Source organism: Bos indicus, chromosome 24 (genome assembly GCF_029378745.1).
Source record: "Bos indicus isolate NIAB-ARS_2022 breed Sahiwal x Tharparkar chromosome 24, NIAB-ARS_B.indTharparkar_mat_pri_1.0, whole genome shotgun sequence".
NCBI classification, from domain to species: domain Eukaryota; kingdom Metazoa; phylum Chordata; class Mammalia; order Artiodactyla; family Bovidae; genus Bos; species Bos indicus.
In genome coordinates, this window is record NC_091783.1 from 57,136,749 (window position 1) to 57,208,564 (window position 71,816).

Sequence of the window (71,816 nt, forward strand, 5' to 3'; positions counted from 1 at the left end):
GTTCGTTCTGACATCACATCTCCATGAAAAAACAACACAGTGAAATTCTACCTCCTAGAATAAAGTCACACTGAGTACAAGACAGCCAGCCGTCATCTGCTAACCAAACAAGTAACCCAAGTCAATAATAGCGACCATACACTGAGTCTTTAACACATACACCAAGCACTGCCCCTTACTAAATACATTATGCATGTGATCTCCTTTAATCCTCTTTTAAAAATTTGCAAAAATATCCTTTGATCCAGAAAACCCACTTCTAGGGATTTTTCCTATGGAAATGATTGAGGATATGCCCAAAGATTTTTTTTTTTTGTCTATAAGGCTATTTATCAAATATAAGCAAAAAGTGAAAATAATAATTTCCAATAATAAACAGGTGGTAAGCAAATTACAATACAAATTCATACAGCATAATATTGTATAGCCACTTAAAACTATACTGTAAAAGGATAGGTAATGACAGATAAAATTTGTCCATGAGATAGTGTTCAATGAGTAATGAGCATAGAAGAGTAGAAACATGAGTATTTTTTAGAAGTTTAAAGTACATAACATAAATATGCATAAAATACATGGGATGAGATTCATCAAGTGCCATAGGAATATGAGCGATTCTTTCCCTTTTATTTCTCCTTCTAATTTCTTAAAGTTTTATGATAGGAAATATCGTTTAAAAATGATGACTCAAGGGAATTAATTCCTTGGCAGTCCAGTGGTTAGGAACTTTCACTGCCAAGGGCCTGGGTTCAATCCCTGGTCAGGGAACTAAGATTCCATAAGCCATGCAGCATGACCAAAAAATAACAATGTTAAATAAAATTTTAAAAATGACTCAAGTACCATGTCCAGTCCCTTGGAGGGAGGGCATGGCAACCCACTCCACTATTCTTGCCTGGAGAATCCCCATGGACAGAGGGGCCTAGCGGGCTACAGTCCATGGGGTCACAAAAAGTTCAGACAGGACTGAGCAACTAAGCACTATGTCCAGTTGTTCATAGATGTTCGTTAACTTAGCCCAGTTCACATGCAAAGCCCTTCTGGTCTACAGCATGGTTTTGCACACATTGTCTCAGCAGACCTTCAGAGCAGTCTTTCTGGGTGGACAGGGCAGTTGTTTTCAAATTCTGCAGATTTCCAAACATATAAAGAAATTAAAGAGAAAAATACAAACAGCCCAGAGCTTCCCTTTGCCCCTCAGCGGGCAGCAGCCAGGCCTCACTGGAGGAGGGTTGCCCAGGCTGTGGTCTACCGGCCTGGTGCTCCAAACCCTCCTGTCCATGAGGGTGCCACAGCTCCAGCTGCTGCCTCCTTGGCTTTCAGAGTAACCTGTCTCATTCCTGTTTTGACTTTTCCCCGCATGGGTGCTTGAGTTTTCCAGAATTCTGCTCTGCTCTGGACATGAAGGGAGTATGTGGTAGGGGACCATTCCAGGATACATGGTCAGCAAAGTCTCCCAAAAGGAATGGAGTCAGCAGTGTGATGGAGCTGGCCTATGCTCACCGAAGCCAATTCCTAGCATCTCTTCCCAACTCTGCCATCAGTGACATCACAAAGGTAGCTCAGGAATTGGCCGAGGTGGACATATTTACACCATGGAAACCCGCAAACCCTGAACATTGCAGGACCTATTCCCTCCCAGAAAGCCAGTTGTTAAGTGTCCAGCACAGGGCTGAGTGGTCTTAGAACTAGAAATCCATATAACGGAAATGAAGTTCGACTATCCGGACTCTTGCTGTAAACACGATTATGCCTGCAGAGACTAATGCAGGATATGAAGGTTGTTTTGAAATGATGTCACAATTCAGAAAACTTGCATATTTACAAACCTGCCAATTTGCCTCCTCTCCACCCTCCTTGTGGCCACTTAATTTGAAAAGGATCCAAGCAAGAGGAAACAGTCAAAGAAAGGCCATCTAAGGCATTTTTTAAAATCCCCAAACTTGATGGACCCAAGTGATGTTTGAAACAAGAAGAGCCACTTAGGTGCTCGGTCCAGGACAACTCCACCGCCTTGACCCGAGGTCCCCCTCCTCCAAATGTCCTCGTCGGGGGGAGGGTGGCGAAGGGGCTCGCTGGTCCCTGCTCTGGCTCCCAGTCCTGGGGCCACCTCCAGGGGTGCTTCCTGAACCAGCCTGGCTCTTTTCTGCACTTGTGGAGGACTCAGCGGGGAGTGAAACCTGATCAGGAAATAATTTGGTCCAGATGGTGCTGATGCAGACAGAGATAACGGGCAGAAGCATTCAGCAGGGCACATTGCTAGTCTGGGGGAATCCATTTACATTTCTTTGAGGATTGTCTGTACAGGGATGCCCCTACCCTCGAAGGGTACCTTGGGTTACCTAGCTGCCCGCACGTATCTGCGCATGCGCCAGAAGGGACCGTCCGCTCTCCGGGTAAAGGTGGGACGAGACCGACCTTTTCTGCCCGGCAGCACTGTGGCAGCTCAGCTGGGTACTTGGCCTTCGGGGGATGTGGAGCGGATCAGGCATAAAGCCCTGAAGACATCCTCAGCTCCCAGGGATCAAGGGATTGCAGCAAAGGATAACGGGGGTGCTGAAAGCATCGCAGATTCGCCGAAGGGTGAAGGGGCTGCCCGGAGCGGCGGTCTCCATTTCAGTCAAGTTCGGAGGCATAGAAGAGGCTGGAATCCACCATTTGACCCAGGCTTGTTTTTGTTTTTTTTTTTCCTCCTCGTGTCACAGACTCGACATAAAAAAAAAAGACACAAAGGAAGGACATTCCTCATCTGCAGAGCCCAACCCTCAGAAGAGATGGCTTTGCTTCAGGAAAAATAGGAGACGTGAAACCAGAGACACCAGAATGTGATGGGAGGACTGCGATAGGATGGGAAGACTCAGGGCGGCCATCAGGCGGCCTGGACCGGGCGCTAGTCTCATCCGCTCCGCGGTCACGGGCCCCACGAGGTCTGGCTCATCAGGGGAGCGGACCACAGAAAGGCACTGGGAGCCACGGGAGACCTTGGGAAGCGCGGCACGTGTTCCCTGAACAGACACCGCTCGCTCACTGCAGCCTGTGATCCTCCGGGCGAGTGACCTGGAAAGTTGAAGGAAGCCCTGCTTCCCAGGCCTCTGATGCTGGAAATCAGGCCTCCATCCGCCCCTCCAGCCGCAGCTGATTGAGAGAGAGAAACCTTCACTCTTCAGGGCCTCTCTTAGTACCAACAGGTCCGTGAGAATTTGTTGGACATAATTGGGATTTTACTAAAAACATTAAAATCTCCAGTCACCGCGGGGTAGCTCCCACTGTAAAGAGACAGTGATCTATATAACGAATCTGGGAACAATGCAACCTTGAGACCCGCATAGACCATCTCCATCATCCTGAAAAGTTCCCTTTCAGGCAATAGTGTTTTGGTAAATGGTCACCAACCAGGTATCTGGAAAAAATGATCTATGTATATGTGTGGATATTTATTATATTAATAACTTTCACCAGTATAAAAGCCATAGGATGCACAATTTACAGCCAATAACAAAATACATAATACTCTTTCCTATAAATCCCATGTAGTCAATAAATTCTCAAAGAATGCTTTTGATGATTTTTATCAAGCTCTTGCATATGTGCTTCCCTGGTGGGACAGTGGTAAAGAATCTACCTTCCAAAGCAGGAGACACAGGTTCCATCTCTTGGTTGGGAAGATCCCCTGCAGAAGGGAACGGCAACCCACTCCAGTATTCTTACCTGGGAAATCCCACAGACAGAGGAGCCTGGTGGGCTACAGTCCATGGGGTCCCAAAGAGTCGGATGTAACCGAGCAACTAAACAGCAACAACCATGTTTATCTGTAGCCAACTTATACAGTTCTGACATGAATGCTGACGATTTTATTTACATTAATGAGTAATACAAATGTGACATAATCTCACTTGGAGACATCAGATACTACTTTTCACATAATAGGATATTTCCTCAAAGTTTTGTGCTATTCACAATGACTGTAACGGCTACAGACGTGACACCTTTTAAAACACACGAACATTTTTTCCATCACTCTAAGTCTAGGTGAGCAACAAAACAAGCAAGCCCTGCGTTGTTGTATGTGCCGATTTCCAGTGTAAACAGCCCTCTTGTAGTCAATTTCAAGCTACCCACAGGGTGTCAGCTGGAAAGAATGGTAAATAGCTCATCATTAGACAGTAGCTTCACCACAGAGGTGTCAGAAACGCAAATAACCTCTAGAGAAACGATGATAAAATATAGTAAGGTCATTGGGAAATGATTATTGAGTGTTATTTTTTAAAATATAATTTTACTGTAAGATATTAACATGCTTTTAAATAAATCTGTACTACTTTTGGCTGTGCCGGGTCTTCGCGGCCGTGCTGGCTTTTCTCTAGTTGTGGAGAGCGGGGGCTGCTCCCGAGTTGTGGTGAGCAGGCTTCTCCTTCCGGAGGCTTCTCTTGCTGGGGAGGACAGGCGCTAGGCGAGGGCTCAGGAGTTGGGGTTCTGGGCTCCAGGGCAGAGGCTCAGTACTTGTGCTGCATGGGCTTAGTTGCTCCTCAGCCCATGGGATCTTCCCGGGTCAGGGATCCAATCTGTCTCTCTTGCATTGGCAGCCGGATTCTTCACCATTGAGCCACCAGGGAAGCCCAAGATATAACATTTTTAATGACTGCTCTGTAACAACCTGAAATTTTAACCAACTGGCTGACAAACCCCTGCGTGTATCCCTGTGCAGTCAATCCCATCCCGTGAGTTATATATATATACACGTGCTGTGCGGTGCTAAATCAGTCGTGTCTGACTCTTTTGTGACCCCAGGGACTGTAGCCTGCCAGGCTCCTCTGTCCATGGGATTCTCCAGGCAAGGATACCAGATGGGTTGCCATGCCTTCTCCCAGAGAAGGCAACGGCACCCCACTCCAGTACTCCTGCCTGGAAAAGCCCATGGACGGAGGAACCTGATAGGCTGCAGTCCATGAGGTCGCTAAGAGTAGGACATGACTGAGCGACTTCCCTTTCATTTTTCACTTTCATGCATTGGAGAAGGAAATGGCAACCCACTCCAGTGTTCTTGCCTGGAGAATCCCAGGGGCGGGAGAGCCTGGTGGGCTGCCGTCTATGGGGTCACACAGAGTCGGACATGACTGAAGCGACCTAGCAGCAGCAGCAGCGTGCCTTCTCCAGGGCATCTTCCCAACCCAGGGCGTGAACCCACATCTCCTCTCCTGCATTGGCAGGCAGGTTCTTTACCATTAGCGCCCCCTGGAAAGTCTATATATATATAATTTTTTTAACAAGGAAAAAGGTAAAAATATAGAATACCGCCTGTATTCTCAGGGTAAAATGATTATTTCTTAAAATACCAGGAAGATAAAGCTTCAGCCCATTGGGGAGAGTGGAAGGAGCAACTCCAGCCTAGATACTTTCCTTTCGAGAACAGGCTACTGAGGGGGTGCCCGGAACATCAGAACGACAGCTGTCAAACCACCCGAAATGGGAGCTGGCCACTCCTGCCAGAGAGCTTATCACCAAGGTTCAAGCCAGGCTTTTTTCCAAAAATGTTTTTAATTCCAACATCCCTCCTAATGGCTTACTGTAGACTAATTTAGCCAGGAGTTATGCTAAAAATGGAAGCTAATGATTTCAGCAAAAAGTAACTAAGGCGGTACCAACAGAGTATATTGCAAGGAACATTATCACGGGTGCCTTTGTTTTCCACTTTCCTGTAGAAAGGCTTAATAAGATTTCCACAGCAAATGCAAACCCGCTTCCTCCCCTCCTGAGGGCCTAGACTGTGAATGTGGTCTCTGGAGGCAGCGACTCCCCAGAGCCCTCCTGAGGCTCGTCTCACGCTGGGAGCCGCAGTTCCGCTGAAGAGTGCCCACTGCTGTTGCTTGCCATGATTGCCTTTCAGCGAACATTGACAGCATCAGCTTCCTCCTCTTGGAGTGCCCGCCAGTGCCCACCACTCAGCTCAGTGCCTTGCAGCTTGCCACACTTTACACTTTCCTGAAGACATTGTAAAAAGAAGCATGCTTTCAAGGCAAAGATCTGATATTGGTCATAACACTCAACTGTCCAACCAGGACAAATCTAGCAAAAAAAACAAAACCAAGTTTTCAGGCGCCACTGTTTGAATGAACCAGGAGTGTGAGAAAGTGCGCACACACTTCAGTATCATTGTTGCTCAGTCATTAAGTGGTGTCCGCCGCGGAGACCCCATGGGCTGCAGCACGCCAGGCTTCCCTGTCCGTCCCTGTCTCTCAGTTTGCTCAAACTCATGTCCATTGTGACACAATTAAATATTTCAGCTGGCAATGATTGAAGCAGAATTCAGGTTTCTTGAGCCATTCCATGTTCAGATTTAATTCATTTGATGTATGTATCCTGAAACCTTATGATACCAACTTTTACTAATAAAAAAAGAGATTTGAGTGTCACAGAAAGCCGCCTGAACTGGGAGAAGTTACTCATGGGGCTTCTTACAATGGAATCTCAATTGTTAGGCGATTAGAACAGAATTCCCAAGAATGATATTTACAAAGTCCAGGCACAACCTGGATGAAAGGATTTTAATTGTATAGTTTTTAGAAATAATGAAAGAAATGGTTAGCTTTTGTCTTCCTCTGAGGATTCCCATATTAAGTCAGAAACTGCAGGATCCTAACTTAGGATGCTTTAGTTTTAGGGTCAACTCAGAATTTTCTTTTTCCAGCTCGTAACATCTTAGTGAATTTCCCATTTCCACCCGATGTGGGGAAGCATGTTCATGGGCCATCTTCAGGATCCTGACAGCAGGGCTTTCGCGGGCCGATTTAAGACCTTAGAGATGCAATACCGAGGATGCAGGCGAGGGCTCTAGGCTTACACACCGGCACTCGCCTACAGGCACACAGGTGTGAGTTCCTGCTTACAGCCGCCAGCTTTAAGCTCTGCCCTCTGGCTAACAGAGAAGTGGGCTCCTTGCCCATCCCGCCTCCTCCCGCCCCTCCCACAGGCCCCAGCCCCGGAGCGGAGGGAAGAACACAGCAGAGTCCTAGGATCACAGCCCCACGAGGTACATTCTGGGGCGGGGGCATGTCCCACTGCTGTGCCCGCACAGTGGCGGGGACCCACCCTCATGGTGCAAGCTGTATTCTGGATAAACACAGTGGCGTGAGATTGAGCAAATGACCTCTCTTCTTGCATACCTTAAGGTTCCTTGAATTAAATACCCAATTTATGAGAACAGATTAGCCAAGGGAAAAAAAAATGCAGTGACTTTACTAGGAGACTCATCCCATCAACTCAGTGTATCTTCCCCCAAAAGAAATGAAGAAGAAAATGAAATATCTATTATTATGTAAATGTCCTAAAGTAAATTTAGTATTGTTAATATAATGTACCTTCGGACAGGCCAGTCTGGACAATTTGGAACAGAAAATCCACTGACTCTTCATATAGCTACATAATCATCATTGTCTAAATAATTTCAGCCATAAAGAAAAATGTGACAGAACCCTGGAGAAATGTCACATTCTGCTTAGGGGATTACTTGAGCAGGGATGTGTACTCTGAGGTACTACCAGGGAAAGTCATGGGTTTTTACCAGTCAGCATCGACTAGCCATGGATGTACATTTAAAGGGCTTTTAATAATGAGTTCCATTTCTCCTGATACAAAACAAATTTTCTTTGGGTGCAACAATTTCCTTTAACCTTAAAAAGGTCAGTTGTTCCAGAATGCATATTCTATAGAAGAGTTCCTTCCTCTTGTGCTAAATAGACAGGGTTCTGAGCCTTATAATAACCCTGGCAAGCTAAACTGCCTCATCATCACAGCTTCTGCAAGTTTGCTGTATAAGGTGATTCATCACTTAAAGCCAGGTCTGGGCACAAGTGCAGCTTAAAGAAAGTGCCAGCTGTACACTGCTAATTACCAGGCAAACATTTGTATTTCAAAGTTGACAGACAGGATAATAATTCCCACAGACCATTAGTTCTAAAAAGAGCGACTGTTGATTCCATCCCACCAAATGCTCCACCTTCAGGCATGGGCCCCTACCCATCTTTAGTTAGTAACAGTTGAAGGCAACACTTCTTAGATCAACAAATGCCTAGGCAGTGATCCTCATAATTAAATCCCCCTGTGCCTCTCACTGGGCTTCCCTGGTGGCCCAGATGGTAAAGACTCTGCCTGCAATGCAGGAGACCCAGGTTCAATCCCTGGGTCAGGAAGATCCCCCAGAGAAGGGAGTGGCAACCCACTCTAGGATCCTTTCCTGGAGAATTCCATGGGCAGAGGAGCCTGGCGGGCTATATAATATAATACAGCCCTTGGTGTGGCAGAGTCAGACACAACTGAGCCACTAACACTTTCACTTTGCCTCTCACTACAAAGGCCAGTCTGGCGCAACTTAGAGTCAAGGATGCTTTTCCTGACAGCCGAGGCACTGTTGATTTAAAGTTTCCTTAGCAATAAGGGTCTTCAGACACCGTAGCCAGAGCTGTTGGTTGGACTTTCCCCGCAGCATCTCTAAAATAACATACATTCAGCGAGCAGTGCAGGTGAGCAGGCCCTCGGCGAATTTCCTGGAGGAGGCAGAAGGGTTGCAGGCAGGACCAGCCTTCCAGCGCCAACCCACAGAGCTCATTTCACTGAGGGACAGTCCTTCAAAGTCCACCTTGAACCCAGTTCCCCCAAAGTGGGCAGAAACAGAAGGGGACAGCTCTAAACAACTGTCTATGCCATGTACCCTCTTCTGGAAACAAATCTACTAATAGGAAAGCCAATTTGGGGAAAAAAAAATGTAGACGCTACTCAAATTTCAGAGCTGTTATCAGTGGGGGAAAATTATTAATGAAAGTGAATGGCATGTTTCTTGCATTACAAATTAAATTCCTCCTAATAATTTTTATTAGTAACAAATTTGGATTGCTTTTAAAACAATATATTTTTATTTGGTGTGCTGGGGTCTTAGTGTGACACGTGGGATTTTTAGTTGTGGCACGTGGGGTCTGGTTCCTGATCGGGGATCAAACCCCGACCCCCTGCATTGGGAGCACAGAGTCTTAGTCACTGGACTCCCAAAAGTCCCTGAATTACTTTTGATTTAACAGAGACAATGAGTCATACTGGTTAAAGTCTTAATAATATCGTATTTATTAATATAGTAAACCCTGAATATAGAAGATCTATGGCTCCATGAAAACTTTCACTGGCTTAAAAAAAAATCAAATAAATGCTTTTTTGAAGAACAAAGTTGTACAATGGCATCTTAAATATCCACTAAAAATGACTTAACATGAAATATAATTATATATTATAATTGTCACATTAGAGTGGTTCTTTTCCTTTTCTCCAAATTTCCTATAGCATGGTTACATAATTTTTATAATAAAAATTGTAAATTAAGAAAGAATTTGAAGTTACAAAACATAGTCGGCTTTTCAAAAATCTTCAAACAAATAAGGCAGGAAAGGGGACATTCAACCACGATGAAGAAGATGCTGGGTGGAGAGGTCGGGGAGGAGCTGTGGGCAGGCAGCCCTTCATTTCCAGCTGCACTGCCCCTGGAGACAGCAATCAGGAGCCCCCTCTCCTGCGCCACCAGGATCCCCACCAAGGTGGGGAGGACAAATGCGCAACTGCTACAGGCTTACGAGCCCTGCGTGCCTGGGAACCTCAAGGCACTTTTGGAACCTAGGCTTGATTAGGTCTGATGGTGAGGAACGTGAGGATCACACACGAAGACCGAAAGGACCGATCAACAGTGACCTCCCAGGAGCAGTCACTGTGGGAACCACACCATCAGACCGGCATTCCGTAACCCACGGGCTGAGGGAAAGAGCAGGCGCCTTTCTTTTCTAAAATTATATCTCCTTTACTCAACTATGTTCACTTCAAAAAACAAGTGCGGGACTTTAAACAGACCTCACGCACACCACCTGGAGAAGGAAGTGGCAGCCCACTCCAGCATCTCTGCCTGGAGAATCCCATGGATGGAGGAGCCTGGGGGCTACAGTCCGTGGGTCGCAAAGAGTCGGACAGACTGAGCGACTAAACCCCCACCCCCACCATGCACACTGACAGCCCACAAAACAAACTCTTCACACCCTTGCACGGTTGTTTTTTTGGGGGGTGGGGGTGTTGCTAGAAAACCAAAATCGGTACTGAGAATGTGTATGCATTTCAGAAGATACATTTTTAAAACTCATTTTTAAAAATGGTCTAGTGGACATTCCAAACTAGTAACCCAGGGAGGAGGGACCATAAATGCTTACTGTGTTGGTCTATAAAAATAGAAAGCCCTCAAGAAGGACTTCAGAGCCCCTTCCTGGAGAAAGCACACAGTTTGTGGCCAGAGGCTACGCCGGCACGGATGTAACCTCCTCCCTAACGGCCGGATGCGCCCTCCTCCTCCTCGGAGGTGTCGGGAGGCGGGCACGCGCACCTCCCAGCGGCGTGCCGCCGGGGTCACAGCTGCTGGCTGGTGAAGAAGGATTTGGTCTCCCTGCAGGTGGGGTTCACGCACAGCGGACAGCTCAGAGTCAGCTGTGTGGAGCAGCGCTCCTTGGACTGGAGGTGTGAGTGCACCAGGTCGGCCAGGGCCTGCAGGACAGACGGGAAGGACAGACGGTCAGAAGCGCAGACACCGCTGCTCCCCACGCCGCCTCCGCGCCCCCATCTGCCCAGGGGAGCACTAGGGCGTGGGGCTTCTCTTCACCTGAATTATTTATTTGCACCCTTTGAACCCAATTCTATAACGTCTTCCTTTCCTAAGAATTCTCAGCTTAGAGAAAAGGCGAAAATTCAGGTTTTAGAAAACGAAATCCCCACACCCCACCTGCCGAACCTTGTCTCTGGAAGGCAGATTTTAAATTAGACGTCGTGATGGGTGGGTAGAAATAAGAAAACAGGGACTGTCTGAAGGAGGAGAGAGCCGGAGTGTAAGGGATTCGATTTTATTTTTCTAATTAATTGGAACTCAAAATGTTCTAATATGTGAGAAAACCAATATTCTGTAAGAGTTTCTCAGAGGACCGCTCTCCGACATGCTCTACTAAAATGGTTGTAACATTAGAGATACCTTCGAGAACAGTGGGTTTCCATTAAGAGACTCCGCTCTTCTGATGTTTTCAAGTCCACACTGAATCAAATGAGAAAAGGGAGGAAAACACATACACATTTTATTTTCCCTTTTTTTTTTTTTAAAGAAACCGCTACAAAAAAATAAATACATATACAGATACACACACAACTCAAAGTCTTGGTACCCAAGTATTCACAGACCACCCAGAAATGAAAAACAGTCCTGATACCAGGCACAGACATTGATTTTTACCTATTATCAAATTGCTCATCAATTTCTATTTCCATCCCCCAGCCCATGACCTTCCAATGGGTGCTTTGTTTCCAAACCATTTTTGAGGTTCTATAGGATAGAATACTCAAATAATTTAAATCTGCTTACCATTCGTTTTTAGTCCACCTTTCTAATGCCTACTTATAGACTCTACCTAAGCAGAATGTTGCTTTAGAGACTTAAATTTTTATGCATGCTTTGATTCCAAGTGCCAAAAGAGGTAAATTAATTTAATGTGTATTGAAACTAGATTGGATCTAATATACAGAGTTGGGATTTTAAATATATTCTTACCTAGAAAAATCTAAGTTAAAAAACTAAGGATTATATTTCACAACCATCCTTACTCAAAAATATCCTGTTAATTCCAGCTAATTATTCTGCAAATAATTGAGAAATATCTAACTATTATTTACTCAGGTAGCTAGGATCTTCTCTTTCCCTTTCTGAAATGCTGATGGCTTTTTGGTTGCTGTATCTTTTAAGTTAGAAGACTGGAAACAGGAAAATGGTGAGATTCAGCAAACACACAGTTCTCAACAGAGGGAACATATTCTAAAACTTCATATAGAGGTAAGCTGGTTATCCTGCTGTTGGTCACTGTTCTCAAACACTGTTTTTGTTTTGGCCACACCACACAGCAAGCAGGTTCTTAATTCCCTGACCAGGGATGCAACCCTCACCCCATGCAGTGGAAGCGTGCAATTTTAATCACTGGACCACAAGGGAAGTCCCTAGAAAGCATCACTCAATGAAGTCCATAGACAACCCTACAATCTCATTTTAGCCAATTACAACTTGCACATAAATTTCTTATCAAAACTGCTGACAAGCGCCTTAGGCGCCCTCTACCTTTAGGACCAGCAGGCACACACAAAAAACGGGGCGGGGGCGGCGGGGGTTGCTGCTGAAGCTCCCCCCAACCCACTCTCCACCCTGCCCGGAACTTGCCACCTGGTCCCAGAGAGGGAGACCACCCAGCACATGTGGGATGACCAGCGCCGGGAGCTGGGATGCAGGATGAGCGGGGACATCTCTTTGGGTCCCCAGGGTTCCACGGTTCCCACAGAAACAACACTAGGAAAGGGGGCGCAGGTTCAGGCCGGCCCTCAGAAGCCCTGAGATGGGTCAACAGTGGTTTTCCTCCACGTGGATGACAATCACATCCATCTTCCATTACAAGACACTCAGGATGGCTGGTATTTGTTATTTCAATAATCAGATTGATCACAGCATAGTAGCAAACAGCTAATTAAGTGAGTGCATAAAAGAGGTCAGGGAAATTACAACACATAACTGCTCCAGAGTTCATCCCATGGTCTTTCTTAAATGAGGAGGATTCTAGGGCCTCGAAACCCAGCAGAAGCAGCATCACAGCCTGAGCAAAGGGCGGTGTTAGGTGAAGAAAGGAATTATACAGACAACAATAAGATTCTTTTCTTCCAAACTGGTGAGAAGCACACTTATTTTTTTTCTCAAGGAAATGTGGTTTTCACTACTTTCAATGGGTACAGTAACTCAAACTAAACACAATGATGTTGCCTGCAGTGATGCCCGGTCACCCGTTTTGCAAAGGCACGGAAGTGCTTTCCCCCTGCAAACGTGGAGATGAAGTCGATTTGCTCAGATCAGAACTCGGATGAAGTATTATCCGGAACGATGAGGCCACAGTACATGCGAACACATACCAAGCGATATTTCTGAATGATACAATTAGATCACTGCAGAGAGAGTTACCTTTTAAAACAAATCACATTTCAAAAAAATCAAATCAAAATGGGATAAATAACCACACTTACCTCACTGGCTAGAACTTGAGAGTACTCGATGTCCAGCTCATAGAGCGTTTCGATGTGATCGCTGGTAAACGCTATTGGCACTAAAAGGATGTTCTTCCTTCCCCTCTTACAAAGCCCTTTGATGGCCTCGTCTGTCTGAGGACCCAGCCAGGGCATCGGGCCAACCTATAAGAAAGCAGGAGGAGTGCACACAGGGACCGTGTCTCACCACAGCCCACTGCCCTGGACACACTCACATGCACACACATGCACACACGCACACACACAGCCTCCCTGTAAGAGTGAGGGCCACGCTTTACACCTCGCTAATGGGTTTTGGTATTTCTTTATTAGGCTTGAATCCGTCTGCTACTGCTAAGTCTAGAAGCTGGCAAAATATAAAGAAGAATTTCTGTGATTTCAACTGAAAATAATCTCTTGTTTGAATGGAATCAATGGAATTCTGCTCATCACTTGTTTTCCTCTCCATCATATTTGCTTGCAGAATTCCTCCTGCTCATATGAGCAGTCAGGTTATTGCAGAACATTCTGTCTGCGTGAAAAGGCCAAATCTGATCGTTTTATAACCAAGTCCTAAAATAGACATCCTCCAAAGAGCTGGCCCCCTGCAAGCGTGAGGAAGTCACCTACCTTGGGACCACCTGCAAACGTGAGGAAGCCACCTACCTTGGACTGCCAAACCAGTCGGTAGGGGTTGGAGTAACCCAGCTTGTCCATGACTCTCTGGACAGTGGCGCCTACCTCTTGAGGATAGGGGTCCCCTCTGTTGACCACCTGCAGCAGAGACACAAGAGTTCAGTTGCCAACACCGTGCAGGGTTCTGAGAGCCTGGGGCTGGGCGGGGAGGCGGCCTGAGCCCTGGGCTGGAGGCTGCCCCTCGTCCTCCGCACTAATGCCCACGCCAGCTGAGCTCAGGGCCCAACTTACTTGGATGGATTTCATCGGCCAAAGGCACACAGGGTACCAGATCAGCTCTCGGGTTCCTAGGAATGCATCAGATTCTACATCCACGCCACCCAGAGGAGACTGACAACACACACCACAGGAGGATGGGTTTCTCCAGCCCCCCGGCTGGAACAGGGACGACACAGAGACGCTGGCACGGGATGGGCCTTCACTTTTGGTACTTACCTGAAGGGCTGATTTTATTTTAATTTTTGACTGTGCTCTGCAGCTTGCAGGGTCTCAGTTCCCCGAACAGGGACTGAACCTGGGCCATGGCAGTGAAAACCCAGGATCTTAACCACTGGACTGCCCACGGAACTCCCTGATTTTAGAAATGGAACTGAAAGAGTACTGTACGGACAGTGTATAGAACTACTGAGTTCACGGGGACCAGGTGAACAAAAGGGGTGAACACTAGAGGAGTAAGAGAAAGAAGCAGCACGTGGTTCGGATTCCAGGCTCCTTGAGAACACGGTCTGTGCCTTCGAGCTCCTTCCAGTTCCTTCTCCCCACTCCTCCCACAGCAGTGGACCACGGCCATGCTTTGAGCGCAGTGTCTGCAAGCGCTCCTCACCTTTGAAAGTGTGCAACAGACATTTTCTTTTTACTGCTTTAATATTTAGCTGTATCGTTTCTCTTTAGTTGCTAAGTCGTGTCCAGTTCTTTTGAGACTCCATGGAACATAGCCCACCAGGCTCCCCTGTCCATGGGATTCTCCAGGCAAGAATACTTGAGTGGATTGCCATTTCCTCCTCCAGGGGAATCTTCCAGACCCAGGGATCGAACCCGCATCTCCTGCATTAGCAGGTAGATTCTTTACTATTCAGCTACCTGGGAAGCCCATTTAGTTGTGTACCAACTTTCTAACCCCCCATCCTGCTTTATTTCTTCCCACAACACTTATTACCTTCTATTGTTTCATACTACTTTCTTATCTGTTATGCTTATTATCTGTCTCCTCCCCCTCATTCCCTGAATGCGAAGATTTTTTTGTTCTGTTTTGTTCATTCCCCTGTTTTGTGGTAGGGGATAGAACAGTGCCTGGAATAGCGTAGGTGTTCAATAAACACCGTTGAGATGAAATGATGAGCTATTCTTTGACAATCTCCAAGTAGCTCACTTAAGATATTTTTAATCACAAAGAGACATAATGACTTTATAATGGGCAAATCCAGAAGACACCACCTTAGGCTGATGACCACGGATCACTTCAGGAGTAGTGAGATTAACTGGCAGCATGTACTCCCAGCATGATGCACTCAGAAGCACAGGCCACTGGCGGGGGGAGGAGGGGTTATTCTTCCTGATAATAAACAACCTCAGTCTACGCATGAGAAAACACCCAACACATCCAAATGGAGGAGCATGCTGCGGAATAACTGTGTGTGTTTGTGTGTGCACTAGTTGCTCACTCATGTCCAACTCTTTTCGACCCCATGGACTGTAGCCCGCCAGGCTCCTCTGCCCATGGGATTCTCCAGGCAAGAATACCGGAGTGGGTTGCCATGTCCTTCTCCAGGGGGTCTTCCCAACTCAGGGATCAAACCCGGGTCTCCTACATTGCAGGCAGATGCTTCACCATCTGGGCTACCAGCGTTGCTACAAAATCATGCTTCAAAAATATCAAGTTCAGGAAAGACAAATGACAGGAGGAGGAACTGTCCCAGATTGGAGGAGCCTAAGGAGCTGGGACAAGTAACTGCCCTGGGAGATCCTGGGAGAGGAAAGCAACCCCTGAGGAGGAGCTGGTGAAAAGTGAGTGAAGTCCTCAGGTAACAGCTCTGCACCTCCACTCAGTTCTCAGTTTCCATTGCTAGACTTCCGGTTATGTGAGATGTCAACGTTAGGAGACGCTAAGGGAACTCTGTACTATTCTGTAACTTTTCTGTAAGTCCAAAATGACTTCAACATACATTTTATATATATATATATATATATATACACGTTATTAAGGGGGAAAGGGGCTTCCCAGGTGGTGCCAGTGGTAAAGAACCCACCTGTCAGTGCAGGAGACATAAGAGACAGGGGTTCGATCCCTGGGTTGGGAAGATCCCCTGGAGAAGGAAATTGCAATCCACTCCAGTGCTCTTACCTGGAGAACCCCATGGACGGAGGAGCCTGGTGGGCTACAGTCCGTGGGGTCGCAGGGTTGAACACACCCGAAGCGCTTAGCACGTAAGGGGGAGAAGTCATTAGGAGCAAATGCAGGCGAACAGCAGAGCTTGAGCTCCACAATCCCTCTGCCTTCCCGACCCCATCCTGACCCTCCTGACTTCATGGTGTGCCTCAGTTCTACCCAAGACCCTGGGCAGAAAAACAAAACAAAACAAAACAAAAACCTGGAAGCCGCGTGTTCAGTCCCTGAGGGGGAGAAAGGGAAGTGAGGGGAGAGAAAAGCAGAGAGAAAACAGCACCTGGAACTGTTCACACATGAACACGTGTTTCCCCCTCTCCCGCTTCCCTCTGGCCCTTCAGCCGCTGCCTCATTACACACAGGCGGGTATAAAAAAAGGATGAGGGCCGAGCAGGAGTACGGACGTGTGAAGAAGCTGCGCGCGGTACCGGAAAGGAGGGCAGGCAGGCTTCCCGAAGAGCAGCTTGCTTCTCTCTAGAGCTGCCTACTGCCGGATCGTGCCCCCCGGACGAGAGGGAGACATAGGCTGCGAAGGGCTCGCCCCTGGCGACCGCCAGGTGGCGCCACAGGCCAGCCAGAAGGGGGGCCCCAGAGAGGACCCTGGGTTAACTCATTAACTCTGCAGCTAAAACCTTAATGATGCTTACAGCAGTAATTCTCCGCCTCTCCAGCTTTGAGAGCGATGTTTTCAGGACACAGTGCTAGCTGCGAGCTGATGAAATGGGCTGCTCACCCCAGGCATTTCTGTACATCATACATATACCAGCTCCATCATTATTGTCTCCAAAAATGCGATAGTCATTGGCTGCTGCTGCTGCTGCTAAGTTGCTTCAGTCGTGTCCGACACTGTGCGACCCCATAGATGGCAGCCCACCAGGATGGCACAGAGGTGCTATTTTAACAAACACCCGGTGTCATATGAGAAACCAAGGAGCAACCAGATCATAACTGGATACACTTTACATTCACTGGCCAAAATGTGCTCCTGAGCCTTGGCAAATGAAAAACTAATCACTTCCTGGAATTCAAACAACTTCTGTCAAGTCTTGAGGACAAAAAGAATGGGGTTGAGAGTGCTCAGTCTGAATATGGAAGCCCTACCATCCAAGTTCCTTGAACAGGGCAGGCGAAAACAGCCTTCTTTAATTGTCCCATTTAATAAAATTCTCACATAGGAATGGATCTTCAACTTATCATTTTAAAGGAACTTAGGAACATAATATCTACTCACAATATCATAGTCTGAATTAATTGTTATTAGGTTTCAAGAGCTTCCCTGGTGGCTCAGCTGGTAAAGAATCCACCTGTGATGTGGGAGACCTGGGTTCAACCCCTGGGTTGGGAAGATCCCCTGGAGAAGGGAAAGGTTACCCACTCCAGTCTTCTGGGCTGGAGAATTCCATGGACTACATGCCCATGAGGTTGCAAAGAGTTAGACATGACTGAGCGACTTTCATTTTCAGGTCTCAAGAAATGAGTCTAGCTAAATTAGCACCAAGCTCAGTTTGAGATTTTAGAGTCCCTCCTTGCACTGGGCTTAGGCTGAATGGAAACTGGACCCACGTTAAACCTTTTGACCCCTCTACCACTGGGTCATCAATGAAATGTTCTTACTTACAGACATTGGCAGTGAGTGAGCAGAAAAAAGAATGACCACCTCGCGTCTCTTCTCAGGAGGAAAGTGATCCAGCTCTTTCAGAATATGGTCAGCAAAGCACTGCAGGAACACCAAGAAAGGGGGGATACGGAGGGGGCGGGAAGAAAGACATGGAAGGAGAAGAAAATAGTCTGTGTGAGTGACACCACAAATCTCAGCGAAGCCCTCAAACACAGCAACTGTCTCTGTTAAGGGAAAAAAACCCTGCAAACTGTACAGTGTCTCTAGCTTTGGTTCATCATCAGAATGGCTCATAACGGTTCCAGGGGCCTGGGGAATTTGATGGGAAACTTCTAAAGCTTGCTAATGGCTCACTAAAAATGAACGCTCTGGACCTGCTTCCCCGTGGGAGGCACAGGGCACATTTCCAGATGGAAAGGAAACGCAGATGGGAAGGAGGAGTTGTTTTAAGACCTCTCACTTGCTCCGTTAGCAGGAAAACCGCTTACAGGGTCTTTCTGAATCTCCCTTAGTTTGGCTTTCAGGCATATCACATTAAAATACATTAGACAGAAGTAACCGAGGGATAAGAAAATATGGTTCCTTTTTTACGACCTTGGCCTCCCTGAGTCAGTCTTCATAACGACCTTCCTAACAGCAGACGAGACGGTTGCACCACTCTCGTTCAATTCACAGAGGAGAGACGTGGCTGACTGGGGGGCCCGTCGGGTCCCATCTGCAGAACCTGGGCCAGAAGGCAGCTCCCGCTCCTCCACATCTCTGTCCACCAGACCAGCCAAGCCCCTTCCGTGGCCGGCACGTCCAGAGTCACATCAGTAGGTGCTGAAATACCAGACCTGAGGAGGCTTCCTTTCATCTCTCTCTTTAATCATGCTGTCATTCAACTTATAAAGCAAAGGGCTACAAAGGACATGAACGGGTGAACTGACAACACTGGAGTATGAACGCAGGTTGGACAGATTTCAGTGTCAATATGAAGTTTGCTGAAGTTGAATACTGTATCATTGCAATGGAAAAGAATACACTGTTTAGGTGTAAAGAGTGGTTTTATATGTCTGTGTGTGTGTATGTATATACATCTTATTCTCAAAAGGTTCAGGAAAAAATTATGTATACATAGACACGCATATGCACACACATAAAGGGTATGCAAATGATAAAGTGGGATAAATTTTAACACAGGAATCTAAATAAAGAGATGGGGGTTCCTTATATACTATTCTGGGAACTTTTATGTATGCTTGAAATTATTTCCAAATAAAAATGTTTTTAAACATAATATTAAAAAAAATTATAAAGGACAGTTTACCAAAACCATGTAAATTTGCACTTGTTGGCATTTTTGATACATCAGTGTTTAATACGACAGGATGAGCAATTACTCCATAACAAATGTTGGAATATTATTAGTTTTCTCAGAACCCTCAGGTTTTGATAAATTAATGCTCAAAGGCACAAAATGGTGCCTAGAGAGTTCGCTCCCTTTTCAAAATTTATAATTTACCTACAGAGTCAATGGGATAGGATTAAACACCAACATAAACAAAATTTTTGGTGGTCTTTTCAGTGTTAGTAGACTAAGGATGCTCAGAAAAGATTATATTTGTACAAGCCCAGATAAGGAGGCCCAGAGCAAAGTTTAAAGACAGCCTGCAACATACATTTACTCTAAATATTCCAGCAGTTAGATAACAGAAGCAAAAGGACTATTTTCAGTAATTACTACTTATCATAAGTAGAAATGTAGATTAACCACAAGATTTTTAGTTCCAGCTTTTGTTGTTTAGTTTGGGTTTTTTTTTTTCCATTTCCACTAGATATCAAATCTCCTTCTTGTGTAATCCACATAATACTAATAAACTCTAAATTTTTGTTTCCTCCAGATTTTAGTAGGATTTCTCTTTTTATCATCTTGCATGCAAGTAGAGACACAATTTGTTACGGCTTATAGCAGACTCTAAGCCGTTGTCAGCACTGAGGAGCCGTGGGCAAGCAGAAGTGCCCTGAAATCATCTAAAACCCATCTGCGGTATTTTCCAGGCGCAGCCCCTCTGCAGAATGAAAGCGGCAGGCGGCTCTCAGAGGTTTCAATCACACCATCAAGGAGGGTGGATAAATGCCTCTAAAATTCCCTTTCATTTTATGAAGGAAGACTTCCTCAGTTAAGAGACCTTTCCATCTTTCTGCTTCCCCCCTTTTCAAAGGACTGAATTTTAATGCAAATCTAATTACTGCCTCGATCAGGGCAGGCAGATGCTGCACAGATCCCCGCTTCGCTGCTGCCACATGGCAGTGCTGACCTGAGACACCCCTCGTTTCCAACCCCGGGCCTCCGAGCGGAACAGGCAGGCCAGGCTGGGGCTGCAGGCGGTCTGGACGGGAACCGCCTCCCTGGAAAGAGCCAACTCGGTGGGGACACCGCACCTGGACCAAAACGACACCCACCCCTGAGAAAAGGCGCCTTCTTCCCACTTCTCGCTTAAAACTGAATTTCGGCCTCTGCGTTAACCCTTGACAGCACCTACGTGCCTAAGGAAGACGCGGACCGCTCGGGGCGAGCCGGCCAGCGTTCCGCGAGGTCCACCACCACCTAGTGGTGACAGATGTAAGTGCCGCCGGGCTGCAGAAAAAGCGCTGAAGCAGGCACTTTGCCGAGAACGTCCGAGGAGTGAAACACAAACTAGACGAGCTCCCCGTCACTTAGTGTTTCTTCTACCGAAACTAACTCAAAGGTAGAAAACTTCCACCAGCAGAACCAAGCAGTGTGTGTATGATGGAGGACAGTGCCCAGTAGCGGTCCTGTAGTCAAAGGGTGAGAAGGTGTATAACAGCAGCATTTCAGAGCTTTGCAATTGTGCTTTTAACTGATTCTCTTAAAACCAAGCATCTGTTACTAAAAATATTACATATATAAACTGCGTAGGAGAAATATGAAACTTCTAATATAGACACTTTCTCAACTGAAGCGTTAAATTTATTCTATGTCTCAGAGCACGTAGATATAGTCCCTTTAAAACCTTTAGGTCTTGATATTTTAATGGATTTAGAAAATAGAGAATCTATTAGTTGGTTATTCAATCTATGAATGGAGATTAGATAAACACCCTGCTTAATTCTTTTCCCTTGCATATTCTTTAACGTTCTTTTGGTCACTGTGAAATACAAAATTCAAAACATAATTCTGCTATAGTTTGTAACTAATACTATTAATCTGAAGAAAAGGAAGAGTTAAACCTTTAACCTTTACATTTCTTTTCTCCTGGCATAATAAATCAAGACTCAAATACCTTTTTTTTTTAATTCCTCAGAACACAATTTAAGGACGAGAACAGTAGGCTTGGAAGGACACCCACAGACCAGGCAGGGATGAGAGCCTGGCCCACGGCGGAAGCGGGGCGACGGCAGCCGGCGGTGGTCACTCACCTGGATGAGGAGGGGGTGCGTGGGCCACCTGTCGATCGTGCTCCACTTCATGGTGGGCTTCCTGCCCACTTCATTGTAGTATCTGTAAATGGCATTTAAGCTGCTGCCTGAAATACACAGGGGCTACTTAGTGCATGTGGGTTATGGTGAAAGTAAAAAAACAGACTAGTAAAGGCAGTAATTATAAGCTCAAAGCAGGTAATTTCTGCACTGAGTCAGTCTAATTACAATCATTTCAATACTCTAAAATGCATATAGATCTAACTACCCTGCAAATGCAGATCACTAAAAAGCAATCAATTTCAACGACCTTTCTAAGATTAGTGAGGCCACTTCTCTAGAGAAGCACAGTGGTGGTGGATTTATGAAATATAAGCAGTCGTTATTTGCAAGGACCAAGTCTTACAACAGAAAGCATGTTACATTTTTTCCCCCGTTATGAAGGGAATCAACCCCATTTACAGGGTGGGAAAGAAAGGAAAAAGAAACAAGGTGTGACCCCAGCACGCTACCACAATCGTCGTTTCATTCTAACTGGTGCTTTCCAGTGATTTTTCCCTATAGCTGTGATGTTTCACAAATTAATTTCAGTACATGGGCACTTTTGTATCCTGAATACTTAGGGCATTTTTACTTAGCATCATGAGACGAATATTTTCCACATTATAATAAAAGCTTTATAATCATCCTTTTTAATGGCCCACTGACAAGAATAACAGCTTATTAAGGCTTCTAAGCTCATTCTCTATTTTTATCTGCTTTATTAAATTATCCTCACTCCCTAGAATAAGTTAAATGGGTACCAAATCCTTGTAGGTAATCTATCAAAACTCGTATTTCTAAGCAAGAGATGGTTAACATGAAAATTCAAAGACTAAAGAAAGGAAAGCAGATGGTGCCAACCCAGGGCAATTTTTTTCCTGGCCTAGAGGATTTGGCACTGGGGCAACCCCTAATCCTATGAAACCAACCCTAACGTGGGGCCTCCTCGTCAATCTTCACGTGGGGCAAATGCTCCAAAACACGGCCGTGCTTCCTGACACCACTAGTTTCTCTCCTAGAACTGTTCATCAGTCAAGTCTCCAGATAAAAAACGCTTGCCAGCACAAAGCCATACTGACATCGCATGTACTCTCAGGCTAAGACTCGATTTTCAAAAAAAAAAAAAATACATCGAGTTCCGTTTTTCTGAGCAGAATACAATGAGTCAGATAAATCCAAACGGAGTCCATCCCAGGTTCAAAACCCGTCTCTCCAGAAATCACGAAGCAGTCACCGCCATCTGCACATCGCGAGCCGCATTTCACAGGGGGACGTTCATTGTCCGATGGGTCGGGTTGGCCAGAAAGTTCATTTGGATTTTTCTGTAACACCGTGCCTGAAGGAACTTTGTGGTCAAGCCAATACAAAAGGACTTCTGGAAGCCACAGGAGGTCTTCTGGATCGCTCAGAAACATTCAATGAACTGCCTAAAGTAGTAATTAAGTGGAGAGCATAACTAAAAAAAAAAATCACCTGATTAAAAAAAGTGATTGATACATCGAATATACTGGCGCTGCCACAACATGTGTCTAAATAAAGCAACAGACAAATGGCACTCTAGTGGCCTCCAAGAATGAACACGGCTTCACATCTCTGCAGTGAAGCTGCACCTTCCCTTATGTCCTGGGGAAAACCTGCACAGACCTTGATGTTTTAAACACACAGGCAGAGCCAGCTGTGAGATGCAACGCTGGTCAATCCTTTGTCACATAAATAACCATCTTCTTGCTTAATTTTGAGAGCAGACATTTACATGGTAAGATATATTTTTTAAAGCCAGGCAAAAAGTATAGCTTAGAAAGGTCATAAGACACATATCCAAAAGAAATCACAATTCAAACTCTTGAGGGTGTCTGAGAACTTGGGCACTTTCACAGGGGCTCTGAATAAATATTTAAGGCACACAGCAGGCTTCCGAGATTTCTTTCAGTAGTCTTTTGTTTTCTCCTTCCTGTTATAGAAATAATATGCACTAATGTCCAAAAGCAATTTAGAAGTAAAAACGTGCTGACCCCAGAGCCTTGAAAAAGAATGCAAACAGACGTTAATTGTGAGTGACATTAGACGATTTACCTATAGCTAAATGATACAGAGATTGGCAAAACATTATCCTCCAGCTCCAATTAAATATCTAGGAAACACCACCTAGTAATACTTCCGCAAATCTAGAACACTGAGAGAAGTTGGCAAAGGAAACCCTAAACTGGGCTTTGTTTGACCAGGAACCAACCCGTAACCAAAATACATATCCATATTTCCAATGTTATACGGACACCTCTGCTTGCAAAATGGAAACATCTATCACCTTTGCTGCATTAATAAGAATACTGGCGTAGCCATAAAAATAAAGCTTTATTACACAAACACAGAAAGTGGCTTAAGGTGCATTACGGATCCATTCTACATGCATTAAAGCACTGGACAGTGGAAGCCGCTGCCTTTCACCCACCATTTGTAATTCTCAGTCCACTGGCTAATAACTCAAGGGACAGATGAACCATGAGATTTCAAATAGACGGACCTGAACTCTGGCGTTTAACACAGACAGGCTGGATTTGCCATTCAAATCGAAAGAGATCCATCCTCTCCTCCTGCCCTCCGGCCTCCCGTTCTTCTCACCGGGGCCGGAGCCGCCCTCCCACGGCAGCGGGCAGCTTACCTGTGGTGGAGCAGCTGTACTGGGGGTACTGCGTGAAAGCAACCGCCCTCTCCAGGCCATCCCTCTCCATCTCTTCAATTGCTTCCTCTGTTAACGGGTGGACGTACCGGAATCCAATATAGTATTTGTGCGGGGCTGTTAGGAAGCATGTGTGGGAAGGAGAAAGTATTCATCTTGATATAGATTCCGAACATAATGCAGTGCCCAGAACAAAGGACAGTTAACCTGATTTCCTGAGGCTGATAATGTGAGCAAGGTTAGAATATTCCTTGGATCTTCTCCAGCCTTTCACCGGTAGGTGCATTTTTCACCACTCTTTTCTGTGATCAACTCCCCCCCGCCCCCCACCCCCCGCCATCACACACATACTTTCATGGAGCGCATGGTTTTTAAAACTCAAGCTTCTGTGCCTTATTCTCTGCTCTCGGCCAAGACAAGAGAGACTCGAGAGCAAGGAGTCAAGAACTAGCATTTATTCTTAAATATAACCTCCTCTATGGACCATGCACCATGGCAGACGCTGCGCTTTCTTCTTCTCTAAACCCCGTTTTTCAGATAAGGAAACAGACTCTTAAAGGTTAATGAGCCACCAAAAGGCACACCTAGCAGATGGTCTAGATGAGATTCACTGTGGTCTCTTCACCCCAGAACCTACGCTCCGTCCACGCCCACCCCTTCACCCCAGCCTTCTCATCGCCCGAGTCCCCTTGTCCTGTTCCCTCAGACCCCAGGCCACCTAGTCTACATGAAAGCTCTGGGATACTCGATAAAAGTTCATTGATAACAAATGATTGAAATGATTCTTCTCACTTACATGAAAAACAAGACCAACCCCAACAACAATGCTTAAGTTGGAGGCACTAAGTGGGATTTAAAATCATTCTTCTGGGACTGCTGTGGCAATCCAGTGATGAAGACTCTGCTTCCAATGTAGGGAGTGTGGGTTCAATCCCCGGTCACGGAACTAAGACCTCACATGCTGAGTGCAGTGGACAAAACTTAATAATAAAATCATTCTTCTGGCTCCTAAATGTCCCAAGTCAGGGGCTGTCTTTGTGCTCCCATCACTTCACCAATTCTGCCTCCTTTATTATTTTAAAAGCTCCTCAAGCAATTTTTTTAGGCATTTATAAAATCATAAAACTGGAAGCTTTCTAAAGTTATCCAGGGCTTCCCAGGTGGCTCAGTGGTAAAGAATCCACCCACCAACCGGAAGGCTCCAGTTCTATTCCTGAATCGGGAAGATCCCCTGAAGAAGGAAACCACAACTCCCTCCAGTATTCTTGCCTGGGAAATCTCATGGACAGAGGAGCCTGGTGGGCTGCAGTCCATGGGCCAGACATAAGAGTCAGACACGACTGAGCACCCACGCATCGTGTTTAGTTGTCTTCTCACAGGGTTATACCCAGTTTATGCTCAGGGATGAAATTGAAAATACACAACATAAACATTAAGTCTAGTAAAACCAAGGTCATCTTACTGTCCAGGCCTCAGCCAGGGCTGCAGCTAAGAATATGATGCTAAATTGCTGCAAGAAACATTTAAGTTAAAGAGAAGAAAAAGATAATACATTAATTGTGTGTGTGTCTCAATATATAATGTGTATTTTATATATATGTATATGTGTGTATTATATGTGTGTGTATATATTATATATGCATATATGTGTATTATATGTTTGTTATATACGTATATGCGCGTATTACGTATATGTATGAAAGTGAAAGTGAAGTTGCTCAGTCATGTCTGACTCTTTGCGACCCCATGGACTGTAGCCTACCAGACTCCTCCGTCCATGGGATTCTCCAGGGAAGAATACTGGAGTGGGTTGCCATTTCCTTCTCCAGGGGATCTTCCCGATCCAGGGATTGAACCTGGGTCTCCCGCATTGCAGGCAGACGCTTTAACCTCTGAGCCACCCGGAACCTACGTATATGTATAAATGTGTATTATGTATGTGCATATGTGTATTATATATTATATGTGTGTGGTGGATATAGATATATAAAGCATCCCTTAGTAAATTGACCAGGGGACTGAATCAGTGGACTGTGCTGTCAAGAACAGAGGCAGAGTGTCGACAGAGGGGAGAGCCCGTCTGTGCGTGGGAAGGATGGTCTGATTCAGTGATCTACAGTGGCGACTACAAAAAGAGGAAGGAGGGGGCACAGATGAAACCTTTCTCAGCTGCCTGTCCCTTCGAGGCCTCCGATTTTCTGGTCTCTTGCATAAAGCATGGTGGCCTGCCATTAAAACCCTCCAGAGGACAAAACCTGGTAAGCAAACTGCTGGACGGATTGTTCAAAGATTACATGGTTCGCGTCCACGATCACGGTATCATCAGGCCCGTTTTTCAGGAGCTCTTGGTGCTCTGAGCTGGGGCTGAAGTGGACTTTGCTTTCTGATCTATTTTGAGACAATACAACGATCAGACTGACAGAGCAAGATCCCCCAAACGCTGTGGGTCAACCAGCTTCTGGCGTTTTTCTTTCCGCTGCCGGGAGTTGAAAGCCACAGCCTAAAGGCCCGGGGCCTGGGAGTTTCTCAGATGTTACAGACTCAGAGAGGTGGAGGCCTCCCTCACAGATAAAGGCAGGGCGGCGACCATATCTGGAGGTGAGACAGAGAAAAATACTCTGGAAAGAACAGATAATGCCTTCCAAACGGTCCAGTTCAAGACGGCCCGCAAAAACATGTTTCAGAAAAAGCGACAAGGCACTGGGCCTCTCCTGAGGAGCCAGCAAGCCTTCACAGGGCTCCCAGCTACCGCGGGGAGACGAAGGCGGCTCCAGGGTGTCAACCAGCAGAGCCCCGTCTGGTGGGCACCACATCCAGCCAGAGCGAGCCCGCAACACGCGACTTGCTGACCCTGCCTCGTCCAGCCTCAGAGCAGATGCCCAGTGAACACTCTTTGGTGAGAACTACAGAGAAGTAAAAAAAAAAAAAAAAGAAACAAACAGAAAAACCATTTTTTTAAATGGTAAAACTTCGTTAACCTCCTCTCCATTCATTTAGCGATGGGCGATAATTCAACTATCATGGGCAATAGTTCAAACGTCTGATTCGTACGTGACTCTTTGAGAGAAGGGCATGAAGTTATTATGATGCTTTTTAACTTGTAGCCGATCATGGTGAATAAGAAAAGATCAAATCTTCTGAATTTCTATTGTGTAACCATGCTAATGCCTCCAGGATTATCTGATTTTAATGTTCACAGTGATCCTAGGAGTGGGAGTGTGTTGTCATCCCCATTTTCCAGATGGGGCTCAGCGAGTGGAGTCATCTGCCTGATCTCACACAACCAGGAATGGGGAAGCCAGCTGCACCTGAAATGACCCCATTTCGCATCCAATAAAGAATAAAAGTCTTTCACTGAGTAGACTTACTCAAGAGCTTCACTGACAGCAGGCACAGTGCATGTAACTAGATATCGTTTGTAAAATATGTTTCACTATATTCCTTTTTTTAAAAAAGGATCATGTATGATCAATCATTTTTGGCTGTGCTGGGTCTTTGCTGCAGCACATGGGCTTTCTCTGCCTGCGGTGAGCAGAGGCTGCTCTCCAGCTGCCCTGAGCAAGCTTCTCATTGCAGCGGCTTCTCTTGATGCGGAGCACAGGGCTCTAGGTGCACAGGCTTCAGAAGCTGTGGGCCCAGGCTCAGGCTGCTCCGAGGCAGGTGGAACCTTCCTGGACCAGGAATAGAACCCGTGTCCCCTGCACTGGCAGGCGAATCTCTAACCATTAGACCACCAGGGAAGCCCTAAAAATGTATCTTAGATTTAGACTTGTCATGAACTGTAATGACTACATCTCTCATCTGTGTTCCTTCTGTCTTCCTTAAATGAGCGCAGTGCAGTCTAACTCTGTGAAACTGATTCCAAGTTATATTACCTCATGGAGTGCACTGTATTTAGTCAATACTCAATTTTGTGCAGAGCCTGTGCAAGTCTCAAACTGTCTATCCTGGCTACCAAGTAACCACTGTTTGCCCCCCAAATGGGAATATGAAACATTCTTATCTGGTTGTAATCATCACATTTTTTGTTTGCTTATTTGCCTAAAGAGAACTTTTCCAAATATACATAAACAAATAGACATAGTTCTGAAATAAACTTTATAATTTTACAGGATTAAAAACTATAAGATGGGAGGAGGAATGAGAAAGAGATGCCGAGACAGGAAGCAGGAAGCAGGAAGGAAAAGCAGCCAGGAGGGAACCCGTGCCAGTCCCGAGGCGGCTGGGGGCCCACTGCAGGCTTCAGGTCTACCCAGCGAAGTGTGACCAGCAGGATGAAAAACTTCCAGGTAACCTGGGGGAGCCCCTGAGGGAGCCACGGACCCACGCCTGGTAATCACCTTATTAGTCTTTCACGCAAAGTTCCCCCAAAGAAGCTGCCAAACCTTGAGGCTGTTTGCAACATCCTCGTCAGCCGCCATACTGGTTTTGTAGAGAATCGCTCCAGTAAGCCTTCAGCAGATTTTCCTCTGGGCCCCTGAAGCAGACTGGCCTGTAGCAGCAAGGCCTCACGAGACTAGAAGCTTCTGGTGAGTAGAAGCCATGTGTTTCGACTTTGAGTAGCAGCGTGAACCAGGGAAGGGCACTGGCTGGGCCACTGATGAATGCCTGTGTGGGTGCTCATGGGCCTCCTTAAACACCCCCACTGCCGCCAGAGCAGGCCTGCTTGGCGGACGAGATGGTCATCTACCACGCAGAAAAAAGGCAGAATTGAACTTGTCTACATCAGAGAGTCCCATGTATAGGCCGCAGAGACTGGTGACATGCCCTAGGGTCAACACCAGGTGTCTGACAGGGAGCAGACTATTGCTGTTCAGTCGCTACGTCGTGTCTGACTCCTTGTGAACCCATGGACGGCAGCACACCAGGCTCCTCTGTCCTCTACCGTCTCCCAGAGTTTGCTCAAATTCATGTCCATTTGCGTCGGTGATGCTATCTAACCATCTCATCCTCTGCCGCCTTCTCTGTTTGCCTTCAATCTTTCCCCGAATCAGGGTCTGGGACACTGATGATCAGGGAATGGGACGCTGGGGTAAATTCAGGTCATTCTACGGGGCTCTTTCCAGGCCGCCCTGGGAGGCGGAGGCCACGGCTGTCCTGCCTGGCCTGGACAAGCCAGCAGCCTCACCACATAGAGGGGACAAGGAAGGACGCATGGGTATTCCTTTTCCAAGGCTGACAACTCCACTAGGGCCTTTATGGTGATGGGCGCTGGGCCAAGATGTCAACAGGAAAATGGTGTCTTCTCAGCACCTTTGTCCACTGAGGGCAGCACGGCAGCTGCAGATCTGGTTCACGCTGAACCTTTTATTGTGATAAACTGTTAATGACTAGAGAGAGTGTTCTCTATCAGGTGTATGGTGAGGTCAGTCACGTTTCCCTCACCGGACAATTTAAAAGACACACTGTGTCACATGTGGCTGAACTGTGTCAGCAGCGCCCTGCAGCCACAAGCGAAGGGAGCGAGCGAAGCGGATAGTCAGAGGCACAACTGAACAATTTTCCAAGTGAGAAGCCCTGCCAAGGGCCAGAGCCCATTGTCCCACGTGTGATCCAAACCCGTGGGTTCCAAGAGCAACTCGAGTCAATACTCGATGAGATGCTTTCGGTTCTGCCTAGCGGGCCTCTCTCCTCGACGGTCCCCACTATGTCTCACTCCTGTCCTGATCCTGAACCCTAAATTGCCAGCAATGAACTCGTTTCATGTGTCCTAAGATGCACATTTTTTAACACCTTGCATTGGTCTACAGCAGACGCTGTCTTAAAATTAACTGGCAGAGGTCTTATGTCTTCGTGAATCCCATGGACAGAGGAGCCTGGCAGGCTACAGTCCATAGGGTCAAAAAGAGTTAGACACGACTGAAGCGACTTAGCACACATGCACATTATACAAAAACAATGGTGCGTCCTGCGATCAATTGAATACAGCACCTCGAGTTCCTTCGAGCAGTTAATGTTTCATTGTGTACATTATAATTTGTGTTAGAGGTTCTCAGAGAACAGCCACCAGATGGACACAACCCTCTTTAGTGCCATGCCCGACGAGGCGCTTAAATGACTCACAAGGGTGCTGCCAAGAGCTGGAAGCGGTTGCTGAAAGTTGCGTAGAGACCACGGCTGCAGTGACAGCTGCTGACTCTGCTCTAAAGGCTGATCTAATTAGCCATCCACACAGAACTAAGTCACTAAGTCACTCAGTTGTGTATGACTCTTTGTGACCCTATGGGACTGTAGCCCACCAGGCTCCTCTGTCCATGGGATTCTCCAGGCAAGAATTTTGGAGTGGGTTGCCATGCCGTCCTCCAGGGAATCTTCCCAACCCGGGATCGAACCCACATCTCTTACATCTCCTGCATTGGCAGGCAGGTTCTTTACCACTAGCACCATCTGGGAAGCAGCAGCCTCAACTGATTTCCCAAAGATTTCTTTCTTCTCAGGACGATGATCTGTGCCTCTTTTTTTTTCACGGTTGGTAGCCTCTTCCTTATAATCCAGTTCAGCACACACCTCCAACTTCCTTTTGAGGCTAATGTTCCAAAACCTTAGTTTTCCATTTGTAACATAAGGAAGTAGTAGAAAAGGATATACAGCTGAGAACAGAGGATAATTATAACACCAGAGAACTGAGGTCAGTGGCTGGGCCATCATGTAGGAACCCCCGCAAATCGAGAGCTGCTGGTACCCAGAACAGCATTTGGCATCCAATAACGTTGTGAATTTCATAATTACCCCTTGAAAGAACAAGGCTAGTGGGACATGAGTTGAGAAATGCCCTACCTGTGTGTGGGGACAGCTCATCCAGCAGCTTCACCATGCCTTCCCCCTGCTTGGAGGTCCACATCTTGATGGGCGATCCGCCTCCGATCCTGCGGTACTGCTCCTGAATTTTGGGGGTTCGGCGTTTGGCGATGAATGGTCCCAGCTTACTAAATCATTGAACATCAAAATCATTTTATTCCAGCTTAAGCAACCTCAGAAACATTTTCTACTCGATTTAAAACAAAAGAAAAAAAAGGCAAAATTTAAGAAGAGCCTAATAAATCAAGCCTTTAGAAACAGAAGCTCAAGGTCACGGACACCAGCCAGCTCTTTTGACCCAGACTAGATAGAGAACCCGCTGGTCCCCGAGGAGCAGCCTCCTCTGCCCCACAAGCGGCTCTGGTGGCAGGAGCCCACCACCCGTGCAGAGCCTGCGGCTGTGTGCCAGCCCCTAAGTTAACCACTCTTGATCCTGCACCTACAAGAGCTGGGACAAACCAGACATCTGGCAGTGCACAGCCCTCTTAATCCAAGAAAACGACATTAATCCCAAAATGCACTTGCTCACGTGAGCAAAGACGTATGGGCAAGCATGTTCACTGAACACTGAACACAGTCCAAGTGTCCACCAGTGAGGCACTGGTTAAATAAATGAAGGTATGCCCACACCGTGCAGTTCTACACAGCCATGGAAACAGAATGAGCCAGATCTATACCATGTGTTACGGAATAATCTCCAAGAAACATTATTAAGTTTCAAACAAAAAGTAGCAAAGTGACAAATAACATACATGAACCCATTCACATTTGTGTAAAGGGGGGGATTGTGTGTGTGTGTATATACTTGGATGTCCATGGACTACTTCTGGACCTAAGAGCACTTACCTCTGGGGTGGGTTAGTGGAAGGCTAGAGTCCAAGGGGAAAGAGACACCCACTTTTTACTGTAAATACTTTTTAATTGTTTGCATTTTTATCATATGCATGCATAATTTTTTTTATTTAAAAACTATTTTAAAGAAAAAGAAAAGGGCTGCCCTGGTGGTTTAGTGGTAAATTCCATTGCCAATGCAGGAGACACGGGTTTAATCCCTAGGCCAGGAAGATCCCACATGCCACAGAGCAACTAAGCCCGTGCACCACAACTTCTGAGCCTGTGCCCTAGAGCCCGGGAGCTGCAACTCCTGAGCCCACATTCCGCAACTCCTGAAGCCCAGGGACCCTGGAGCCCATGCTCTACAACAAGTAGAGTGCAGTGCACTCTACAACAGTGCAATGAGAAGCCTGCACGCTGCAACTGGAAACGCTCGCTGCAACTACAGAAAAGCCTGTGCAGCAACAGAGACCCAGCACAGCCAAAAATAAATAAAATGATTTTTCAAAGATAAAGGAGAGAAGGAAGAAGGGAAGAAAGAAAGAAGGGAAGAAGGACAGCAAGACTCCACCTTTACATCGCAAACGAATCATACTCATTGCTTCCCTGAGTGTCAGCCAGTCATCAAGCACCAGGCACAAATGTATCTCCAAAGATCTTTAAAGGTCCTTCTGCAGTGTGTCCAGACCACCGCGATTTCCAGAGCTCTGGGGAGGAAAGGGCTCAGGGGGAATCCTTATTGACTGGCTTTCTCTCTCCCCTGCAATTCTTCTGATATCATAGCTTTCTCATAGCCAACAGAAAAACGCTGCTGCTGCTCCAGCCCTAACCAATATGCATTAAAACCATTTTTTTTTTCTTCTGGAAACTACAGAAATGAGACCCAGGGAGGGCAAAATGTACCACACAGGTCATGGATAAAGGACAGGCGTCCGCACGGATCTTACTCTTGGACGGGGAGCGTCATGAGGTCTTGGTCCAGGAAGAGCCTCTGAAGGAAGTCCTGGACTTCTTCGATGGTTTCCGGGCCCCCCATGTTCAGCATCAATATTCCAGTCCTCGGCTTCCTGCATAAAACAAAAGGTAAGAGTGGGTTTGAAGTACTTCTCATTTTCCTCTGAGGTAGGCTCTTGGTTCAGCCAGCAGACTCTCACCTCGGCTGTCAATGCAAAGACCAAAACGGTGGATGGCAGGTCTCGTCACGGCCGTCGCAGTGAATGCAAGGGGCCAGGTCAGCTCAGTCTCAGGCCCAGCTCAGACGCTGACCCTCACCTCCTAGCTCCAACCCGGCCCCTAGACGTCCCTGGGCACCCAATGTTTCTCTATTAAATTGCCAGCTCTGAACAAAGACCCCATTCTTTGGGGACTGAGGGTCAAAGTATAAACCTAAAATTGTCCTGAGGAGGAAACTCCTGTTCACAAGACTGCCTCATGACTACACAGGTTACCTGATCTCTCCAGGCTTAAGTCTCCTCGTCTGTAAAATAGACAGGTTACTTGGAGGATTAAGCGGATAACATGCTCGGTCATTTAGCATGAGCCAGCACATACGGTAGGTTCCATCCTACACAGCAGAGCCGTGGCTGCTGCTGCTGCTGCTAAGTCCTTCAATCGTGTCTGACTCTAGTGACCCCATGGACTGCAGCCCACCAGGCTTCCCGTCCATGGGATTTTCTAGGCAAAAGTACTGGGGTGGGGTGTCATTGCCTTCTCCAGCAGAGCCGTGGGCATCCCTATAATTTTAAACCTCCACAGTGAACTACTAGCCCAGTTCTCTCTCTAAATAAATACATCCTTATTTATTCCCTTCTCTTTGGTTAATTATTATATTATTACTGACCTAAGTTATTCCCTGCTACTCCGCTTCCTTCTCCAGAGCCTGCCTGGACTCCTTTTCAGGGTCTCCTGCTGTGATGAACTACATTTCTCACTTTCCCCGCACCTCTCCACCCTTCGCCTAAAACCCAACTACTTGAGCAACTCCTACGAAACACCAGTCTAAATTACTCAAGTTGGTTCCAAGCTAAAGAATCAACCATTACTGAATGAGCAAAGAGAAACAAAAAAGAAAGTCAAGCAGCTTCTGGGACCTTTTTTAAAAAAAACGACTGTGCAAAAATCCAATATGTGCACAAGGTTAGGCGACCGTTACAGCTTTCTAATTCCTAAACATTTTCGTCACCCTCAAAAAACTCTCATACCCGTGACAACTATTCCCCATCCCCCCTGGCCCTCACCCCTGGCAACCTCTAATCTGCTTACGATTTGCCTATTCATTGAAACAGAATCATTTCTGGCCTATTGGCCTAAATAATATTATATGTGGTTTTCTGTGTCTGGTTTTTCACTTAGCATAAAATTTGCAAGGTTCATTCATGTTGTAGCACGAATCAGTACTTCTTTCCTTTTTGTTGCCAAATAATATTCCATCATTTGGATATCCTCTCCACTCACTCTTGATAAAATGAGAAATAAGCAGCCTCACATTTATTTAAAACGCCATTATTACAAATGCTGAGGGGTCTATTTTCTCAGTCTCCTACGCCAAAACCACCTCCAGTTAAAGCAGTGACTGGAGCAATCCTGCTGGGATGGCTCTCTTTTGGAAGATTGCTCGTATAGGGTTCTAAAGCTAATGATATGATGACAGTTTAATTGCAGTTTTTTAAAAAGTGTCAGTCATGTTTGGCAATCATCTTAGGCAATAGAGTGGGTCAAATTTATACAAGTGGAAACTGTTTTCTTGATCGAACACACTTTAGATGGATGAAGTAGATATCTGAATTCTCGGCCTAAATTTTCAAAATAAGAACCAATCCCTGGGGAAAGGGAAGAGCTGCATTACAACAAAGTCAAGGATTTTCTCATTTAGACCCCACTGTATAGATTAACCAAGGTCACTTTTCCCACCATTGTCTTAGGCCGGGGTTTCTTGACCTCAGCCCTGCTAATGCTGGTAGCTGGGTAATCCTTTGTTATGGGGCTGACTTGTGTATTGTAGGAGGTTAGTAGCTACATTGGCCTCCAGTTACTAGACGGTAATAGCACACGCCGCACCCCAGCTGTGACAACCAAAAACGTCTCCAGTTATTGCCAAATATGTCCCAGGGGACAAAAATATCCACTCCCCACCCTCTGTTCAGAACCAGTATGTTAGAGAAAGGGGTTTAGTCTCCTTTTACCAAACCAAACAACGACTTTGAAGTTACTGTTCCATAACTTTTCCACACCCTCTGACCAGAAGTCGTATCAATGAATTAACTAACCTGCGTTTGGTTTTCTTTTCTTGATACTTGAAAATTCCAGATTCATTATATTGTGAAACTGCAATATTCCCTTAATCTTTCTACTTAGGCCACTGGTGTTCTCCTGGGATTCTGTCTTTCACCCTCAAAAAGCTGTGACTCACAATAAATTAAGTGCATTTTTCCGTGGATTGCTGCCAGTTAACAGATTACTGGTTAAGAGACTTACCTAAGCCACAGAGGGTATCAATGTGCAAACGGGATTTAGAACTGTTTTTCATCTATAACACCTGAGCTCAGAACAAGAGTGGTTTTAAATGGGATGTTACTCTGTCCTGCAAACCCATGTTTTTGCAAACCATGTTGATCTTATACATGAAAGAGACACACGATGTGAAAATACCTAAATACACGTGCACTTAATTCAGAACTGTGCTGTGCATGATGAATGGAGCATTAGGAAGCCCTAGTCTGACGCCCTTTATTCCCAGACGTGAAGAGCAAAGCTTTAGTCAAGGGTCAACATCTCCTCTCCCCTCCAGACACAGCACATCTGAGACCAAGGTCTGATTGGCCAAGTTCCCTTTGTTTGAATGGTAAACGTGTTCACGGCAAACATATTCAAAGTTTCTCATTTGAAAAGTTTGCCACATTCTGCCATTTATATTCTTGACTTCTCAAAATAGAAGGTTTTTTCCTTTGAACTGTTAATTGGACAAAACCAAAATTGAAGCTCATCAATTAATAAAGGAACAAAATAATTCTACTTTGCTGTATATAATTGGCATCAAGATTAAAAAAAAAAAATACAAATCCCAGCTCTTCATTAAATCCCCTAGATGTAATTGGCCAGAGGATCTCTGCCGCCTCTAGAACAGGGTTTGGCAAACTCCAGTCCATCGGCCAAATTTGACCCCATGCTCCCTGACTGCTTTTGTAAATAAAGTTTTATTGGAATAGAGTTCCATTCATTTGTTTACATATCAGCAGTGGCTGCTCTCACATTGCAATGGGAAAGGTGAATAGCAGTAAACAAGACCAAATGGCCCATAAAGCCTAAAAAAATCACTCAGGGCTTTGCAGACAAATTTGTACTGTAGTATCGTCTAGTGCAGTCTGAGCACTAAGCAACACAAGGCCTTCATCATATCTGGCATCAGAATGACTCACAAAGACACCAATTCATTGTCATTGTTCAGTTGCTAAGTGATGTCTGACTCTTTGAGACACCATGGACTACAGCACTCCAGGCTTCCCTGTCCTTCACTAGCTCTTGGAGTTTGCTCAAATTCATGTTCATTGAGTCAGTGATGCCATCCAACCATCTCATCCTTTGCCACCCCTTCCTCCTGCCTTCAATCTTTCCCAGCATCAGGGTCTTTTCCAGTGAGTCGTCTCTTCACATCAAGTGGCCAAAGTATTGTAGCTTCAGCTCCAGCATCAATCCTTCCAATGAATATTCAGGGTTGATTTCCTTTAGGATCAACTGGTTTGATCTCCTTGCAGTCCAAGGGACTCTCAAGAGTCTTCTCCAACACAATTAGAAAGCATCAATTCTTCAGTACTCAGCCTTCTTTATGGTCCAACTCTCACATCCATACAGGACTACTTGAAATACCATAGCTTTGACTATATGGACCTCTGTCGGCAAAGTGATGTCTCTGCTTCTTAATATTAGGTCTAGGTTGGTCACAGCTTTCCTTCTAAGGAGCAAGTGTCTCTTAATTTCATGGCAGCACTCACTTCATTATTTCTCTTTTTTTTAAATGGTGACTTAAAAAAATGTATTTATTTTTGGCTGTACTAGGTCTTCGTTGCTGAGCAGTCTTTCTCTAGTTGCTCAGAGTGGGGGCTACTCTTCAGTTGGGGCGCACAGGCTTCTCACTGTGGTGACTTCTCTTGTTGCAGAGCGCAGGCTCTAGGCACTCGGGTTTCATTAGCTGCAGTGCATGGGCTCAGCAGCTGCGGCACGTGGGCTTGGCTGCTCCTCAGCATGTGAGATCTTCCCAGACCAGGGACTGGACCCATGTCCCCTGCACTGTCAGGTGGATTCCTAACTACTGGAGCACCAGGGGAGTTCTATCATCTCTTGTATTCAAATACCAGAAATAACCAGTGTGCTCTATAACATGGATAAATAAATCATGATTTAATAAAATACTCTTCAGTGAGTGAAAGTCGCTCAGTCCTGTCTGACTCTTTGCAACCCCATGGATTGTAGCCTGCCAGGCTCCACTGTCCACGGAATTCTCCAGGCCACAATACTGGAGTGGTTAGCCATTCCCTTTTCCAGGGGATCTTCCCCACCCAGGGATCAAATCCAGGTCTCCCACATTGAAGGCAGATTATTTACCAGCTGAGCCACCAGAGAAGCCCAAGAATACTGGAGTGGGTAGCCTATCCCTTCTCCAGCAGATTGTCCCAACCCAGGAATCAAACCAGGGTGTCCTGCATTGCAGGCAGTTTCTTTACCAGCTGAGCTACCAGGAAATACTTTTAGGCTATTAAAATAATATAAACTTTTTATAGTTACGTGACAGTCATATTATTAAACAAAAACAGGAAGTTATAAAAATAATTTATGCAACATTATCACATTTTGATAAATATATACTGAGTAAATATTAATAGGTATACAAGTAAATATTAATAGATACAAGTATAGAGACAAGATACTGGGTGGTGAGATTATCAGATTTTTTTCTCCTGTCTGTACTTTCTAAAATGAACTGATTTCTTTTCTATAAATATGACATAAAGTTACTTACTAGAATTTGGGAGTTTTTTTATTTTTTTTAATTCAATTTTAATCATTTAATCTTAAGGCTATTTATGTTGTTGACTTTGGCCACTAGGATAACATAGTAAAAAAATAATTTTTCTCCCAGGGTTCCACATCCAATCAGTTCTTCAGGTTACACCAAACCCTAAATATTTAAAGCACTCTGTACTATGGCTGGGATGAGAAAAGAGGGGCAGGACGGGGGGAGAAATGGCTTCCTGCTGGGCCTGCCCCAGGACACAGACAGCATCTGTGCTTCCAGTCTTCCTCCCCATGGGTGCTCTTTTAGGACGCCCAAGAGTCAAAAGGAGTTGACTTGGGCCCCACCCTGGTGCCCGATCCCCAACAAATCTCAGTTCCCTGCAGATGCTCAATCATCATGCCCAGGGTCACACGCGACAAAAAGTAACAAACACAAAATAAAACTGTTTTATTTTCAAAGCTGTAGAACTCCGGCAGAACAACTGGTCTACCAGAAAGGTCAGGGAGTTAATGGCTCACAGCTACTTTCTTTCTCTCTTGCCCAGTGTTCAAGTGTGCTACTTCCATCTGTGTACTTGTCTAAAAAGTGCCCGTTATAGTCTTCTAATGCCTCTGTACCAGAGGGAGACTTGAAAACAGCTGTGGCTTCTGATATTGAAAAGGATACTCGGCAGCAACGCCAGGCCTGCTGACGTCCAAGCTGCAAACAGCAGAGGCGAGGGAGGGGACGTGCTTTGTTCTTTGATAAACTGTAAATCCTATCATGTTGTTTATAATTATGTTCAATGGGTTTGACAGTTTACTACAGAAATTTGTGGTAGATTAGTTATTCTTTTCCCTGCACAGGACATGTATTTCATAAGTATAATTATGTTAGGTTCATAAACACATTTCCAGCATACACATAATCTCTGTTACATGACGTGTTCCAGAACTAAGTTCCCGCCTGATTTGCAGACTGCACACAACTCTGTGTCCTTTAACAAAAGCCCTGTGGGATTTTTATTTGTCAAGCAGATCTCAATGAAGCTGGGCAAAAAAGTTTAATTTTTAAAAAATGGAAAAAATCTATCAAAATTCAAAACAACTTGTAAAGCCTTAATTGGAGGTGAAATCTATAGTTTAACAGCTTTTGAAAGGAAGCCAAGAAAATAACATACCACTTCTTACATACTGGGTTTTCCCAATACCTCTCCTCCTAGGTAGCTGGTATCCACTGGTGTTTACGTCAGAAAAAAGGAAATCCTGATTAGTATGTAAAGTCAGACTCATACCTGTTCCCCGGCTGAGCCTGAGGCTTGGGGCTTCTGGCACGCTGGGCGGTTTCCGTGGCGGCCGCCGCTGTGGCCGCACCTGACTGGCACCTCCGTGGCTGACAGGCCCTTGAGCCGCCGTACAGCACTGTGACAAAATTAAAGTGGCAGCATGAAATCTAGCTGGAAAGTAATTTCTTTTGAAGAGACCCTCAGAGCATAATTCCTGGATTTAACATTTAAAGGGATGCTACAGCAGAGGCGATTTCCCCAGCATTTCTCTGCAGGTGGGTGCAGGCTCTTAAGTCCCGTCTGAGGGGATGGGGTGGTGTCCCCTGGGATGGCGTATCACAGCTGCCTGCACGCAACCTTCTTGGAAGCCTCCTCTCCCTGCTTTGGCTGCCGGTTTTCATATGATCCCTCAAGAGAATCACTGCATGTTATGATGGCAACATGCTACTCATGAAGGTAAGGAGCCGGTAGAAAAGGTTCAGACCACTGATTAGAGTGGCACGCATGTGTGCTAAGTTGCTTCAGTCGTGTCCAGTTCTTTGTGACCCCGTGGACTGTAGCCCGCCAGGCTCCTCTGTCCATGGGAATCTCCAGGCAAGAATACCTGAGTGGGTTGCTGTGCCCTCCTCTGGGGGATATTCCCGACCCAGGGGTTGAACTCACGTCTCTTATGTCTCCTGCACTAGCAGGCGGGTTCTTTGCCACTGGTGCCACCTGGGAAGCTGGGCCAGTTTTCCACACTGGCATAAATCTCATATCTACCTATGAGCCTTCTCCAGTATGGCACTGGGACTGAGAACCCCAGGATCGAGCCTGGACTCTGACAAGCTGGGAGAATCCTTGTTTTCAAGGGCCGATGCTGGCCCTCCTCCTTCTCCACTCCACTCCACGGGGTATGCCATCTGTACCGCCAAGGATTCGTGAACTTCCAAAGTCACCCCCTGCCCCGCACAATTTCTGACCAGGCTCGCCAGTGCCTAGGACCCCATATTCCCTGAGTCCAAAGCCTCACTTTCAGGGTCCGCAGGCCTCTGCGGTGTCCATCCTCCTGAGGGTGGACTGTACCATCAGTATTAGTCATTCTTGACCTGAAGGGTAGCCAGTGGGTGGCTGCTCATGCGGTCAAGAGTGGAACTTGAACATGAACACTGGAGTAGGCACAAGACTCTTCATCATGCCAGCAGGCCAGGCATGGAGAGAGAAGCAGGGAGGTCTGCCCACCAGAGGCAACTTGCTCAAGGCCCTGGCATTTACACAGCAACTGTGAAGAGTTCAAGAGTTCACCCTTCCAGCCATTATCAAGGTCTATTTGTCAGCATAGCAGAACAGAACATAAAACAGTCTGCTAGCTGGCTATCTACGGGTCTTGTCCCAGGCACCTTAAGACTTAGTTGTGGGCCTGTAGAGTGGAGGAGGGCAGGGGCCATACCCCGTTACAGCCTAGAGAGCATTCATCGTTAAACAACACGGAGTGAAGTGAAACGGAAGCCACGCAGTAGGTACTGAAGCTGGCAATGCGGGACAGTGGTTACTACCGTGCCCCGCGGCATACACACGACTTCCCCACCCCGTTCTCAAACCAGCAGGTCTCACACCAACGTGAAAGCAATCTCCTTCTACCCTCCTCCCACTTACGAGTCAAAGGCGTTCTGGTGAGGGACTCGGGCTGTGGACCAGCAGGTGGAACTCTCGACAGTTCTGCCACTGACTAGTAACAGAACTGGGACTGGCTTGTAATCTTTCTGACCCTTACTTTCCCATCAAAAAATGATGACACCCTGCTATTCACAGCCTCCTGGTAAACATTACAGCAGGTAAGACCAGTGGAGTAATTTGCACAACGCCTGAAGGTGGCACTAGCAGTAAAGAATCCAATGCAGGCGCCTTAAAGACACCTGGGTTCGATCCCTGGGTCGGGAAGTTAGTTCCCCAGGAGAAGGGAATGTCACCCCACTCCAGGATTCTTGCCTGAAAAACTCCACGGGCAGAGGAGCCTGGTGGGCTACAGTCCAGGGGGTCACAAAAAGTCAGACACGACTGAGCATGCATTCATACATATAATTAGCGCCCGTATCATTTTCTTCTGTGTCTAGAGCATCCGGGCTACACCTGCTTCAATTTTTTTTTTAATTTTAATCACCTGGCATGTCTATAAAACATAGGAGAATGGTATTTCCAGGCCAGTTAGATTTCCAGCTATCCAGATTGTGCACATGCTCAGCAGAGCTAATAACATGAGCTTGAGCCAAACAATCCTTAACTCAAAGCAGAAGTGCAAAGACTGAAATGCAGAAGTGCAAGCCCACTCAAATGAAGTCTCGCACCAACTCCCATCTCCTTGTTTTAGACAAGCCCAATTCTGAACTGCATGATGAGACCTAAGCAGGCTCTCAATCAAGCCACCATGTCCCCAGTTCCTTATACGAATGAGGTTATATCAGATTCTATGGGGTATCAGAATGGAAATTTGGCATTACACAATTTGACTTTTAGTACTATAATAAGCTTTCCTCCTGCAAACTTTAAAAGGGGATGGGGTGGGGGTGGGGGCAAAAAGGGGTGAGTCTCCAACCAGTACATTAGTATTTCTTAGAACAATTTGGGAGCTGGGAGCTTTTTGAGCTGCTACACTATGGTCATGCCCTTAACTTACAAAATTCTCTTCTCTGAGGTGAAACACATTCTCAAAGAAGGGTGATGCTGCTAAAAAAAATGGATCCTTTCTGCTCAGGATATAGGGTTAACACACCCACTTCTCAAGGACTTCCCTGGTGGTCCAGTGGTAAAGAATTCCCCTGGAAACCCAGGGGACACAGGTCCCATCCCGGTTCGGGAAGATCCTACACACCTCGGGGCAACTAGCCTGTGCACCACAGCTCGAGAGTAGCCCCCACTCACCACAACTAGAGAAAGCCTACACAGTGAACACGCAGCATAGCTAAATACCAACCATCAATAATTTAAGAACAAATGAATAAAACACTCCTCTCCCCAATGATCTGAAGACTTTAGAAAAGCAGTGTGTCTCCTACTTAATGATTAGTATTAATCTATCTAAAGGAGTTTAATTATTCAAAGAACAAAATGAGACTTCTGAAAATACTCAGCTAACTGCTTGAGAGAAACTCAAAGGCACAGGTGGCATCATCTGGAGTAGACAGTGTGTTCCGAGCTAGAGAGATCCAAGTAGAAATTCCAGACAGGACCAAACGAAGTTATGTGCCAGTACTTGGGCAACTCACTGAGCTACTCTAAGCCTCACTTTTCCTCACCTGTAAAACAGTGATGAGGCCAAACTTTCAGCACTCTTGCAACGATTAGGAAAACTTTTAGAAATCTATATCCAGCCCCAAGAACAGTGCCTGGCACAATGCTGATGATTAATCAAGAAGTAAGAACACTCAATAGTAAGGACTGGCCTGCCCATAAACTAAGACCAGGTAATTCTAACCCTACTCTTGGCATGGACAACTGGTCTACCTTTGGAAGGCTTACAGACAATAAAAGCTATAAAACCAAGGGACACACAGAAGAGAAGATGGTGTAAGAAAACAAAATGTCATCAATTCCTGGACACACCAAATACATGACTTAAGACGTTCAGGAGTATTAATTGGTCCCCCAAAACCAAATTATTTAATATTTTGGCTGCCTGGGGCTGGTATACGGGAGAGTAGAAGCAAGGTGCACAAGGACCTAATGCTGCTCTTTTCTACTACATAGGAGATGAGGATTATTTTAAAAGGTCCTTATAAATACGTGTATCATTTTAAAAATCAACAGAAATAAGGTTCTATGTTAAAACTATTAATAAGCACTTGGGGAGAGGAGGCTTTAAGAATTGTTATCTATCTGATATGGAGCCACAATGTTCTAATGTATTAAACATTGATATGTATATATATTTTTATTATTCTAGATTTGCTTTTTTTCTAATTACAAAAGATATATATGCCTAACATAGAAAATTGGAAAGGAAAAGGCACAGAGAAACAATAGTTATTCTATCAACTTTCTAAAATATACATATACTATATACATATATACCAGGGAGCTTCTAATTAATTCTGTAATATGCTAAAAACACAGAATATAACATTTTGCTTTTCTACTTTGAGAATTCATTTTGAGAAATACTATTCAATTTTTCCTATCCCAGATGTTAATCCTTTCATATAAAACAAGATAAAGTAGTATGAAAGTGAAAGTGAAAATGTTACTCAGTAGTCTCAGACTCTTTTGAGACCCCATGGACTATATAGCCCACCAGCCTCCTCTGTCCATGGGACTCTCCAGGCAAGAATACTGGAGTGGCTTGGCATTCCCTTCTCCAGGGCATCTTCCCGACCTAGGGATTGAACCCAGGTATCCTGTATTGCAGCAGATTCTTTACCATCTGAGCCACCAGGGGAAATCAGTCTGTAATTCAATTGAACTTCAAATCTATTTCTGCTGTGGCTTCTGAATCCTTCCAGTTAGTTACTTATAACCTGGACAACAAAGCATTTAAAGATACTCAAATTGTTCTATGACCTCAACTCTAGAGCCTTGTTAGACTTTCTTTGCCACTGGAAAAGGTCAGTGAAAGAAAAGACTAATTTGACACTTCTTTCAGCCCTGTTACTGGCACTGGGCTCCCTTTTCTTAAAAGATAATGTCTTTCATCTCCCACTGCCCTTGCTGACCTGACTGTCATTGGACACTGCGTCCTAACAAAGGCACCTGTACTAACATATGGAGCTCAGAATGGACCCTCTCCACTCCTTCTCAGTAGGTGCCAGGTAGACAAGTTAGGGAACTTCTTTTTAAAAAATTCAATAAATCAGGTCTGGGTCTAATCAACATTCAAATGCACTAATCAAGCATCTTAGCAAGAGGCAGCCTTTTATGCAACAGTAACATTTTGAGGGTATCTATGTATCTACTGTGGGCCAGGCCCTTGGCTGCAGCCTTTACCTGTAACCAGCTAATCTTCATGGCAAGCCTATGAGGTATTACCTTCTCTGTGTCTGGCAAATTTCACGCTGGGGTGAATGCCTCACTCCGGGATGGGTGAAGGGGGGAGGCGGGAGGTTGGGCGGGGTGCGGGGCAGGTAGAAATCGCAGGAATGCTGCAGAGCTAGCTAGTGTCCCAGCCAGGTGTGTCTGAACCAGGGTCCAATCGGCCCATGTTTTGGACGCATCCTATGTTCACCTGTGTATCAGAAACCCGTGGCGTTCTCAGTGGGTCTTATTTATTCTCCAAATATCTCTAGGAAATACTAGCCCAGGCTGCCCTGGATTTTTTATTATCCAAATATCTAGTTTGGGCTAGAAAACTATTCCCCAAATACCTAATCCTGGGCTAGTATTTTCTAGCCCTGGAGTGGGTCCTGCTGCCAAGGACGAGTGAGCACCGGAGGTGCTGCCAGCGGCCAGGGCAGGGCAGCAATGGGCAAAGTGTGATCTCCGCCACCAGGGAGGGAAGCCCAGGGAGGAGACCTCTGCTGATGCTCCTGACAACGATGCCAACGTTACTGTCTCTGCGGCGGGCCCTTAACGCGCTCTGCCTCCCGTGATCACAACCATCCTGCGGCTCTCATTAGTCGTATTTTACAGATGAGATCCAAGACAGAAATTTCAGCCCCTGCTCACGGCCACCCACCTGACCCACGGGGCTCCGGAACCCCTCCCCGAGGCCGCTCAGGGTCCCTGGGTGACCCACGTAGCCCCCCTCTCGCTCCTCCCAGGGGAGGCCCCCTTTCCGGATCCCTTCTCCGCCCCTCTGCGCCCCCCGCCGCCGGTCCGGGACGTTCCCCAGGCTCCGGGGCTCCGGTGTCCGCTGCCCGCTGTCCCCGCCTCGGCGGCGGCCGCCACGGCCCCACTTACGCCGATCGCGGAGCAGGACGCCCGCAGATCGCAAGGCCGCAGCCATGTTTGCGCCGACTGAAAGCCCGGCCCGGGACCGGGGTTCCTCCGGCGGCAGCACAACCAAGAACCCGCCCCGCCAACCGCCTAGCCGCGGAGCCCAGCACCAACCAGCCACTCAGCCCCACCGGTGCGGCAACGCCCGGCTACCGGCTGGACGCCCTCTCATTGGCTGTCGGGTGGGGAGGGGGCGGGGTCAGGCGGAGACACGCCCCTCTGTCCGGCGGTTCCCAAAGCAAAGGCCACTGCCTGCTGAATTCCAAGTGATGCGTTCTGAGCTTTAGTGGTGTTCGACCTTTTCTGACCCCATGGACCGTAGCCTACCAGGCTCCTCTGTCCATGGGATTCTCCAGGCAAGAATACTGGAGTGGGTTGCTATGTCCTCCTCCAGGGGCTCTTCCTGACCCAGGGATCGAACCCATTTCTCTTACCTCCCCTGCATTGCAGGCGGGTTTTTTGGTAGTTTTTTTTTTTTTTTTTTTAAGCCCACTGGTGCCACCTGGGAAGCCCCAAGAAAGGGCCCAGGACTGTGCTATTGGCATCTTCCACCCCAACCACCAAAATGCTGTTCCGGTCGCCCTGAAAGAATCGGCCTGGTTGCAAGCACCCATCTAACCAAGGCAGGAACTGCAGGAAAGAACTTTCTTGACATTTCCATTACTATTGGTTACATAGGACAATGCCTCAGTGCTCCAGTTTTGTTGCCTAGTTGCAGCACAACTAGGCAGACCCTGTTTTATTTTGCTTTGAGAGAAGAAATTATTTTATGTCAGACACTCATGACAGAATTATTAAGTTCCTCTGAGTATCTCTTTGCAGCAGAGTTTGACAGCTGGGAACCAGAAAGCAAACCTTATGCTGCTAACATAGGAGCATTAGGAAAAGTGAAGGCCAGTCTGGCAAACGCATTTTTTTGGAGGGCTGGGACGGTGAGGTTCGTCAGTATCATGTCTGCTGACCTTTGCAAGGTGATTGCCAGGCCCCAAACCTGCCCACGAAACAGGTGCCCCCCTCATTTCTAGCCCTTCCTACATTGCCACACCTCTGCCCACCCTTCCAGTTCTTACCTTCAGTACATCTCCAAGTACAAGATCAACCTTTGGAACAGAAAGGTGTCACATACTATTCTTTCATTCACTGAACAAGTATTGAGCACCTACTGTGTGCAATGGGGAAACAGCAGTGAAGAGAACAGACAAGGGTCTTACATGGGGATATAGGGGAGAGACAGAAAACAATCACAATATGCAGTATTTGGGGTAATGATGAGGGTTAGAAAGAATGAAGGGAGATGGGGGAGGGGAGCCTAGTGCGATTGAAACAGATGGGTCAGAGAAGTCCTCACTGACACTTAGGCAGAGACCTGAAGAAGTAAGGGGGCAAGCCATGTGGAACATTACAGGAAGATGGAGTCTAGATCGAGTGGAAAACCAGTTTTCTGTAGCTAAAATGTATGCTTTTGATTGAATTAGTTTATTCTTAAAGATAGTCCTTTTTATGGTTTCAAGCTCAGTGTAAAATGTCAAATTAAGTGGATTGCCTTTCATACTATGTATATAATCTTTGAATCAAGAAGGAGATGTTCACTGAGAAGTGGACACTGCTTTCCTATATGCTTGGCTAACTTTCCATTCTTAGGACAAAAATTACATGAGTTTAGTTTGGCCTTTTGGAGAAGGAAATGATAACTCACTGCAGTATTCTTGCCTGGAGAATTCCATGGACAGAGGAGTCTGGAGGGCTACAGTCCATGGGATAGCAAAGAGTCGGACATGACTGAATGACTAACACACTTTAGTTTGCCCTTTAAAGAGGTGATCTTGGACTTCCTTGGTGGTCCAGTGGCTGAGACTCCACTTTCCCAATACAGAGAGCCTGGGTTTGATCCCTGGTCAAGGACTTAGACCCCACACGCTTCAACTAAAGATCCCGCATGCTCCAATGAAGACTGATTGCATTCCACAACTAAGACCCAGCACAGCCAAGTATTAATAAATAAGTAAATATTTTTAAAGACTTTTTTTTCTTAAATTTATTCTTTTTTTTTTTAATTTTATTAAGGTGGTTTTTGTAGATAATATACTCTTCTACCTAAAGTGAAGTGAAGTGAATTCGCTCAGTCGTGTCTGACTCTTTGCGACCCCATAGACTGTAGCCTACCAGGCTCCTCTGTCCATGGGATTTTCCAGGCAATAGTACTGGAGTGGATTGCCATTTGCTTCTCCAGGGGATCTTCCCAACCCAGGGCTCAAACCCAGGTCTCCCACATTGTAGACAGATGCTTTACCGTCTAAGCCACCAGAGAAGTCAACCTAAAGACTTCTACCTAAAGTCTAAACCTATTGCTTTTAAATCAACTACACAAAAAGTCTCTACATTTTGAAATGCTGTGCTAGAGAAAGTATGAACAAGGCCAGAGAGCTAGAAAAGTTCAAGGGTTTTTAACAGTTCAGCTACTTCTGGGAGGCTCTGGATAAGTCACTTCTCCATCCCTGGTACTGGGCCCCACCTGCTCAGTGAAGATAAGGAGGGCCTTCTGGCCCCTCCCAGGGAAATGCCAATGATTAGTGACAAGGCATAAAGGTGCCAAATCTCACATAATCAACACTGGGGCGAGTTCAATTTGTGTCTTGCCAGAAATAAGAAAGGAGCTAGCAAAACATGCTTTATTAAGTGTATCAACATAATAACATTTTTTAAAAAATGAATGCACCATTTCATACATTTTCCTCACATCTTATATTTTTATTTTTACTGACTTTTAAAAAAACTCATTCAAAATTATGTTCATGTATAAACCCCCCCGATACACATATTAAGACTCATAGGTTACAAATGGAAACAGAACTTGATTATTTTTCCCCAAAGACAACTTCATGACATTTGTTATTTCTAATCTATGGCTTATTTCTTATAAACATCAAATATAACAGCTTTTCAGTGAGTAAATTTTTATGTTCTTTTGAAATGAAAGCAGATAAAATATGCTTTGTATTTGTCCTTTTCAAAACTGATTGGAAAATACAACCCTTACATCAGAAACTGTGAATTCTAAATATGGGTTTACTAAGGAATCCAGAAAATCTTTAAAAGGCTAAATGAACTTAAAAAACTATATGAGATTTTTATATATTATGTATATATTTCTATGTATATATACATGTATGTATGTATATATAAATGCATTTTTCTGGTTTAAATATCTGTAGCAAAATAATAACCACTTTCCTTAACAAACAGAAGGCACAGTCTCTGGGCAACTCAGATAAGCAGCACCCCCATCACATGGAGAGAGGGCTTGTCTGAGCTCAGGTGACTTAATTAGTGAAGAAAGCATTCTCTTGTCACAGCCAACACTCAAGAGTTCAGCCTGTGGTCCTAAATAAAATGAATTTGTTGGTTTCAGCTCAATGCTTCAACGCAGAAGGGGGCGGAAGGAGATCCCCTAATTCATTATTTGCCATGACTGGCACCTCCAGGCTGTACAGACTAAATTTAGACTACTCAATTCTGTCTCCTTAATCAGAAAAACAACAGGGCGAGGGAGGGATGGTCTTAAATGTAGGGAGAAAGAGTGGCTTCGTGAGGCAGACAAATGGTGAGCTCTAATAATTACTCAGGGAAAGCTGATCAATGGTCCCCACGACTGTTTTCCAGCAAAGAGGCCGCCAAAGTCTAGGCCAATGGAATATGCATTGACTGCCCCCTTAACCACACAGAGCCTCAGAATCAAGCCCACTCGTGATGATGGGTTTCTTAGCTCATCTGCACATTTTGATGGAGCGTCTACGATGAGCCAAGCATTGTATCAGACACTGTGAAGGATAGAAAGTAAACTGCACCCTCAGCGTTGACATGTACACCGCCATGGGTGGGGTGGACAGCCGGTGGGGGCTGCTGTGTGGTCAGCGCGCTCAGCTCAGGGCTCTGTGATGACCTGGAGGGCTGTAACTGGGGCCAGGGTGGGAGGGAGGCTCAAGCGAGAGGATGCATATACACGTGTGTGTGTGAGCGCTAAGTCGCTTCAGTCGTGTCCGACTCTCTGCGACCCCATGGACTATAGCCACCAGGCTCCTCTGTTCATGGGAGTCTCCAGGCAAGAAGACTGGAGTGGCTTGCCATGGCCTCCTCCAGGGGATCTTCCCGACCCAGGGATCGAGCCCAGGTCTTTTATGTCTCCTGCGCTGGCAGATGGGTGCTTTATCACTAGCGCCACCTGGGAAACCCAGATATGTATATTACATATAGCTGATCCACACTGCTGTATAACAGAAGGTAACACACCATTGTAAAGCCGTTATACTCCAATTTAAAACATAAATTAAAAAAGTAAACTGTACTCCCAAGCAGCTTATTCATTTATGAAAGAAATATGTATAGAGGGCGCACTACCTACGTCAGGCACGCGGTGGGCATAGCAATGAACTGGGCTGTCTCTACTTTCACGCAACTTACATTCTAGAAGCCAAGGCAGACAATAAACAAAAGATACGTGCCACAATGTCAGCTATGACTAGGAACCGTGACGAAAAATAATAAAGGGGGCGAAGGAATGGAGGGAGGGGGGTGCTGTGGGACACGGCTTCTCTAAAGGTGGTGGTTGAGCCGGGGGCCGGTGAGGAGTGAGGGACGCTGTCTGTGGAAGGGCTTTGTGAGCAGAGAATCAGAAAGTGCTGGGATACATTGAGGCTTTTGTTCATTCCATGGGGCTGCTGGAACAGAATACCACAGAGCAGGGGGCTCAAGACCACAGAAATATACTGCATTCTCGTCTGGGGCTAGAAGTTCAAGTCCAGGTCAACAGGGCCATGCTTCCTCTGCAGTCTGTTCTCCTGAACCCTTTCCTGTCTCTTCCTAGCTTCTGGCAGCCCTTGACGCTCCTGGCCTTGCAGCTGCCTCGCTCTGATCTCTGCCTCTGTCTTCACAAGGTCTTTTCTCAGTGCATCTCTTTCCCATAACCATCTTCCCTCTAGAAGGACACCGCTCGTACAACCGAGTCCAGCATTCTTGTTGGAAAATCCCATGCACAGAGGAACCTGGTGGGCTACAGTCCACAGGGTTGCAAAAAGTCAGGACTGAGCGACTAAACTACCACCAGCACCATATTGGATAAAGAGCCCACCCAACTGACCTCATCTGAATTTGGCTACACTTGCAAAGAACCTCTTGTTAATAAGGTCACATTTCCAAGTACCAGACAGGAGGATTTTAATATACAGGGGAAGGGGGTAATTTTTGGGAGGCAGGGGACACAGTTCACCCCATAAGAAGGACTTGAGGGACAGTAAAGGAAACTGCATGTCTTGAGCAGAGTTTGTGGGGTGGAGGGCAAGGAATTTTGGCTGATTAGACTGATGTTGAAACTGAAACTCTAATACTTTGGCCACCTGATGCGAAGAGCTGACTCATTTGAAAAGACCCTGATGCTGGGAAAGATAGAAGGTGGGAGGAGAAGGGGACAACAGAGGATGAGATGGCTGGATGGCATCACCAACTCAATGGACATGGGTAGGTGGGCTATGGGAGTTGGTGATGGACAGGGAGGCCTGGCATGCTGTGGTTCATGGGGTCACAAAGAGTCGGACAAGACTGAGTGACTGAACTGAACTGAGGAGATGAAAGACTTCATCTTTTGAACAGATCTCCCTCTAACAGAGTAATCCATGCTTTGAGTTCAAAACATTCACTTTGCCTGCAGTGTAGAGAGAAACGTAGGGCTCTTATGCCAGTTGTAAGGCATGTATCGGATGACTAAGTTCATTTCCTCCGTGGGGTTCTAGTTTTTGTTTATTTATTTATTTGAGATCATATTGGGCAAGAGTGTTTTTCTCTGAGATCACTGCCCCTGGGGCGCTGGGAGGGTCCCTCCACCCCTTCTGGCCTGCCTCTGCCAGGATCCCAGGGTCCCACCAGTCTTAGATGCGGTTTGCGTTTATTCCTCGGCTTGGCAGTCCTGCTCCTTGCAGATACATTCAAACCAAGGCAGCTGACTTTTTCCAGCAAGCTCTCATTCCCTGTCAGAGCCCTGTGCAGAAGGCAGTTTTCCTAGTCTTTCTGTGCTCTTTGGGGCCAGTTTTCTAGATTTCACAGAAAAGCCAGCCTTCCAAGGGCCCCCTTCATGCAGCGATGGGTCTAGCCCTTCCTCCATCGTCCTGTCTAGGTGTGGCCTGGCATTCCAGAAGACGCGTATATGATGTGTTCACTTTGTGAAAATTCATAGTGTTGCACACTTATATGTGTGCTCTTTTTTTGTATATTTTAGTGAAGTGAAAGTCGCTCAGTCATGTCCGACTCTTTTTCGACCTCATGGACTATACAGTCCAAGGAATTCTCCAGGCCAGAATACTGGAGGGGGTAGCCTTTCCCTTCTCCAGGAGATCTTTCCAACCCAGGGATCGAACCCAGGTCTCCCGCATTGCAGATGGATTTTTTACCAGCTGAGCCACAAGGGAAGCCCAAGAATACTGGAGTGGGTAGTCTATCCCTTCTCCAGCGGATCTTCCTAACCCAGGAGTCGAACCGGGTCTCCTGCATTGTAGGCAGATTCTTTACCTGCTGAGCTACCAGGGAAGCCCTTTTTTGGTATATTTTAGTACAACTTTAAAAGAGACCCCAAGTGCCTTTATCTGGGTTCAATTCTCCCTCTAACTCCCGTACCTAACCCAACAGCTCTGGCTTGGAGACCCTCTCTATTCCTTCTTCCCCAGTTCTGATGCCTAGAGGTATTCCTTTCACTCAGCTAAGAGGAGAATGTGTGTGGAATTAATATCTTTATCCAGTAAAGTCACCTGTTTATAGCGAGTAAAAGTTTCCCTGATTAAAGTGAATAATGAGGGTTTCCCTGGTTTCCCTCCTCCCTAGGAGGTTCCAGGTTGGCAGCAGCAGGTACCCCTGGACATGGGGATGAAAGAGAGAGATGCTAGACTGAGACAGATTCAGGGAACTAGACGCTTCACCCTCCACCCCTTTCCCTCCACAGGAGATGGGAAGAGTCTGCAGTCCAACCAGCGCAAGAGGAGGTTTCCAAGGATGTTGACATCAAGGACTCACACCCAACAGCTTAGGCAGCTCACCCTACAGGAGGGCTTACATCTTTCCCAACACACTTTAAAAGCATTTTACCTCCTATTTGGAATTCTCAGTAGAAAAACAAGTATCACTTGACATCTGAGAAAAGTCTCCAGGACAACATGTTTGGCAGCAGGGACTGGTTTTGAGGAAAACAATTTTTCCATGGACCTGGGGTGGGGGTTGGGGGGTGGTTTGGGGATGATTCAAGAGCAGCGATGGGTAGCAGCTGTAAATACAGATGAAGCGTCACTCACTCCCCTGCCACTCACCTCCTGCTGTGTAGCCCGGCTCCTATCAGGCCACGGACCGGTACAAGTCCACGGCCCAGGGGTTGGGGACCCCTGCTTTAAGAGGAGAGACAGAGACCCAAACACACAGAAGAAAACGTGGAGGAAACGGGCATGATACAGGAAGAAGAAAACTTGGATAAAAAACCATAAAGATGGAACTTGCTGAGACCAGGGTAAAAAAAAAATTTTTTTTTTTTTTTAATATTTTACTATGCTAACGGAGACAAAAAACTCAATAGATGGTTTGAGGAAAAGTTGAAGAAAACGTTCAGAAAATAGCAAGCAAAAAGAAAAAAAATACAAGGTAAAAGGATTTAAAAGGAGGTCTGCTACGTGAATAATAGCAGTTATGGAAAAAAACAAGAGGGAACACTTTCTAAAAAACAATGGAAACTTTTTCACAAAGGAAAGCCATGACTTTCTGAATTTAAAAAGCCTATCAACTTCCCAACAGAATGGGAGAACAGTCCCAAGAAATATCATCATATTTCAGAACATGGGGACAAACTTCTAGAACAGACAGGTCTTATGTAGAAGACCAAGGATGAGAATGGGAATTCTACACAGCAACACTGGGAACTAGAATGGTAACGCTGAAAGCCAGGGCTGCAAAATCCTGAGGGAAAAATGCTTTCTAATCCACGATTTTATACGGAGACTATTCCAGACTCATGGAGTCTCTGGCTCCTGCATTGGCAGGTGGATTCTTCACCACTAGCACCATCTGGGAAGCCTGTAGCATGCATGCATGGTTTCAGTGTGAAGATAAGTTAAAAACACTTTTTAGATAGACAAGTTCTCAGTGAACTGACATTTCATGCACCCTTTCTCAGGAAATTACTGGAGGATGTGCTCCATCAAAATGAGGAAGTAAACCAAGAAACAGGGAAACGTGGGAAACAGGATGTCCAATAGAGAAGAAAGATGACGGGGGTTCTCTGGGTGGCAAAGAAGACCCCAGGATGACAAATATGTTTCAAGATTCCAGTGCGGCTGGTTCGGACTACAGCAGACAAGCTCTAAGGGAAGCTTCTGATGGGCACCTGATGTGCCTTGAGTACCTCTGGGGACTGAATTCATGACGAAAAATAAGATGACCGTTCGTTACATGTTAGTCGCTCAGTCGTGTCTGACTATGACCCCATGGACTGTATAGCCTGCCAGCCTCCTCCATCCATGGGATTTTTCAGGCAAGAATGCTGGAGTGGGTTGCCATTTCTTTCTCCGGGGGACCTTCCCAACCCAGGGATCGAATCCGGGTCTCGCACATTGCAGGCAGACTCTTACCATCTGAGCCACCAGGAAAGCCTGACTGTTCATTACGGGGGGAAAAGTTGGCCAGGAAAGCATTAGTAATATACAACATGGTCAACCAAAGTAGTGATTTCGCTAAGCTGGAAGGACGGAGAGATGAGAAGGGGGCACATGAACGTGGGGCAGGGAAAGGAAGAAGCAAAATCTTCATGGAGGAGCAAGAGACAATGTCTAAAACCAAAAAATGTAGACCTGTTTTTTTAGTAACATGGAGGTAAATGCCTGAAGAAGCTAAAACTTTTGAACATCTCCATTTCTGTGAGCCAGAGTACTAGAATGGATTAAATACAAACTCAATTTTGATGCCAGAAACCAGAATCTCTGAGCTGCAGAGTATACCAATGTTTTTTCAGAGCTAACACTCTTCACCTAATCATTAGTAACAATCCAGGAGGTAGAAGGAAACTTTTCAGCATAAGAAACTGAATCATTTAATTGACCGGCAATTACCAACTACTACTGGAGAATGACATGGTAACCCACTCAGCATTCTGGCCTGGAGAAGCCCAGGACAGGAGAGCCTGGCGGGCTACAGTCCACGGGGTCGCAAAGAATTGCACAAGATGGAGCACTCGGAGCAGAGCATACCAAATACTATGACTCACAGCACTTGTACCTGGTAACATCTTTTTCCCTTAGGAGGACTGAATGAAATAATATGACGCTAAGTTTAAAATCATTCAAGCTTTGGAGTTTAAACTTCATTCTGTCACTTTTAACCATGCATCTTCAGGAACGATTTTTAACCTTTCTCAGCCATTATCTCAGGAATAGTAAGTGCTATTATTAGAGGGCTATAAATTTATATAAATCATCACAGGCTATTGTGGGGGTTAAGGCACGTGACAGTACATGGCTGACACGAAGCAGTACTCCATTATTTTGCGAATTTCCCAGTATGACTTGAAAGCTAACGAGTACACAGGTATAGTGTTTTTTGTGGCTACTGGTCAATATCGAATAGTCTCAGCTTTACCCCAGTGTTCCCATTTCAACCCTGAGGCTGGGAACACTCTCAAAAGAGATGAATGTGAAATAATGAGGACCTACAGTGATGAGAGGCTTAAAGTTGGCTTCAGAAGTGGGAGGTAGCTACTTGGTGACAGTCAACCTAACTCTGCCACAGCCTCACCTGCGCAGGCTTTTAAAAAATATGCTGGGACTTTCTTGGTAGTCCAGTGGCTAAGACTCCATGCTCCTAAGGCAGGGGGCCCGGGTTCAATTCCCAGTTGCGGAACTACATCCTATATGCCAGAGCTAAGACTCAGCACAGCCAAATACATAAATAAAAATAAACATTAAAAAAAAATGTCCTGGGTCCATCCTGAAATTCAAATTCTACTGGTCTAGGATGAGGCCGGAGCACCAGTATGGTCACGGTCCCAAGTGACCTCCGTATGTATGACGGTTGCTTCTGATAGTCATATTACTCAACACTAAACGAGAAATTCTGGGGACTTCCCCGGTGGTCCAGTGGCTAAGACTCCCCACTCCCAATGCAGGGGGCCCAGGCTCGCCCCCAGCCAGGAACCAGATCCCACGTGCCACAGCTGAGAGTTCGCGTGCCACTAACACCTGCCACAGCCACGTCAACGAACAGCAGACTTTTAGAAAATGCTAGAGGCCGCCGGATGGGAGCAGTCGGGTGGCCAGAAACAGCTGCAGGACATTGACCAAAACGGAGAGCTTAGTATGGGGTTGGCCAAAAAGTTTGTTCAGGTTTTTCTGCACCATCTCATGGAAAATCCTGAACAAGCTTTTTGGCCAACCCAATACTGAAGTCATTTGAATTGCTGTGAAGACTAACCTCCCACCCGTCTCCAAAACTTGCAACAGGTCAGCTACACAAGTACCCATGGTGCAGGGGGTTGCTGGTGTGAGAATCACACAACAGGGAGAGGTTATGGGCCGTGAGACGAGTCCTACCAGAGCAGGGACTCAGAACCCGGGTGTCTGTGAGGTGGACGCTTGGCGGGGACGTGCTGGGGTGTGGCGCTCGGGTCACAGTGACAACCAGAGCGAAGGGAACGTGAGCCCACGTGCCTAAGGTTTGCTGCTTGGACTCCTGGTTTGATGTCACCTTGACCCCCTATCCCCACCTAGTCCCACTGCTTTCTGTCAGTATTTAAGATGCTCGACCAATGTATACAATTAAAATGTATGAGTCTAATCTCCTCACCTAAATTCTGATCAAGTGAATTGCCTAGTTGAATCCAATTAAAGCTCACTCACATTCTAACCAGTATTTCTTATTTAAAGAGAGGCCAAATATACTACAAATGCACCCATTTACATCTGTCATTTCACTTAACTGCAAAATAAGATACACTCTAATGTGTCCAGAAACACAAAAAGGATTATAAAAGCGATGAAACTAGCACCCGCATCTAATTTTAAAAACACCTTCCTTTTCCTTACATGTATTTAGTAACACCTACTAAATTCAGTAATACCTAATTTCACACATACAAATCATGAAAAGTATTTTAAAAATACAAAAGGCACGAATTAATGTGAAAGAGACATTCAGCTTTAAAAAATTAAGTCGGCAAAGAGTTTTTACATGTGTCCATTTATTGATTGCTAGGAACAGAGTTTACTGAGAATACACTGACATGCATTTGAGGGGAGAAATTAACCAAACCCGAAAGGAAGCCATTCAGTAAGTCTGAGAGTTAATAAGGTAGGAGAAATTAGATCTAAAGACACAGTATGTGGGGTGACACCAACCACCACGGAGGGCTGTCCTTAAGATGCCAGCTGCAAATGCTTTGGGAACTTCTCTGTTCTGAATTACTGTGGAACTACCAGGAGAGAGAGATCACCCTGCCTCTTTAAACTAATCCGAGAAAGAAAGCTGTTCACTGATGTGCCAAAAAACTTGCTGTCACTTTCAACTGTTTAAGGTAATTCCATTTTTACAAATTCCTCCACACCAATTTGTATGCTTTAGAGTTATAAGCAGCTATGAGATTTAGGAAAGATTCACAACGGATGCAAAAGATTGTAGTCATATCATTCCTGTATCTACTGATTTAGGCTCTGTTCTAATACTAGCAGATTTTTACAGCATATTGTCAATTTTTCCCCAAGGTGTTGAACTCATTGATACGATAAAGTGGTAGAAATTAAAAGAATTCCATTTATACTTAAAAGGACAGAGAGATTAAATTACTGGAATGTCTCAGATCATAATTTAAAATTATTTAATGATATATGTGGTATATACAACATAAAGATTGTAACCTAAAGGTGGATAAAGCGCTGAGACATACTCCTAACTGCAAAGCTACATGCCACAGTTTCTCCCAAACTTTGTAATGGGTATTTTTTCCTTAAAATGGTAACATCAATGTTACTTGATATTCAAAATGTTTTGAACTGCTTTCTGTGGTAGCAGGAATAAAAAAGAGAAAACAGAAACGGACATACCCCAGTGGAATTAAAAAAAAAAAGCGGGGGGAAGATTTTGGCTTCTTTTTTTTTTTAAGAGGCAGTCTGTTCCTTCCATGAACAGTGTTCTCTCCTTAAAGCTCTGGGGGTTGGGGGGACTGATCATGGCTTGCAGCGCTGGACAAACCGAGGGTACAAACACACATCTCGGATGTGGTATCTGTCCAGAATCCAGGTTAAGAATCGTTCCAAGCCCAGGCCATAGCCGCCATGTGGACACGTGCCATATTTTCTCTGTTAGAGAAAGAGACAGAGGAGTAAAGGCTTAGTTTACAATTTTGTCTAAAATAGTGAAAATTTTCTGCTGTAAAATGAGTCAGCTTATTGTGGTTAAGGGATCAACCCTTGGACTTCCCCGGGGATCCAGTGGTTAAGAATCTGCCTGCCAATGCTGGGGACACAGGTTCGATCCCTGGTCCGGGAAGATCCCACGTGCTCAGGAGCAGCTAAGCCCGGGCACCGCAACTACTGCGGCCCGCACACCCTAGAGCCCGCGCTCCACCACAGTGAGAAGCCTGTGCCCCGCAACCATGACCAGCGCAGCCAAAAACAAACAAGGGATTTGACCCTTAAGCTACACTCCTTCATGGACCACATGGGAAAAAATACTTGGATATGAAAAATAAACCAGGGATTTAACACCCTAGAAAAAAAAGATTTCACACTTCAAATTAAGCTAATGTCTGTTTATCAGAAGAAAAGGAACAACTAGATATTAGTAGGATCTGATGACACATTTTTAAAAACTCAGTAGCAACGAGCAAGGCCAGCAGTTAACAGGTTTTCAAATTAAGTTAACATATTAGTGGCCAAAAACAAAACCCGCAATGCTCACATGCCACATTATTAAAACCACGAGACTGAATACAGCTCCTTCACATGCTAAGGTACCACCCTGAATTCTTCTCTTTTGACGATTTCAATTTAAACAGAACTATTATGTTGAAAAAACGTTAAAGGGTTTATTTAATAAAAGTTTTTACCTGATCCGTGTACCAGTAATAGGGAGTGGGATCAATCCCTTCTCTTTTGTAACCTGCCAGGATCTCTTCATTATCCCAGATACGCATGGAGCCACCCACGATCTCACCAACATTGGGCATTAACACGTCGACCTTTCAGAATGAGTAAATAAAACACAGTTACGACCAGGCTCTCAGTCACGGCACTGCTCTAGAGTTTGAATGGAAATCACTAAAAGCGTCTGATGATCGTGCCAAACGCAAATGACTCAAATGCCGTAAACCAACAAGGCAGGTTAAACACCATCAGAGCGCAGAAAACACTTCCTGAAATGCTGGAGATTTATAATAAAATATCTGCTATGAGCTGTGTCTTATTCCAACGCCCCCGCCCCCCAACCTTCAGAAGCAAAATCACTATGTGAATCCTAGACTGACAGATTCGGTGAGCCGGGGGTCCTCAGGACAGCGCTGCATGTAGAAGGACTTGATCTCCACGGGAAAGCGACACAGCAAGATGGGTTCGTTGATGGTGTCCGTCATCAGTCTCTCTGGAGCTTCCGGGATGTCCTGAGGTTAGACAGGGGCTTCATGAACATCTAGACCTCGAAAGGCGCCCTGGCAGAAGCAGCTCTCTGATCCAGCGGCAGTCCATCATCTTACTCACCCAACAGAGCCCAGAACACACGTCCACCCATAACCCATGACCACGCGGGTGTAAGGGACCATCTCTGTAAGCAGATCTGCCTCTTCCTGTATTACATCTGTGCCACGTCGCACGAGGAATACACACACACACACACACACACACACAGAGGGATGATATACTGCTCCATTATCCCTTTCCAATGGCCAGTTTTATCTGGGTCTGAAGCAAACGCAGTCCACCCAGTCCCATAAGGTGTAAGATAATCAGCAAATGCTTCACAACGTCATTGATCTATACACACACACTATGTTATTAATAACACCAATCTTTAAACTCCCCTGTTATCTCCGCTCCTTTCCTGTTACAATAAATCTGCATGCCTTCAACAGTCCTAAGACACAGCTGTAAGACAAATAATCAGTGTCGAATTTATAAGTGTAACCACACCTGCAGTAGTTAGCCAAGAGAGGTTAGATGATGATGAATCAAGTTAATCTGTTTTCTGCTCACGCATCCTTCAGTAAACCACACATAAATTCAAGTGCAAACTGAAAAAACTCATCCTGGTAAAAACTGATTGGAAAGAATGGGGCAAGACTGACTGATTTAAGGCTAAGCACTGAGGGCGCTCCCCCGTCGGCGGGCACAGTGGTTTGCAAGCTCTGGCCCTGGAGCCCTGCGCCCTCTACAGTCCAGAGAGGAAATAAGCGGTGAGCGGGAGAGCTCTTCACATGCGAACTGCAGGAAAAGGGTCTCACTGCTTGTCCCAGGGGCTGGAGACCTCTGCTCTATCCTAGCCCCCTCCTGTGCGTGGGATGCTGCTGACGCGGAGAGGAAATGCTGACAGGCTCGGAGGACTGCCTGCTGGGCCCTGAGCTCAATAAGTCCTCTGACTTTACAAGTGGACGTTACCTCCAAGGCAGAGACAGGGAATCAGACAGCGGGGTCGCTGGCCTCTGTTACTCAGCAGTGAGGACAGAGGTGGGACTGAAGCCCACCTGGGGGGCTCGCGTTCTTTCCACTCAATCCCACCAGCTTGCTGTACTAGGTGGTGACAGCGCTCAGGTTTTCAGCACAGAATCTGGTTTTACACAACGTCGACCGAACTCATGAAACAAAGTAATTTATATAAGCTTAGTATACTGTCCTAATTCCTTTCTAAAAATGAAACAAAAATCACACATTTCCTTTGTAAAACAGATTTGCAAATACTACGTAAGGAGTGGCTAAATGCACAAGGAGGCGGGTTTGGAATTGTGTTGATAACCTGTTCGCACACACAGTGCTGGGAGGGTGCTCCCGGGCAAGACAGACATGCTCCCTGTATCTGGGGCGCTGGGCCACCTTCACCATCAAAGCCTTCTCTCCTGGTTTTACACTTTAACCAGTGGCTATTTTCTTCTTTGAACCTCCTCCATACGAAGGAGTTTTAACTCACTGTTATGGAGGAAGGAAGTATTCTTGCCTGGGCAATCCCATGGACAGAGGAGCCTGGCGGGAAGAGTCCATGGGAAGCACAGAGTCAGACATGACTGAGTGACTAACACTTTCACTTTTTATCCTTTTTGAAAGAGTCAGTTACTTTCTCCAGAAAACCAAGACAAGCATACACACATGCCAACACTTTGCACGTGACTTCAAAGTTCACAACGTTCTGAAGGGTCCTGCCAGTCTAGAGAATTACAACCAGAGCTAGTCAGAACAAGGGCTTACGGGAGAGGAATGAGACAAAGGATGGGTGTGAAGGCTACAAACTGGGTAATATGTACTGATGACCCCAGAAAAGGCACTGCCCCAAGGACCACGCGATACCTACTGAGCCATGGATGCTCAAATAAGCCCAGGAAGGAGGGTCTGTGGTTATCATTTATTTAACAAGCAGACGCCTCCTACATTGCTGGTGACCAGAAGCAGCAATCCACTGAAGCATGAGGCTCCCTTTGACACAGTGACTACAGAGGAATTTGTACCTCTCCAAATTCATAGAAAGTTCCGTCTTCTTTCTTTATGTTGTGTTCTTTCAGCCACACAATCGCATCTGAATAGTTCATCCGTTTGAAAGGCCGTTTAGGGGGCTTAAAATTCTACAGTAGAAAGGAAAAACATGGTGTATATAAAGAAACCATTCACACGAACATTTCAAGAGATATTTACCGTTATCATCAGATATTACTTCATGAACGCCAGGACTTGTTCATTGATGCTGGCAGCAGAGGAGCAGAAGCATAAAGGGAGGGGTGGATGTGTTCATGTTTATATTTTGAGGATAATGCATGTGTACATTTCTTGGTACTACAGGAACGCACTATTTAGTAATTAACTCAAGGGAAACATACCTCCTTGCTAATACTTTTAATAGTTTGGATCAGATAATAAGTCCTCTTAGAAGCGTTACACTTTGTGTACTGTTGATTTAGGTCTCATTTTTAATTGAACATTAAGGGAATTTTAATCCTAACTCTGCCAGTATCTTTATCTAGAGGCTTGTTGCCCTTTTTGTCTTCTCTGAAATTTTTGTCGCCAAGAAAGGCTGAATTACATTCTTTTTCCTTCCAGATTGAGCTGGTGCAGTGCATTCTTATTTATCAAAATACTCATAGCTTTGGGACTTTGAAATGGTAAATATTCATGATGTGTGAAACAGTATGATACATAACTGTTATGATCTTAATTATATAAAAATAGATGCTTAGTTGTGAACACACACACCTAAGAACTAGAAGGGCTTATCAAACAGTAAACTGCTTGTGATTACGAATGACTTTGTTTTCTGCATCTGGAGTGTTTTTGGTTTCCTGTTATGCCATGTTAACTTTTAAGAAATAAAAGCTATTTTTAAACCTTAAAAAAAATTCTTTCAGACTTAAAAGCAACTTGGGGAATTCTCTGGCAGTCCAGTGGTTAGGACTCTGCATTTCCACTGCCAAGCATCCAGCTGGAACTAAGATCCCACAAGCCATGCAGTGCGGTCAAACACCCCCTCCCCAAAACTGGACATCCCTAAAAATGGAAAACACATACCAACTTTCTATGTAAGTTAAAATACTACGAAATTATTGGCAATGACCAGTATCCAATTTTAGTCTTTAAAATATCAGTCTGGAAATGGGTGAAGGGGATCAAAAAATACAAACTTCCAGGTAACAAAAGAGGTTAAGTCCCAACAGGATGTGATGGATGACATGGTGACTATAATCAGTAATACTATATTATAAATCCGAAAGTTGATAGGAAAGGATCTTAAAAGGTTGCATCACAAGAAAAAAGCTGTAACTAGGTGTGGCGTGGGGTCATCTTCTATTTTTTAAAATCTTATTTATTTTTGGCTGCGCTGGGTCTGCGTTGCGGTGTGCAGCTTCTCACTGTGGGGCTTCTCTGGGGGGCACAGGCCTAGCGCTGGGTCTGCGTTGTGGTGTGCAGGCTTCTCACTGTGGGGCTTCTCTGGGGGGCACAGGCCTAGCGCTGGGTCTGCGTTGTGGTGTGCAGGCTTCTCACTGTGGGGCTTCTCTGGGGGGCACAGGCCTAGCGCTGGGTCTGCATTGCGGTGTGCAGCTTCTCACTGTGGGGCTTCTCTGGGGGGCACAGGCCTAGCGCTGGGTCTGCATTGTGGTGTGCAGGCGTCTCACTGTGGGGCTTCGCTTGGGGGCACAGGCCCAGCGCACGTGGGCTCCAGTAGTTGTGGTGTGCAGGCCCAGTGGCCCTGAGGCACATGCAACCCTCCCAGGCTGGGGATCGAATCCGCGTTCCCTGCGCTGGCAGATGGGCCCTCAACCACTGGACCACCAGGGAAGCCCCGTTTTCTAATATATACGTATATATATACCAAGGCATCAGGGTGTACACCTGAAAGTAATATGTTACATATCAATTATAATTCAAAAAACCAGTCATTTATTTCAAAGCTTACCAAGCTATTAAATCTGTAAAAATGGAGAATGTGGACCCCAAGCTATTAAATCTGTAAAAATCGAGAACATGGACCTTGCTGCCTTCTAAAACAGAACCCTCATTTCATGTCTCCAAACAACAGCAGGCCTACCGGGTTGAGGTCGCGCACTATGTTTCCTGCGGGTGATTTCAGGACTCTATCGACCACGTCACACACCAAGTCCTCCAGGCGGTTCAGGAGCTCCTCGAAGGTCAGGAAAGGACACTCGGCTTCCACGTGAGTGTATCTGAGGAACACGACACTAGCTCAGAGCCACCCTTCTTTCCACTAAGTTTCTCTAGAGCAAGGATCTTAACGCTGGGAAACTGTCCAGAAAAGTAAAACTCCCACCGTGCTAGTCAACTCCCAATTCTGCAAATCAGTTTTAGCTCACCCGACTTCCTTTCCCCCTTCTTAGTGATTTCTTGTTTATTCCCCAACACATAAAGGATCAAGAGAGAGCAAATTAACAGACCTTCGTGAGCTACGAGGTAGAACTTCTTGGACAGTTTCCATTAATTCATTCAAGTACCCTTTATAAAACCTCTTAATACTTCAGAGGTTTTTACACAGACTGTCATTTACCTCCATGAAGATTGCTTCTCTGAACGTGTTTTCTCAGAAAACAAAATTTAAAACGAAAGCAAAAAGACAACCGCATACTCAGCCAGGTGCCTTCGTGTTCTGGACTGTTCTGCCCTGTATGACTGTGCGATGCAAAAGACGTCCCCCAGAGCTGGAATGCAGGTCTCCAGGTAGAGCTGAGAGGACTGCGTCAGATACGCCTCTTCCCCAAAATAGTCAAGCTTGAAGAGCGTGGCGCCGCCTTCCACCTGTGTTTGCACCAACGTTGGAGGAGTGATCTGCGCCAACAAGCAGGAAAGGGGTAGACAGGCCTTCTGTGAGCACCGGGCTCAAGGGCACACACGCGAAGGGCGTCGTCTGCAGGGACGACCGCGCGCACTTACTTCATGGTACCCCCTGTCGAAGAAGTGGTCTCTGAAGCACCTGGTGATCACGGAGCGCGCCTTCAGGATTTTGGACATGTTCTCCCCGCGGATCATCATGTGTCTGTTGTTGAGCTGGACGTCCACGTCGGACTCCTCGTTGATCAAGTTGTCAGCACCTCCGGCGGGGGCCAACCCGATCAGCTCCCAGAAGTCGCAGCTCAGCTCGTGGCCCCCCGGAGCCTAGTTTTAAACAGGGCGGGGAGGGAGAGAGGGAGGGAGAAGGAGACAGAAAGTGTACAGGGCGAGGGGGCCTCACTCGTGGCAACATTTTCAGTAAGCTTATATTTCTAAGAAGCTATCTTTACCAGCCTACCCTTCTAAACACAAAGACCCAGTAATTGAATTTCATATTGACAGATTTAATATTTCTTTCAGAGTAATTCACTCACACACACACACTGTTTAAAAAACAGAAAAGCACAAGCTAGAAAATAAACTATAATCCCATGACCTGGAGTAACCACTAACTACTGTCAACATTTTAGATCTTTCCAACCTCTGCCCAATAATTCAAAAGTAACGTTAACACCCACATCGAAAACTTCCTTAAACACCAAGGTTTTACTAAAAGACGTTTCTCTCTGGAACGTATAGATAGTAGAAATTCCAACCCTCCCTAATACCCCCATCGAAAGCCTTGTATGTAGAAGCCACACAATGTGGAATATATAGCCATCTCGGTGCCCAACACTGGCAGCAAGAAACACCAAGACAGCCGCTCCACTGTGCAATCGCATTACTTACCAGGCAAGTCCAGTCACCCCGAACCAGATATTCACTAGTACAGGTTCCTTACAGGGACTCTGGGAGTCTCTTTTACCAGTGTTTCTAGTCTCTTGGGAGGACCCCATGGGCTCCCTCTGCTGCTTAATATGTCATCTTTGTTTTCTTTCCCAGGAACCAATCCCACCACAATTGTTACTTGAACAATAATTACCAACAAGTAGCTCTTAACTCGGAGAAGGCGATGGCACCCCACTCCAATACTCTTGCCTGGAAAATCCCATGGACCGAGGAGCCTGGTGGGCTGCAGTCCATGGGGTCGCTAAGAGTCAGATACGACTGAGCGACTTCACTTTCACTTTTCACTTTCATGCATTGGAGAAGGCAATGGCAACCCACTCCAGTGTTCTTGCCTGGAGAATCCCAGGGACGGGGGAGCCTGGTAGGCTGCCGTCTATGGGGTCACACAGAGTCGGACACGACTGAAGCGACTTAGCAGTAGCAGCAGCTCTTAACTGGTACTAGGTGACGTGTGTATTGGCTGGGGAACAAACAATTCTGACTGTCCGAGTTATATTTAAGTTTTTTTTTTTAAGAGCCTTTCAAATTCTATTTTAAGAGTTTCAAATTTAGATTACTGTTCTTTCCTGAAACACTTCCAGTAGATGAAATTTTTATTTTCACCTAGCTGAGAAATTATTCACATATAAACAGCAAGTTATTCTCGCCCTTCAAGATTATTCAGTAATTCTTTAGGCTGAAAATTACTGAGATTGTTACATCATACAAGCTGTAAAGCACACATATTTCACTGGAAAAGAAGAAGGCACTCTAAAGTTAGCAAGGGCATCACATCTTTATATCTATAATGCTAAATTCCAAAAAAAAACCCAGACACTGGAAAGCAACAAGCATACCACTCTTCTCTCAGAAACTCCACACACTCACCTGCTTGCCCTTTGGGGTAAGATTCAGCATTCCATACACTGCAACACTGCTCTCAGTGGACAAGACAACGCCATTGTAACACTGACACTACGAAAAGATCAAGTTCAAACTTAGCTGCTCACATTTATAGTAAAATATTCTACCACACAGAAAGCAAAGGGGGTTATTTATAAACAAGTTATCTAGTCCAAAACTAGTAAAATAAAAGACGGCCATTCAACCAAACATTTATCTGTACGTAGATACACACACACGTGCACGCACCCCACATGCACGTGCATACACGTATGTGCACACATCCTATGTGTACGTGCATACATATGTGTGCACACACTAGTCCACATCTCTCTTAAAAAGTGAAGAACTTTATAAGGGAGGGATAGGCCATCAACACCCGAATCCACTAATCATAAGGACAACTGGAATGATGTGATTCATGGTGTGATGCGATTGAAAGAAGACAGCTATGTACATGAAGTAGTTCTATCAAGAAGACTTGAATATGATCAGACCTAACCTCCAGCTTGTAAGAAACAAAAAGGATAGAGGAACATTTACACCTTAGGATGCAATCGACCAATCCAGAATGTGACAAGTCCTACAGGACAAATGACCCAGTTCTTTCCAATAATTGCATCGGGGAATGCAGTGGAGAAAAGAAAATGAAAGGGGAGAACTGCTATAGATTGAGAGAGATTTCAGAGACATTATCAACTAAAGGCAACATGTAGCTCTTGTTCCAATCCTCATTCAAACTAACCAACTGTAAAAAGACATTATGTATCAATTGGGAGAATGTGACTGGATATTTTTTTTTGGAGGGTGTGATAATGGTAGTCTGGTTATATTAAAAATATTTCTTCCTGGGGAAGCATATGCAAGAATGTTTACATGAAATATGATGTATGGGAAATAAAAGGGGGTGGAGAATAAACCAGAATTGGCAATATGTTAATTATCAAAGATTTAATGTGTATCCCTCCCAAATCTCTATGTTGAAACCCTTTCCTGCCACGTGATGCTGTTAGGAGGTGGGGCCTTTGAGAGGTAGTTAGGATTACATCAGGGCATGAGGGTGGAACCCTCATGAATGGGATGAATGCTTTCCCTTCTCTGCAAGCTGAGGATGTGGATACAACAGGAAGTGGGCAGTCTGCAACCGGGAAGAGGGCCCTCACCAGAACCTGACCACGCCAGCATCCTGATCTGGACTTCCAACCACTAGAACCGTGAAAAATAAACTTCTGTTGTTACCACGCCCCCCAGTTTATGGCACTCAGTCACAGCAGCTTAACTAAGACATTACTGAGGCTGAGAGAGAAGCCTGGGAGGTTTCCTCCTGCTGTTCCATTTTTGAGATGTTTGAAATTTCCCACAATAACAGTTCCAGATGCCCAAATTCCCTAAACTAACAATAAAGGAACCTATTGAAAAAAATCAAACATTCAGCCATCGTAAATATGAAAAAATGTTTACCAGATCATCTGACAGGACACACTGGAGAAAACCCGTACCGTCCCGCAACACCAGAAACATTAAATTCTTTCCTAAAAACGACAAAGAGGACATTTAGCCGGACTGTTCTTGAGGCACCTGAAAGCACTTTCTCATAATTTAATCGTTTATGAAGGAACTGCCAAGTTTAAATGTGGAAAATTCAAACCTCCTACGGGGCCTCGTTCCTTTGAAGTAGTGTCACTACTCAGTATCTGGAAAGTATTTCACCTTCTTCACTGTATTTTCAAACCCCATGTGAGCCTCCTGACCCACAGCATCAGGGGAAAGCAAGGCCGTAGACATGGCAGTCGAGGGGCTGAGTCTCCTTCACCCCCGAGTCCCCTGCAACGGCCAGCACAGCGTGTCCCCTGGAGGGGGCACACACGGCCACACGGAATCACTCGTGGCTTTTTATGCCCCGTTTCTTTTTTTTATGAAGGATTTGATAACCACTTAAAATAAAAGACATGCAAAAGCATAATAATAATGAAAAGAGAAAGCAGAACATCAGGACCAAGTACAAATACGATAATCATAAGCCAGCAGGGACCCCAGTGAAGCTTCAGATCTGGCTCTGCACTTTCTGTAGGCAACCCCTGCTTTCCATTACATAATGCAGTGCAGCTCAGCAAACACTTCCTGGATACCTCCTGATCACTGATCCAGGATCAGTGGATACAACTGATTGTATCCAGTACAGTTAAGCAACATTTAAATTTTTAAACTTTCAATAGTTGTACTAAAAGAATGACCTTAGGATATAAATCACTGTTTCCTTTAAAGAGCTAGCATTCCCAAACAAAAATACCCTTAAGTAAATGCTTTTTCTTATGTTCTTCATTTAAGACTAGGGATATGGAAAAAAAATTTTATACTACATGCCATTTTATTTCTTGATTTGTCTAAATATTTATATTGAAAAGAATGAATCTTTTCTTAAACTAGTTTATGTGCCTTTTTTAAAATATAAATTTATTTAATTGGTAGCTAATTACCTGACAATATTGTCCTAGGAATACTGAAAATTAAAGAGAGAGAGAAAAGTACAACTCTGCCAGTTACCTTGCCTACGCAGCCTGTGGACCCAGCCAAACACCTTTATCCTTTGGCCTCTGTATCCTTTTAGTTCCCGAATCTTCACCTGTCAAGTTAAAGTAAATAACGTTTGACCCAGCATGTCATTCATCACATACCAACTTTGTCACGAATATCGGATGGGTGGCAGTAAAGTGTTAAAAAACCACAACTGACGTAAAACTGCAGATAGCCACTCCACCGCAGGTCAGAGCCAGAAAATCTCACCACACCAGAGGGGTTAAAAACAAAAATCCAAGTCTTCTTCCTCTTAGTGCAGAACTGGCTGTGCGAAACACCCAGAACTTCAGATATTGCTACATAAAGTCAATGAGTCAATAAAATTCATGGCAGCAACAACCCTAGTCCATGCAGAGCCCGTTCCCTGACCTCCCGGACCCTCCTGCCACCCTGGGAGGTGGATGCTTCCAAGGCTGGCTTTTCATCCGGGGGATGGAGGGGAGCGGCGAGGGGAGGAAGGGTCTGGCGGGTGTGGCCAAGCACACAGCTCCCTCACTAAGGAAGCAGGAAAAACACAACAATTCAGCAGCAATAATAACTATTCTCTTCTAGAAAGAACAAAAATATAATCCAATTAAAAAAAAAATCACGAAAAACTTTTTCTCTTAAGAGGTCATGAGAATCATGGATCTCAACCTCTTCCTTTTATGGTGAGGAAACTGCCCCCAGGAAGGGTAAAATCACGTGACTGAGACCCACAGCCCACCAGGCCCAGATGCCAGGGCTGCCAGCTTTCAGTGGGGACAGAATGTGTTCAACACAGAGATCACTCAATTTTATTAAAAAGTGAGCCCCACAAGGACCAGACTCACAACTCTCCAGCACTACTGCTCTCTCTTCCTTCTGAAAGAAAAGACAAAGAGTGCAAAGACCAGAGCAGGCAGCACGCTCCTCAGACACAGAAAGGAACAGTGTGACCCGGGGGCCCACCGTATGTGAAACAACACGCATCACACTTACACATTTCGGCTCTGGAAGACTTGGGTCATTTTTAATGGTAATCTTCTTTGCTTCTTCCAGGTTCTTCTCTCTTCGCAAATTGTCTTCTGCCTAGTTTTAGTAAGTGGGCAATCTGTTAACATGGCATCTGGTGTCCCAAACTGAAAAACGGTCACAGAGCACCACTGCTCACCTCTTTCTTCTCCCGGGACTCACTCTTCATCTGCTCCCTGTGCCACAGCTTCCTAATGTTCTTCATCTGGGACTTAGAAATAACATCCCACCTCTGGAGAGATAAATAGACATTTAGTGTTTTCCAGACCTCTGTATTCTAATGAAAATTTCTTCACAAAATCAAATCCTATAAAGTTCTGGGTTTACCTTACCTCATTTTCTTTTTGTGAATCTACGTAAATGGTAGGAAAGGGTTCTTTTCCAACTGTCATCAAAGCCTTGGGGAAGGGAGAAAAAGGACATTCCTTTAACATCATGCAATGTTTAAAATTAAGGTAACACCTGACTCACGAGGTAACTTCCATCACCTAGAACATCACCAAGAGCCCAGAAGAAAACACGAAGACCCCACCAGCCAAAAGTCAATGCTGATAGAAGGCACGGCTGAACATACTAAGACTGTAGTAGACCGTCCTCTCCTGAGCAATCCTAGCGATGTCATGTTACACAGTAATGTAGTTCCCCACACTCGTGAACAAGAAGCAACAGATCTGAAGAGGCCACAGGGACCAGCAGGAAGTATGCTGACAACTGAAGGGACAGCCGACAGCAGAGGCCAACTGCAGAGCAGCTCCAGATGGTTAATCCTCACGAAGGATCCAGGCAAGTCATTTCAGAAACTCTCAACAACATAATGGTCAGGGACGCAGAAGGCTAAGTTTCATTTAACTGGAAAAATTCCTATGTGTAGAATATGTACCCCTTTTCAACCTTTCCAGATATACTGGAACATATCTGATATCACTGTATCATTTAATATCTTATAGTTTATATTCTTTTCTAAAAAAACTGATGGTTGGAAGCATGTAAAAAATAAGTATTTTATTAATTGCTTCAAGTATTTCTTCAAATCTGCTCCTAAATTATCATCAATCAAGAAACTAATGAATTGCTGTCTCTAGTATAACATCTGAAGCTTATGAAATCTGACCTTTTCTAAAGATGTAGCTTCCAAACCTGAAAAATACTTTTCTTCTTGATTGAACAGCAGTCTCAATTCAATTACTGCTAAAGAGGAGGAGGGAACCTGGATCTTTTGGAAACATCCAACAGAGTTCAGCTTCTTCTTCTAACAATCAGACTTTGTAAAGATGTTTGTAAATCACTAAGAGTTGATTTACTACCTGATAATCTGTACTGATTCTTTCTTTGCTATCACACATTGAAAGGACCCAAGAGTAATTCTCCAAATCAGACCGGCACACTTTTTGCTAACAGCATGCATTCATCTAAACACTACTGTCAGTTCTGGGGAATCACCCCAACAATCTGAAATGAGAGTCTTTCTGCTAAGGTTTAAAACCAGTAAGATTCGTGTTTGACAGACCAAAACATAATCAGAGTATGAGCTAAAAGAGGAGCCGATGGTCCTAGGACAGGAACACTTGATAATGACCTAAACAAATGCTGTAACACAGCTCACAAGGGGGACTGGCCAGCCACGGATACACAGGAAAATCAGGGCAGTGCTCGCCCTGGTGCCGGGCACTATCCACCTTCCTTCTGTAGCAGCTGTGGCCATTCCAGTCAACAGACAAGGCCACAGATACCTCCAGAGGGATGGCTTCCTGGCCCTACACGGTAACCTAATACAATCAGATACCTACGTCCTAAGTCCAAGCTTCTGAAGAACTCATCTGCACTGTATTTGGCCTTTCATGTAAGTTGGCTTAGAGAACATACTAAACTTACTGATGGATTCTACTATCCTGAGAAACAATAATTTACTGTTAAATTAGCATCCCAGCTTTAGGTTCCAGACTCATGCAATCCTGAGAGCCTGTTCTGAGGAATGGGTCCCCTTCCTAGTACTGATATAAATCAGGTTCCTGAATCTCAAGGTTCAAGGTCACACCTGGATTCAAGTGGTAAATTCACCAAGAGAACTCTGAGGAGTCCGTTTGGAAGAAATATTTGGAATAAACTCAGTATGACTATGGGAAGATAACTTTTATTTCTACAAGAATTAAAAGACCGATCATTTGACTCATTGGAGAGAAAAATTCCAAGATGCAATGCTGATGGTAAGGAAGAAAAGAAGACACCTATTAAAAATATTCAAGGGGAATTCCCTGATAATCCAGAGGTTAGGGACTTGGTGTTTTCACTGCCAAAGGCCTGGCTTCAATCCCTGGCCGGAGAACTAAAAATCCCACAAGCCTCAAGGCGTATGCCCCCCCACCCCTCTGAAAAAGGAAGTTCAAATAACTTTAGGCATACAGCATCTAATACCCTTAAAGCTACATACCTGTATACACCCCTTACTTGCCCTTTTCGGCAAGTTCTCTTCAAATCTAGTGCTTGAGATAAGACTCCTGACAAGTCATATAACAACTGGCAGGAGTCATTAGTAATACAAAGTCGTTTTCCTAATGAGGAAGAGGCACTACCTTAAGGCCTGTTTTAAAAGGTTTCTCCTTGGTTCCATCACCAGTAACATCATTTCCCTCTCGGTCGGAGACATACAGTTCTGCTGTTTTACAAAAAAAGAATAAGTTACTCATTTGGTCAATAATTACCAGTCACCTCATACTGCAGCTACTTTATCCCCTAACCCTAACCATTCTTTATCTTTGTAAACAGAACACGTATCTGATCAGTGAAAATTATCAAATTGCAGGGACTTCCCTGGAGAAGGCAATGGCACCCCAGTCCAGTACTCTTGCCTGGAAAATCCCATGGACCGAGGAGCCTGGTAGGCTGCAGTCCATGGGGTCGCTAAGAGTCGGACACGACTGAGCGACTTTACTTTCACTTTCGTGCACTGGAGAAGGAAATGGCAACCCACTCCAGCGTTCTTGCCTGGAGAATCCCAGGGACCGGGGAGCCTGTTGGGCTGCCATCTATGGGGTCGCACAGAGTCGGACGCGACTGCCGCAACTTAGCAGCAGCAGGGACTTCCCTGCCGGTCCAGTGGTAACGACTGCACGCTGCCAAT

General features: G+C 45.5%; 2 protein-coding genes across 3 annotated transcripts in view; both read right to left on the bottom strand.

Annotated features, from left to right (window-relative positions):
• Positions 1-9,087: 9,087 nt before the first annotated feature.
• FECH (ferrochelatase) lies at positions 9,088-44,881 on the bottom strand. The gene is made up of 11 exons (XM_019986786.2): positions 44,727-44,881; positions 38,868-38,994; positions 32,532-32,651; positions 30,730-30,878; positions 23,935-24,069; positions 21,234-21,340; positions 17,811-17,909; positions 13,780-13,887; positions 13,114-13,278; positions 11,039-11,098; positions 9,088-10,560 (listed from the first exon to the last, which is right to left on the bottom strand). The coding sequence occupies exons 1-11, from the start codon at positions 44,770-44,772 to the stop codon at positions 10,426-10,428; spliced, it is 1,251 nt and encodes a 416-aa protein (XP_019842345.2). The 5' UTR covers positions 44,773-44,881; the 3' UTR covers positions 9,088-10,425.
• An 11,112-nt stretch (positions 44,882-55,993) lies between these two features.
• NARS1 (asparaginyl-tRNA synthetase 1) overlaps positions 55,994-71,816 on the bottom strand; it is a 16,934-nt gene continuing 1,111 nt past the window's right edge. Inside the window, exons 2-15 of one of the 2 annotated variants that reach the window (XM_019986811.2) lie at positions 71,269-71,348; positions 69,031-69,096; positions 68,838-68,930; positions 68,666-68,755; positions 67,673-67,751; positions 66,590-66,660; positions 65,114-65,200; positions 63,401-63,622; positions 63,096-63,295; positions 62,544-62,679; positions 60,475-60,588; positions 58,294-58,425; positions 57,877-58,008; positions 55,994-57,127 (exon numbers count right to left, since the gene is read on the bottom strand). In XM_019986811.2, coding sequence (XP_019842370.1) covers positions 56,996-57,127; positions 57,877-58,008; positions 58,294-58,425; positions 60,475-60,588; positions 62,544-62,679; positions 63,096-63,295; positions 63,401-63,622; positions 65,114-65,200; positions 66,590-66,660; positions 67,673-67,751; positions 68,666-68,755; positions 68,838-68,930; positions 69,031-69,096; positions 71,269-71,348 — 1,634 coding nt within the window. In that variant the 3' untranslated portion in view covers positions 55,994-56,995. Of the gene's footprint in view, positions 57,128-57,876; positions 58,009-58,293; positions 58,426-60,474; positions 60,589-62,543; positions 62,680-63,095; positions 63,296-63,400; positions 63,623-65,113; positions 65,201-66,589; positions 66,661-67,672; positions 67,752-68,665; positions 68,756-68,837; positions 68,931-69,030; positions 69,097-71,268; positions 71,352-71,816 lie in introns of both variants that reach the window. The other variant, XM_019986810.2, reaches the window with a different exon arrangement.

Coding starts and splice junctions, on each gene's coding strand:
- FECH (XM_019986786.2), bottom strand. CDS start 44,772: ATGGCTGCGGCCTTGCGATCTGCGGGCGTCCTGCTCCGCGATCGGC. Junction 30,879..32,531: donor ATGACGCTCCCCGTCCAAGA/GTAAGATCCGTG, acceptor TCAATGATTTAG/TAAGCTGGGACCATTCATCG. Junction 11,099..13,113: donor CTCAAGTTCTAGCCAGTGAG/GTAAGTGTGGTT, acceptor CATTTGATTCAG/TGTGGACTTGAAAACATCAG.